Here is a 64,336-nt window from a genome sequence, read left to right on the forward strand (position 1 = left end):
CATCACTCAGGCCCACCCCGTGACATCACTCGGGCCCGCCCCATGACATCACTCAGGCCCGCCCCTAAAATCTCAGGTTTTGGGATGCTTCTGACCTGGCAACCCTACCCCAGAGGGAGGCAATGGTAAATCCCTTCTGAATGCCACTTTCCATGAAAACCCTATTCACAGGGTAGCCATAAGTCAGGATCGACTTGAAGGCAGTCCATTTCCATTTTTAAGATCCCTTGGCTTAACACACACCACTTTTGAACGCATTCAGGTCTAAAAAGGGGGACACTAGCTGAATACAAACAGTAATAGACTAGCACTGGATCTGTTCTTCCTATGACTATGTTTGATGACAACAGACAGGAAGCCAACGTGACGCCTTCCCCATGTTGCTGGAGCACAACTCCCTCACTAATAGGCTATGCTTGCTGGGGCTGATGGGAGGTGGGAGCCCAACAACCTCTGGAGAGCACCACCTTGGCTTCCTCTGTGCTAAGCAATCAGTTTCTATGCTGTTTACATGCCAGCTTGCATGTACAGATGATTCATTCTTCTTTCCTCTTCCAGTGTCACTGAAAAATGGGAAGCTAGTGGAGACTAACCCCTGTTGGACAGCTTTCTTCAAGATGCATCCACTACTGGAAGCACTCCATCCCCAACACCACAGTCCTCACCCCTCTGTGAGGTTTTTCACTCACTCTGTTGTGCATGAGCTCATTTGAGAGCAGAACCCTTTTATAGCTCCCTTGAAGCTGTCTCTTCGGAGGGGGGGGGGACTGGCACTATCAGGTGGCTGCTAAGGCCGGCTGCTGACCGCTACAACCTTCAGACCTTCCTCAACATTGCCACCTGAAGGTCCACCCTCTCCCTACATCAAACAGGTGGGATCCTGCTGCAAAGACTTGCTCTCCAACATCCAGTACAAAAGCAGCCTTGAGAGAGCATTCAAACTAGAGTAGGGTGCCCCACCATCGCCGTTTTAGAATGATATCTGGAGCTGGATATCCGCAATCCCTCCAGAAAATGAGTTTCTTGGGATTGGCATAAGAACCATAAAATCTGAGCATGAACCCACCACCTCCCTTCTTTTCTTTCAGAAGCAACTCACAACACCAAGGACAGAAGAAGAAGAAAAATAACATCTTTAATAGCTTAGTAACTGGCACAGATGGTACAGTATTCTGATCCACAACTGGTTGTATTCTTAACATACATGACAACACTGCACTGCAGAGCTTGGGCGCTGGGGGGGGGGGGAGATTGGACTGCATTTGGCACTGCACCTACAGAGTGAGACATTAGCAGGCTGGGTGTTTGTTCTCTGAAGTTACATTCAGTGTCCAGGGCGTGAAAAATCAAGTCCCACAGCTAGGAACAGAGGGTGCTGCCTTAGACCAGGCCACTTATCCATCTGTCCCTGTGCTTCAAGGCAGTGGCTGTCCAGGATCTCAAGCACAGAGAGAGAGAGATCTTCCCCATTACCTGTTGCCTCACTGTTGTAACTGGAACCTTAGAATCATAGAATAGTAGAGCTGGAAGGGACCTGTAAGGCCATCTAGTCCAACCCCACACTCAGTGCAGGAATCCAAGTTAAAGCATACCTGGTGTGTGCCAAATGCGTGCTCCAGCACTGAGTTAAGGTTCCGGCCCACAATAAAGCCAAAGACACACCACTCGATTAACCCAAAGACACACCCTTTTTGCTGTAGGGGAAAGAGGAGGAAGGGGCAAGGAGGGCAATTCCTATCAGGGACTAAAGTCATTGACAGCAGCAGACTGGCCCTTCAAGTAGATTGTCAACAGGTGAGTTACAGAACAAGATTCCACTGTAAACATTTTCACTGTTTGGAGATGCTGCAGAGGAGGAGGGACGAATACTGAAGATGAGGCCTTAGTGAAGCAAGAGTCATGGCTGCTTTAATGAGTTTCAATGATATGTACAGTAGGGATTCAACCCATTGCTACTTTCTACCGCTTGGGACCCAGCGCCAGAGATAATGATATTTTGCATTAAAATCTGAGAGTTCACCGGTTGCCTGGAGTTCACCATTCTTTTGCATATGTGTCACTTGCAGACTCACCGCTCAAGCTGCCCTGCCACACACGCCTCATACAAATGCAGACAAGTGTGCAAATCACTGCCAGCTGTTAAGATTTTGTTTGGCCTTCTGTCTGAGACTGTTCTAGTCTGTAGTACTGCCGTTCTTCCAGGGTGGGTGGGTTTGGGGGAGGGTGGGGTGTTTCAAAGAACTTTCCACGCGCAGCAGCCTCTCCGTCTCCCACGTGAGGTAGGTTAGCCCCGTTTCTCATATAGGGGACACAGGCACAGTATGGTTAAGCGACTTGGCCAAGATCACAAAGCAAGTCAGCGGCAGAGTCAGGAGTTCCTGGCTTTGGCTAGCAGAACATTACGCTTACCTAGCAGAACTACTCCAACCATCAATTTACCCGAGGATAGGGAAAAGGGACATTTCAAAGAGAGAGAGAAAGCAATATGTAGCCGATCATCAGAACTGGCAATGGCAGTCTTTAGAGGATGAGCTCAACCTAAACGTTTTCCAGACCTCTGGCTCACAGCTACCATCACCTAAAGCTTGCAAGTGGATTCTTAATCTTTCTTCAGTGTACCACCCACATTGAGCAGGTGCTCTTTAGTGTCATTAAAGGGTCTACGAGAGAAACCTCTGCAAGGATGGTTCTGTTTACACACAGCACAGCAGTTACCCATAAAGCATTTCGCTGGGGTGGTGGTGATGGGGGATAAAGGGTGAAGCACGCCCAGAGGCATCCCTGCAGAGGGATTTCCACCTCGGGGAAAGAAGAAACCCACGTTTCAGATTAGAAATGTATAATGGTCACTGCTGGAAATGTTTCATGCCCAGACCTAGTAGGGCTTAAGTCAGCTGGTTCTCCAGTAGAGCTATCTACAGTCACTGTAGCTAAGGTACCAAAAGTAACTCATCAATCACAGGTGTTCCATTTGCTGGTTAAAAAAATTCACTTTCTATGGATATAACAATATTAAAATTACAGGTGACGAAGTGCCTGCGACGCCCACTGATTACCTGATGGTGCCCCACAGCCGTCAGCAGAAAGGGAAAGTCAAGTGCATAGTAAGGTCTATCAGCAAGGATTCCCTTCCCCGTGGAAGAAATCGTGAAGGCCTTCTCAGTTAGTGCTCCTGCACCGTCAAATTCTCCAGCTGGCCTTTGATCTCTCTCGGGGCTTTGTCGCTGGAAGGCTTGTTGGGGTAAATGCGCTCTCCAAAGATGGTGCTTCCAATCCTAACGTTTGTGGATCCAACTTCAATCTGTATAGAGGCAGAAGCAGAGGAGAAAGATCAACAGGTGCTTTGCCTTTGGAGAGTGCCCTTCACGTTGCTCCAAAGATTCCGATGTAGGGGAATGTAGCGGGGGGGAGGAGATCCACCAGAACACTCTCTCCAGAGGCCAGGGATTTGGGACTTTGATCTGAAAGGCCTCAGTTATCCTATTCACAAAGTACGAATGGTACTGGTAAAACGTGGATATAATAAAAATGCCCAAGCCCACTGAACCAGAGGTTTAATCACATCTAATCCTGACTAAAGCCCCATCTGCACTATACATTTTAAGCAGTATAAATTGCTATTGCATTGCTGTTGTTTATTGTTATTTTTATAGTGTTGTTTGCTTTCATTTTAACAGTGTATAAGTCACTTGGGGACCTTCAAGCATCTAGTGACTAATGAATCTAATAACAATAATAATATATCATTTGAAACAGCCATGGTTTCCCCCAAAGGATCCTGGGAAGTGTAGTTTGTGAAGGGTGCTGAGAGTTGTTAGGAGATCCCCTATTCCCCTCACAGAGCTACAATTCCCAGAGTGGTTTAACAGTCAATCCCTCTTCCCAGGGATTGCCTGGGAACTGATTCTGGAAGGGGAACACTGGTCTCCTAACAGGGTCCTAGGTTCAATCCCCAAAATCTCTAGTTAGAAGGATCTCAAAGCTGAGAAAGACCCTTTGCCCGAGACCAGAGACCCACTGCTAGAACAGTGCAGAGAAGATTGGACTAGATGGACTAGAAATGAAAATGCAGAGGCTCCACGATTAGCAGTGGCAAAAGAAAAGAAAAGAAAAATGACTGACTTACTGCATGCTGGAAGTCTGTAGACATCCCCATGCTCAGCTCAATATTTTCAGTGGGGATACTGAGCTTTTCGCACAGCTCCTGACGCAAGGATAGCAACATCTGGAAGGGGGTGGGGAAGAGAACACAATTGCACTAGGCACTCTTATTTCCTTAAAAGACAAGCCTCGTGTATGAATATTTCCCCAAGATCGGGCATACCTGGAAGTCAGGATTGGGCCCCTTACTGAGGTCGTGACCAAAGCTGCCAATTGTCATCAGACCCGCAAATTCCAGGCTGGGACACTTCTGGAGGATATGCGCCACTGTTGTCACGGTTTCTCCAGGTGGTAGCCCATGCTTACCTTGAAAAAGAAAAGTTGACTTGTTATTCACGACATTGTTTAGCAGTCGCAGTTTAGCAAATGAGCATCTGCTTGGCATGCAGAACGTCCCAGGTTCAATCCCAGGCATCTCCAGGTAGGGCTGGGAACATTCTCTGGTTTCTCCCAAAGAGCTTGGAAACAATAGGTTGTGAAGGTTTGCCAAGAGTTGTTAGGACACCCTCTACTTGCTCACAGAGCTGCAACTCTCAGAATGGTTTAACAGTCAATCCCTCTTCCCAGGGAACTCTGGGGCAATCTGACGAATTAGTGTGGCCCTCTGGCTGGAAAAAGCTCCCTATTCCTGCCCTGCCCTACATGCAAAGTCAACCAGACAAGGGACCATGGCTGACCATCCTGACTCCTTTGTCAACATTTGGTGGGACATCAGGAGCCTACAGACACGCAGCTGAGAATCCTGCGTAATCAGGGATCCCAACATCTTGAAGAGCTAAGTCCATTCAGCTGTATGTGTATAGATTTCCTTTCCCACATGTCCTGCCAAGTACAGGAATACCCCGCTATACGGACCTTCACTTTACGGACACTCGCGAGTACGGACATATTTACGGTAGCACCATTCCCGTTTACGTACGCTCGCTTCGCAAGAACGGACACTTAACGGCATGACGCCACTGCCCGATCAGTTTCCAACTACAAACTTTTTCTTAAAATAAGGCAGTAGTATTTATTTTAGTTATAAGTGCGTTATTTACATCAGTTATGCCCGTATATGACGATTGCAGTGCAGTATATGCATCGGTAAGTGAAAAAAGGTAGTGCTTCACTTTAAGTACATTTTCGATTTATGTACTCGCTCTGGACCCATTGCGTATGTTAATGCGGGGTATTCCTGTATGCGGATGCCGCAAAGAGCACAACGTCATCCTTCCACGCGTACATGTGTCATACTCAAGCAAATACGTGGGCAGATCATGCCAACAAAACACTGCTCTTTAACATAAGACTAAAAGCAAACCAGAACTCTTTAATGAGAGAAGGCAGAATTAACATCAAATCTACTTACTGTCTTCTCCGCTGGTGTTCACTTGCACCATGACCTTTAGCCTCTCTGAATAGCCCTTCTTCTGCCAAGACCCATTCACTCTGTCTGCTAGTTTTAGGGAATCCACCGTTTCCAGCATAAAGAGGTTAGGTACCGCTAAACGACATAAAAAAAAAAATCTTAGCAAACATCAGTTGCACACAATGCATCAGTTGCAGGCCCTTTTGGTATGCACGACATATTCTTTTCTGTCAAATTATGATTCTTCCAGTAAAAGATACAGTATGTTCCCTACCTGAGAAACACAACACCCCCTGGGCCATACATGTACATCAGACAGTTGGTGAAGGGAGACAGCTGGCAACCCGTTAGCTCCCTCTATGGACTGGCCCCACTTTTGGACAACCAGATAAGACTACACGGCCTTTTACCCCGTCCAACTCCTACATCAGTCAATAGGTGGCCAATAAAATTATGAAAAGTACAATGTGAAAGGCTTAACAACGGTTTAGAGTAGACGGGGGAGAGCAAAAGCTATCTTGTCCCAAACAAAGTGCATGCCTTGTCCTACACAAGCAAAAAAAGAGCAAGGTGAAAAGCAGGCCGCCCAGCAATTTATCATGAGATCATTGCCCAATGTGTTTCAGCCATGTCTATTTCCTGTGTCTTACTTTGATAGCCTAGTTAAGATAAAGTCACTCATGGATACATTCACCATTAACTGGGGTACCAAAATAAAGACATGCAGAAACTCTTTGCCCCTGAAGAAGACCTGTAGTCCAAACACATCGGTCAGTCTTCACGTAACACATTTGCTTGCCCACCCTCAGCTTAGGGCCAGCCGTACATTGGCCTCAGACAATTCAGCTGACACATGTCAGACCTCCATGTGCTAAGGACAGAGAGTAGATCCATCTGACAAAAGTGCTCGCAGACAAAGCAGTTCCAGATGACTCAAATAAGTAAACCAAGCCACAGGATTTTATAAAAATAAATAAAAACAAGAAAAAATGACAGGGTACTAGACAGTTTGACCAGTATTTTAACTTGGCCAATACAAGCAATGACTGAGCCCAAGCAAAACCTACCCACGAAGTCCTCCGAAAGGAAATTTAAAGATGGAACTCACACCCACCCCACCGCAGTAAGGGAATCTGTTCTGTGCTGGAAATTTCCTACATACCCCTGAATTCTCTGACGTCCTACAAACATACAAGACCAGCCGGCCAGATTCCCTAATGTCACTGATTCCCACCCCCTCCCTCATTTTGATCCAATCCTGGTACTGTGCTTCCTCAAATACAGGAATTAATCACTGGCTACTTCCAAACACAACCGCTACAGTTCAGTGCTCTCTCTCAACACTTAACAAAATTTTATGTTCTGGAACTTTCTGCCTGATCACGTGAACCAACGAATAAGTATATTCACTAATAGGCAAAATACCCTTGCGATTTAAAAACATACCTATAGCCAACAGATATTTCTATCAAACTTTAAAAAGCAGGGAAATTGGGCAGCTATAGTGAATGCACCAGGGAAGCAGGAGATCTGATCTCCTCTCTGAGATATTGGACTGCCCTACAAATTTGTAACAATGCAAACACAATTTGGGTTGGTCTTTCACAGTCCAATCTGCTTCCTGTGTAGCTTGGAAGAATTTGGTCACATGTGCCTCTGAGCGTATGGTGAGTGGTGGCAACACCTGCAATCAGCCCAAATAACAGAAACAAGACATGTGCTGTGCTGATCTTGTTTTAGCAGGGAGGAACCAACAATATTGGGTGGGTGGATGCTGGGCAGAGGGAAAGCCCCTTTCCTTTCCAAAAGGAAAACATTGCAAACAGTGGCATTCTTTTTCAGGGTTTCCCCCACATTTTTATTCTACAGCACACATATGTAGCCTCCCACCCAAATTTAAACCAAAACTATCCCTGGCCACATCCACACCAGACCTTTATTTCACTTTAGATAGTCATGGCTTCTCTCAAAGAATCCTGGGAAGTGTAGTTAGCGAAGGGTGCTGAGAGTTGCTAAGAGACGCCCTGTTTCCCTCACAGAGCTTCAATCAGAGTGGCTGGCAGTTATTCCAGTCTGGCCACTGGAGCTCTCTCAGGGAAACAGGAGTCTCCTCTCAGCACCCTTCACAAACTACACTTCCCAGGATTCCTTGGGGAAGCCATGACTGTCTCAAGTGAAATAAAGGTCTGGCATGGGTGTGGCCTCAATTAGCCAAGCCAAGCAGCTTGAGTCTGGCTTTTAGAACGCTGACAGTTGGCTCTTACTGAGCATGCCCGACACTATCTTGGAGGAGGAACAAGCTGGCTTCAGGGCAGGTCGCTCCCCCCTGGATCATGTCTTTGTGCTACAACACCTCATAGAAAAATACTCTGCCAAGCCAGGGGGATCCCTTTATGCCGCCTTCATCGACTTTAAGGCGGCATTCGACTCCATCCCGAGAGACAAACTCTGGACCAAACTTGAATCTACCTATATATAGACGCCTATTAGCTTTGATCCGCGGCCTTTATCAAAACTCCCAGATTCAGATCAGATGCCATCAAGCGGGTAATCTTACTAAACCTATCCCCACTCTTAAGGGAGTCAAACAGGGCTGCATCTTGGCTTCAACTCTTTTCAACCTTTACATAAATTCCCTAATCAAAAGCCTGATGCAAAGCCCTACGCATCACCCCACCTTAGCAAATAGACCCCTTTCGATATTACTGTATGCTGATTAAGTGGTCCTTCTATCGCTGTCAAGCACTGGCCTCCACCACTTACTGAGAGCTCTTTCTATTTATTGCACCAAGGATCTGCTGGTGATAAATTACAGCAAATCCAAGGTGGTAGTCTTCACTAGGAAGAGACTGCAACATCGATGGCATGTAAATGGCACTCCCATCGAACAAGTTTCATCATACAGGTATTTGGGAATTACCCTTCACTCTTCTGGACTTTGGCACCGGCAGGCAGAGAATGCTAGTGCGATTGCTAAGAGGACTACCAAGGACACTATCATTGACTCCAATGCTAAATTTCTTAAATGAACTAAAAATCAGCCAGGCATTTTTTAAACTTTTAAACAGAAGAAGATGGTCAGAGTATGGGGCAAGGACAGTAATAAGATTACAGGTACTCCGTGAACATGGGTGATTTTTTATTAATTTCAAGAAATTATGAGAACTCTGACAAAAATGTCCAAAAGGGGTCTGGTTTTTCTCTCTCTTTTTACGCTTTGCACTCTCGATTCTGACTGTTTTGTGTATTGCCATGAAAATTTAGAGGGTTGTTAAGCAAGTATTTCTGAGTTCAGGACAGTAAGTTATGTAAGGGTCTTTTTTAAAATGAGTTTTATGGGAAGTTTATGGGACCCTTCAGAATGGCATGGGGGGTATTTTCAATTTAACAATGCGGAATGCGAAAAAGCCATGCTGGTTATAGTATACAGCCACTCTTGTGGCTGTATAATCAACTGAAGAACCAAAAGAACTGAAAATGGACACACTGCACTGAATCCACTGAATCTGTTAACACTGCAACATTACAATGAAGGAAGGTGACTTTCAATTTTAAAATTGTTAAAAGCTTATGGCCACAACTATGGGTTTTTTTTAAAAAAATATATGACAACATCTAATTTGAGTTCATGTTCACCAAGGGCTAAGAATCTCATCCCTTGACCCTGTGAAAATTCAATCCCTGCAGTTCTAATTTCAACTGTTGCAGAAAACACTGGTTCTGTGTCTTGGATTGTGCAATTTAACTGCCCCACAAAATATAAATCTGCTTGAGTCGCAGCCAGTAGCAGTAGTACGTTCACTAGTGAGCCAATTATAACCGCCCCCCATGTACATGAAGCATTTATTGCCCCTCTAACCAAATGAAATTACGATTACCAATGAGTTTGTTGACATTGTGTTTCTGCAGGTGGCCTATGAAATGCCATTTAATCTCCGGACACGAAGAAAGAATCTGAGGATAAAGACAAAGAATGAGCAGAGTGGAGTTTGAAATGCATTTTTATGCTAGCTAACCACATTACCTTTGAAAGCTTAGGGCGCTTTTCCCTTCTATTTATTTATAACTCACTTTTAAAGGTAACAAGCCACCATAAAGTAGCTTTCAATAAAGGCACAGGATCACACCACGTAAGGAGAGAGGAACAAATCTCATCCAAGGTCCCTCAAATGTACAATTGATTGTGATGGCAATTAACACACTAGTAGTAGTTTGCTGCCAGTGTAAACAACCCGTGCTGGGACAGATTCCATGACTAAGGCCAGCAGGACTAGAAAATTATTTCAAATTACTAGGGCTCTCCAACAAAAGAGGCATCTTGTCCAAGATTATCTGCCATTTACACAATGAGTTGAACAGCGACAAAAGGGTAGGCAGAGATCCTACTTCAAAGAGGAAATTACTAGTCAGTTTTCTGAAACAAGCCTGTACCGACCTGACAAAAGGAGGATTTTATTTAACACAGACACAAAATATACTTACTTTGGAGTCTGATGCCTTCTCTAGCAATTCTTGGACCTACAGAAAGGTAAGGCATTTGTTTAAGTTTTTTTCTAGGCTTTCCCTCTATCTCGACCACCTTGGCTCAGAGTGGCTACATTGACATGTAATGCTAAACATCATGGTTTAATGCATAGGTGGGGAACTAATGGCTCTCCACATACTGTTGGACTCCATCAGCACGGCCAATAGTCAGGGAAAATGGGAGCTGTAAGCCAACAACATCTGGAGGGCACAGGCTCTCCATCCCTGTTTTGGTGCTGCATGGACTAACCGCAACACTTGTTCCCCATCCTCCCATCTCCTTCTCCAGTGAGACCAGAAGGACTTCTGCCAAATTTAGTATCGCTTAAAGAATGGTGGCTTAGTGCGGCATTCAAACTAGGGATCCTAGTTTTAAAAAAAACAATGATTAATTGAACAAGACTGCTTCATCATCAAAGGTTTGAGGTTGGCTTGCTGTGCAACTTACCAGAGTTAATTTTAAACAAGGATCCCTGGTTCACACATTAAAGGTAAGCCAAGATTTTTTTTAATATAAAACTAATCTTGGCAGAAGTTTCAAGCTGAAAAGGAGGTGGAGTGAAGGGGATGTACATAAGCCTGATGCGTTGCTCAGGCTCGTTAAGGCTCTTCCACACAGTGCTAAACCATGGGTTTGCGTTACACGCAGATGTGGACAGCATAGGACAGGGAATTCAAATCACGCCATTCAACACAAGGCCAAAGGGTTAACGCAGCGTTACCCAACCTTTTTCGACAACGCCCCTTTGCAAAACCTTTTTGTGCCCAACGCCCCCCTCAGATTAAGTATATACCAATGCTTCCCATTCTTCCCTTAAAACATGAGTAATGCATAAAAGGTATTTTCAATGATTATTACTGATCGTTTTTATCATGCCTTTTTATTGCACTTAGATTACACATTGAATTCTTAGTATGATTTATTAATATACATACAGTTATAGAAAAGTAAACATCACAGAAACAACGGGTAGTGAGTGCGTCCCATTCCTGAAGAAAACCAGCGAATGACTGTCTGCGTCACCCATTTCCACTCATCCGTTGGAAGAATGCGCCCTCCACCAATACACCCAGCTTATCAAACACTCTCTCGTGATTGGTTCCAATATCCCGCAAGACAACACTGGAACATTACCTAGTGCCGGGGCATGGCTAATATCCCCATTCCTTGACATGACACTGGCCGCTATTCAGAATTTCTTTACTAAAGAGCACACACTATTTATAGTGTTATTTCCATGAACTGAGACTAACCGGGGACAAAACAGTTTAAAAATTAATGATTTGTGTATTAAATAAAATTAAACTTAAATGCTTCAACTGTCGCATCAGACCGCCAAATGTCAACGCCCCCCTAATGAACCCAAACGCCCCCCTAAAGTTTGTAGTCATGCCAACGCCCCCCTGAAAGGCTGTAACACCCCCCAGGGGGGCGCTACCGCCCACATTGGGAATCGCTGGGTTAACGGAATGTGTGGTACCAGAGGCAATATCCATTTGTCCAATTGCTAACAGACACTATTCTGGATTACAGTGCTCATGCATAGGTTGCCAACTGGTCCCAGAGCTACTTTGACCAAGAAATTGATTAGCATTCTATTCATGCATATGCATCCAACAGAACTGCAGTACTCTTCCACTATTCACCCATATTTGCTTATTAGGGCTTTACTGCTCAATTAACCAGCCACAATGTACTATTATGACTATGCAGTGATGGGCAAACCGAAAGACCAAGGCTCGGTGCTGGATGTCTAGTAACATTTGAAAGACCTCCAAAATCCATCTGCAATATGAAGGAGTGTTTTCACATTCATAAGAATGTGGACAGATCCAGACATATATCTCTGAAACTATCATGAGATTTGGGGCCTTCATGAAATCAGATTGCACACTGCTGCTATATATCATGGAAGAGACAGACATATACCACGGGTGAATGAAAAAAATAAGGGGAAACCAAGAACCTTAATTAGAGTGACTAAAAGTGTCATCCTATACTCACTCAACAGCACTCTCCTCACTTGCGATTTCCAGCAACTGGCATTCAGATACGCCTCTGACAGTGGATGTGGAACACAGCCATTACGGCAAGTCACCATTGATAGCCTTATTTATTTAATTATTTAAAAGCATTTAGATACTGCTTAATATTTCAAAAATCTCTAAGCAGTAATATAATCTTATCCTCCATGAATTTGTTTAGTCCACTTTTAGAGCCATCCAAGTTCTGTCAAGATCCCCCAATTTACTCCCCACCTATGCCACAAGTCTCCAGGATGATCTGGGCCTATTGAGATGTGAGCTCCTTGGCTTTCAAAGAGGATTAGACAAATTAATGGAAGATAAGGCTGTCAATGGCTATTGCTCTGCCTCCACAGTTGAATACCAGTTGCCGGAAACCCCAGGAGAAGAGTGTTCTTGTGCTCTGATCCTGCTTGTGGATTTTCCATCAGCACCTGATTGGCCACTGTGAGAACAGGATGCTGGACCAGATGAGCCACAGACCTGATCCAAAGGCTCTTCTTATGTTCTTTGCAACCATCTGGCTTGTGAGCATATTTTGATTAGCATCTAGGAAGCACATTCCTGTTTAACACTATCTGACAGGTTCCACAAAGGAGCCACTGGAGATGTTCCCTGGACAAAACCAGCAGATTCAGCCCTTTCTTCCTTCTGGCCTTAAAGCCTAAACAGCAGAAAAAGACAAGACACTCACATAGTTTTCTCCAAAGCTGCGCTGCCCATAGTTGTAAGCCTCTATCACCATTTCCGCAGGCTTCGTTTTACTGACAGCTACGAGGCGAGGCTGTATAGCAGGCAAGGCCTGTATTTGTGAAGGAGGAAATGGTCAATGAACAAATTCACACATGGACGCTCATGCTCAATGACTGGCACAGGGTAACATCTATCATAGGCCAACTGCCACAGATACAGATTTCGCATCATCTCACTTCTATCTTGAGCCTTTTATTTTTAAAGGAAAAAAGTTCAAATGTTCCATTCTGAGTCAGTAAGTGAAGAAGCATCAAGTGAAGTGCATTCATATGTGAAAGCAACAAAGACTGCTGAAGACTAACAGATTCATTATTTTGCACTACAATGGTCTTAAGGCATTTAGTTCTGCTGTAACTACTAAAAAAGATCCTGAGTCTTTGTAAACTTACAGCAATCCTATCCATGTTTACTTAGCAAGAATTCATACCATATTCAATGAGGCTCACTCGCTAGTTACATGTGTATATGATTTAGGGTGGTAAAAGGCAGAATATAAAAACATAGGAAGCTGCCTTGTATTGAGTTAGACCATTGGTCCACCTAGCTCAATACTGTCCACACTGACTGGCACTGGCTATCCAGGGTTTCAGGCAGGGATTCTTTTTGTCTACTACTGACCTACAGCTCTTCCCCAAGAACACAGCAAGGATTGTGTTAGAAAGGGCAGCTTCTGCTAGTGTACTTTGTTGTGCAAGAGTCGGATTAAAAGGTACGTGACCTCTCTCCTCTTCTGCACCTGGCCACCTTAATAGCACTGTAACCTTCGGGAAGGGCCATAGCTCAGTGGTACAGCACCTACTTTGCACACAAAAGGCCCCAAATTCAATCCCCAGGTAAGGCTGGGAATGCCCCATATGAAACTATGGAGTGCTGCTGCCAGTCAATGTAGACAGTACTGAGGTAAACCAATAGTGTAGTTTAGTATAAGCTAGCTTTCTAGGAGCCTAACATCTCACAGTGTTATCCACATAATAATAATAATTAGCCACGACAGGCCAGGCCTTCCCCATCCTTTCCAACAAAACAACCATGAATCCCTACCAGAAAAGCCCAGCTTCTCCCGCCCTCTCAAGCTCTCCCCACCGCCTCCCAGGCAGCCCTCGCGTCTGCCCGCGTACCTGGGGCCTACGGGCCGCCGCCTGCTGCACCCGCTCCTTAACCGTCCTGAGCGCCGGTCCCAGGCCTTCCCCAGCAGCCATCCCCGTTCTCCACATTCCCCAGCCAAGCCTCCGATCTTGGGCCGAGCTTCCGCCACACACGCAGCCATCTCGCAAGCAGCCAATCACCAATCGCGGCCGAGCCCGTCTCGCCAATAAAGTTAGGAGGTGGGGCCGGGAGGAGTCGGGTTTCGGCCTGAGGGCTGGGCCCTCGGCCATTTTGGAGAGGTCGAGGGCGGGTCGCTCAGGGCGCTGCGAGGAGCGAAAGTGTTTTAAGACGCATGCGCTTAAGCCACGGCAAGGGAACGGAGCACCAAACGGGTATATGTGTATATTTTTCAGTCAGTAGTAGGGTGGCCAGGTTCAGGGCCTGATCCTGTATCTTTAGGAGAAGAGAAAGTCAGCCAAGTGCAGGTGTTCTTGCAACAGTGTAATGGGAAAAACCACAAGGTGGAATTCTCCCTTCCCCCTGCACAACTTTGAAAGATACAGACCTCTTGGTTGCCAGGCCTGGCCTCCAAAAGGTCTTCTGTGTCTTTAAAAATTGTGCAGGGGGAAGGGAGAATTCCACCTTGTGGTTTTTCCCATTACACTGTTGCAAGAACACCTGCACTTGGCTGACTTTCTCTTCTAAAGATACAGGAACAGGATCAGGCCCTGAGCCTGGCAACCCTAGTCAGTACCCAGGAATGAAGAACTTGGTCAGCCCAGTGCTAAACCCTAAAGGAAGAAATCTTTGTGGTTTGTTACGTACATGCAGCTCCATGCACGCATTAACAGGGTTGTTGTGAGAGGATCTGCAACGAAGTGGTGCAGTGCATCCCCACTGGGGACCAAGCTCTCCCTCCAGCATACTCCATTCCTTCTTCCCTCCCAGTTTTTCTTTTCCAACTGACACCCAACTTTCCATGGCTACTGAGCACACTCCATCCCGAATGGGCTGTGGGGTGTTTCTTGGGGGGAGGGGGGTATTGCACCTTTCAGGATTCTGTTTTTTGAAGATTGTTCGTACCTTAAGCACACACATCTGTCTTGTTTGTGAGTATCGCCATCTTGGCTCCATTTCTGATGGGCACTCAGCCCCCGCCATCCACGATGAGTGGGAGCCACGATGATGGTGGATGGGAAAACCATGTATGCTGTGTTGAGTTCCTTAGAGAAAATGCCTGTGCCTCTGTCACCCGTCACTAAATCATTTACTAGAATGTGAGACATGCAAAGGTTCAAAATGGGCTACCTGCGCCCCTAAGGAGGCATAAGCAGGTTCCACAATAAAAGGGTAGGAGAGATTCCACTTGCTACCACCTTCTAAACATATACGAACCTTCCAACCCATGGGGCAACCCCATCTAATCCCACTGAGATAATCTATAGGAGCATCGCTGGTTGTCCCCTGACTTGGTGAGGCTCATACAGGGGTGTAGTTGTCCAGGGTCTCAGGGTGTCTTACATCCCTTATTTTTTCTGCGAGCAGGGTCCCAACAGGGTCTCTGTGTCTCCAGCATCCTACAAACCAATAAGCAAGAAAGGGGAGAGTGTTAGCCACTGAGAAGTCTTCTAACATGCTTCCTTGCTCTTTCCTGCTGATTGGAGCCAATCAGTGAAAGGAGGTAAGTCAGCCACTGAGAAGACACTTCTCAGTAGCTAACACTCCCCTTTCTTGCTTATTGGCTCCCAGGGACTTCTGTCATTGTGGGAGGAGGCGTTAACAAGGATCTTATTCTCAACCCAGTAGCAAAAGGGGGGGAGGGGCATGGCTGTGACTATCATGATGGGACCCTGCCCTTCTGGATTTGCCACTACACTACTGGGCTCACATGACATCTGCAGGAAACCGAGCCTTTAGGGTCATTTGCCCAGCCCTGTAGAATGCTCTTCCAACAGAGATTCAGGAGACATCTTCCAAATGGACCTTTAGAAGTTAGCTGAAAACTTTGCCACCAGGATTATGCAGACAATGAAGATAAACACTTTCTGTAATACTTGTTTCATTTTTAAATGTTTTTATTGTGCATATGTAATTGTTGTAAACTAAGTTGATTTTTTAAAATGAAACTGTGGTATACAAGTCTTTTTATAAATAAATATACTTATGCAAAGAGTAACTTCTCTAGAAACTGACATGGGCTCATGACTGGTGTCGGTCACAGTGGCAGCTGATGTCCTTTGCGGCTGGCAGGGAGCCCAACAGTAGATGGAATCACAGCCAATGAGAGATAAAGCAAGTTGATTCTAGATTGGTCCCCATCCTCCTCCCTTCTGAGTTCTACAACGGCAGCACTGAGACTAAGGAAGAGGAAGCTGACATGCAGTGCCATCCCCTACATCAGGGGTTCCCAAAACAGTGGTCTGTAGACCAGCAGTGGTCTGCAGTTTTCATTTGGGTGGTCCGCAGCATGTCTGTGGATTTGTGGCTGAAGATGGGAGATCCATCACAGAGAGTATTTAATACTGATTTTTAATTCTATTTTCATTGCTTTTTTTTACATTGTCTTTTATTTTAAAATGATATGAATTCTATAGAATTCAAGCTGTAATACAATCAAACACAATATAGAGGAAACACAAGTAGCAATAAACATACAATTTAAAATCAATGTGCATATGTAGCGCGATGGATGGGCCATCTCCCATATTTGACCACAAATCCACAGACGTGCCACAGCCTTGCTGCATCACTGGCCCACAGGCTGTATTCAGGTGGTCTGTAGCTTCATGGCTGAAGATGGCACACCCATCGCATTAAGTATTCATATTGATTTTCAATTGCATTTCATTTTTTTCTATTGTATCTTGTTGCATTACAGTTTAAATTCTGTGGAGTTACAACTACTACAACAAGCAGAAAAATTATTAAGTGGTCCATCAAGATCCTTGGCAATTTTCAAGTGGGGCATAGGGGCAAAACGTTTGAGAATTACTGCCCTAGATTGCATGTTAAGTAAGGCCAGCGGGGGGGGGGCTTGCTGAGGTTGGAAGGGCAGTGCCCCATATGCCCAGTCTCTACTAAAGAGACATCTACCAAAGTTCATACACCTGTGGAGGCCCATGGCCACCACTCCAGAGCCTCCTAATCCTGCAATTCCTCCTCCCCCGTTTACCTGTCCTCACCAACCATGCGAGCAGTTTCAAGAGTGAAATGGAGCCTTCTCCAATGGAACTGTCCTCTCGGAGCAGCTGTACATATTGAGTCCAGAGAGAGAAAGCAAATGGGCAATTATGATGGGATAGTGGAGGCAGCCCTGCATAGGATGTTACTCTTTCTCTGGCTTTGGATCTCCATCTCCCTTAGACCTGTGACCCTCTATATGCTCTCATCCCTGATCCTGGACCATGCCGGCTAGGGCTGCTGGAGGGCAACAGGTTCTCCATCCCGAGGCTTGATGGACTGGTTATCCCACTCCGCATAAGGCAGTTTCTTGTGTTCATCAGGTTAGTCTTCTAAGCCAGAGGTTCCTAAACTCCCACCACCATTTGAGAATTGCTGAGGGACATTGTGGACCACTTAATGATTTCTCTGCCTGTTGTAGCAATTGTGATCAGCTGTGCTAGGTGCTGTATTTTTTTTAATTATTGCTTCTATTTCTTGTACTCAAACTGAAATACAATAAAATACAATATATATGAAATAAAAGGAACAAAATACAATTAAAATCAATATCAATATTTAATATAATGGATATCCTATCTCCTGTTTTCATCCACAAATCCATAGATGCATCATGGACCACCTGAATGAAGCTTGTAGACCACTCGTGATCTGTGCACTACAATATGGGAACCCCTACTGTAAATGGGGGGGGGGGAGGAATGGTCTAGCTCCTAATTTTGGAAAATATTTTTACAGCCCCTATATAAACCAATTGAAATCTCAGTATGTGGATAGCATAATGCATATTGATTCCTACTGTAACTCTGAAGTCACACACAAACACACACTTTGGGACTGCCCAGTTGTTAACACTAGTACTGATCACTAAAGGTGAAGAACTTTTTATTCAATCATTACAGTAAGTTTTGAAACATACAGGCTGGTTTAAATCTGATACACAGTGTCTATTGAAATAAACATTCCAAGAGAGTCAGAGAAGACAGCAGCATATTTGAATGATTGATGGCCAGGACATGGCAACTACTGTTTCCCTCTTGTTAAGGAAATCTGTTTTAATCATCCACATCCTCATTGCAAAACTTGCACACAGGAAAAAAATATTTAGTGTTACTTTGTTCAATGCACATATAAAAACAGAAAAGGTTAATTGCCAAGAACCCAAACAGCAGGCATTTGAGAAAACAAAGCAGTGATCATGTTTTTTTTCGAAAAAAACCAATCTCCTTGCTAAATTGCTAATGCGTTGGAAAGAATTTATTTTATCAGGAGAAATCCACATCTTATTTATTCACATTAATATTTGCTGCTATATAATATTTATACTGAATAGTTGTTTTAGTTTTGTTTTGTGAATTTCTGTATAAAAAAGAATCCAAAGACAGATTAGTTATCCTAACCAACCTTTTTACATGATACAAAAGAAGTCATATAATACACTTTGGCTTTGCTGGAATTTAGTTTTTACTAGTCTCTGCAAGACCTGCTCCCTGCATTTCTGGCTGATTTCCACCTGGCCTGGAAGGGCGGGGCCCTGTCTCTCTCCAGCTACAAAAGCAGCAACTGCTGAAGGGGCCAGAGACCATCTACCTGTGTGAGTTTCTGCAAGACCTGCTCCCTGCATTTCTGGCTGATTTCCACCTGGCCTGGAAGGGCGGGGCCCTGTCTCTCTCCAGCTACAAAAGCAGCAACTGCTGAAGGGGCCAGAGACCATCTACCTGTGTGAGTTTCTGCAAGACCTGCTCCCTGCATTTCTGGCTGATTTCTACCTGGCCTGGAAGGGCGGGGCCCTGTCTCTCTCCAGCTACAAAAGCAGCAACTGCTGAAGGGGCCAGAGACCGTGTGTGTGTATGTGTGCGTGAACCTGCTGCTCGGGATGTCTATAGACTACTGGGGTTTTGTTTTGTATTATATGTTATATTTTACTCTATGTTATATTTTAGTCTATGTACGCCGCCTAGAGTGGCCGTTAATTTGGCCAGATAGGCGGCCTAGAAATAAAATTTTATTTTATTATTAGTAGTAGTAGTAAAAAATGCTTGTGTAAGAAAATATTACCTGCCCTTTTAGCAGGACCAAAAAAAGTAATGATATCCCACAAATCTAATATGTTTCTCCGCTACATTTTTGTATAGCATACTACTGTCTCCAAAGTGTGATAGCATGAAAGACAGGGGAAAATGTGTTTTTTCTACTGTGGCATTGGATATACTAGGCAGGAATTCATCTGGAAGTACGATGAAAAGAACTACAGACTCATTTTAGCACCAAACCAATTCCACTGCAGCACTTCTGAAACCATCCTTTAGTAACTTCCTGATGAAACTGACACATTCCATCAGGTAGCTTCTGGTATGTTCAAGCAGACAAATAGCTACTCAAGTCCAGAAATAAACTAATCAGGCAGAGAGCAAAATTCAGCAGACGTTCAAGTTTAACTCATGCCAAATCTTGAATGCTTACTTAGCATTCTGGACCAAGAGGAAATGACAGGCTTGCCATTATCAGCTGAGGTCCCAGATACTACATTGCTTGGAGCCTAGATAATGTGCCTTGCCTGACTGGTGGAGCATGCTCCGGGTGTGGGGAGAGAGAGAAGGAAGCCAAACAAATCTTCAGACAGAAATGGATTTTCTTATTTATTCCCTATAGTACATACTACAAAATTTCAGTGTAAAAGATTGCTCTCTGCCATCCGTGCCCAATATTTAAAAAACAAAGATGGATCACAGATACAGTTGTTGTTTTAAAAAAAACAACCTCACACCTACATCAAGGTTGCTTCCCCTGTTAAGAAGTTAGCTAAACGTGAGAAGGAAACATGTATTTTGAGAGAAAAGGGGGGGGGGAAGCAGCACACTTGTGTACATAGTGAGTGCATGCAAGAACTGGACCCAACATTGTGCTTCTCATGTTACAGGAAGCATGGACACAAAACAAATACACAGAGTTATTTTTAGGCTGTCCAGTGGTCTTTAAAATCCCATTATGGACATTTAAAGACAAAGGGAGCAGGAAAACTGAAGACGACAATCTTCAAACCCCTTCTGTAATTTTCAGTGATTTCAACAGAATTGCTGCCCACCCTCCCCGCACAAGCAGAATGAACTCAAAATATAGCATGCAATCCTCAGTTACATGTCATAATATGTGGTCCCCAATGGACCTGTGGGTGTTGTTCAGCATCATCATTATAGCTTAACAAGTTCACATTTTACAATGGTGTGTGAAAACACCACTCTCTCTCAAGCTTTTGCTATGGGGAAACTTTGGCACTTCAGATGCGGCTGAACTACAACTCCCATCATCCCTAGCTACTGACCATGATTTCTGGAGCTGATGGGAATAGTAGTTCAGCAACATCTGGAGGGCCAAAGGTTCTCCACTCATACCTTACCACCTGCTAGAGTATGAACCCCCAAAGTTCAACACAATGACGGCTACCAGCCAAATTTTCACTGATGTGGTCAACCTGTTTCTAGGCTGTGCCACCTGAGACTGCATATATGAGGGCTCCTCCATTAAAATCTGCACACAGAAGTGTAACATGTCAAGGAGAGGGGCATCAGCATTCTCCTTGACGTGCTAGGTTTGTGTATGCAGGGATTTGTTTTTATATGGAGGAGCAATCATATGAGCTCCCCCACCCACTACAATCTGAAGTGGTACAGCCCCAATGCAGATTTCACGGCCTCAATGATAACTAGGCCTAATTTTAGTTACCACAGGAGAGTACTGCTTTTCCTACTTTCAAAATGAGGTGTTTAATATACATTACAGTCATATAGGTTTGTTAAAGTTTCACTTAAAAGGCTTCCAAAGAATATACTTTCATCTTTAGTGGATGCGGACGCATGCACGCACGCACACACGCAGGAGTAGGAATAATCCAGATCTCCTTTAGCTTCAGCAGAAACTTGTGGGGGGCTCTACTTTGCACTTTGAAGACACATGCAAGAAAGCAGCTGGGGTGGGTGGGGTGGGAATGCTAGTAAGATCTGTGGCTTGTAATGTGGGAACAATCAGAAACAAACCTAAGGCACATCTGGCAAAGCATCTGGCACTCTCTTAGCCCATTTGTAGGCTGCAGACTCACAACTGATTGTTCCCATTTTACAAAGATGCATTTCCTGGACACTGTCCTGCTTGCATATTGAAAGAGGCAGGTTAAGAAAGCAAATTTAAGAAGTCACCTGTGGTTGCTGTTCACTCATAAAGTCCTCTTGCAAGTGCATAGTATTGTATAATCTATCAGGCTGCCTTTTAGAACCACCCTTTTAGACCAACCTAAGACGAGCATCCCCTTAAGTCAGGAATTGTGGCAACCACACTATTAAAAAAAAAAGAAGCATTCATGTTAGCCCCTGGTCACGGAAACCTCTGTGTGACACCTCACTCAGAATTATTCCAGGGTGTTCACAGAATCAGAAATCAAGATGCAAAACAGAAAGCGTTTGTCCTTGACCCTCAAAATAGATCAGCCTTTCCCAACCAGTGTGCCTCCAGATGTTGGACCACAACTCCCATCTTCCTGACCATTGGCAATGCTGGCTGAGGCTGATGGGAGTTGTAGTCCAACAACAGCTGGAGGCACACTGGTTGGGAAAGGTTAAAATAGATGAACAATGCAAGTTTAAAGTAGGAGCCAGATAATCCTGACATCCCACCAAACTATGGAGCAGATAGGACAGAGAGTTTAGCATGATGCTTTACTAGCTTAGCTGTTGCTCTGTATTTCCCCATTGTGGAAGAATGAGACTACAGCAGATGTGGGGACCTTTGGCCCTCCAGCTGCTGCTGAAGTACAACATTCACTAGCTCCAGCAAGCATGGCCAGGGTTGACGGGAGCTGTAGTTCAGCAAGAACTGGAGGGCGAAAGGTTCCCAACAACTGGGCTAGTTTGAAGCAGTAAAAGTAGGAGTGAAAAGTACTTTGAGGACCATAGCTTAAAGTTCCTTCGCATCCCATCCCCGTTTACACAAGAGATCACAGCGTGTTTAAAATGTAGTACTGCAAGCTATGGCATTAGGACCAACATGACAGCAGGAAATCATGTCAACAATGATGTCACTGGACAGGGCTGGCATCAGACCAACAATTCCAATATGCATTACCTGCCACTTGAGGAAAATGTTCACAAGCTGCAAGATTGAAGATCTTTGCTACACAGCCAATTTGGTTATTTAGCTAATCAAGGTTATGCTTCAGCCTTGGGTCCCCAGATGTTGGACTACAACTTCCATCAACCCTAGGCTGCTTAGCCAGTGGCCAAGGATGATGGGAGTTGGGTCCCCAGATGTTGTTGGACTACAAGGTTGCAGAATTGTGATGCAATAGGTTTTCAGGTCTTCTTACTCTGATTATACCTGTTTTGAGGGCTGAATGTAAAGTCTACAACAGGTGTGAGGAGCTTCAGCCCTCCATATGTTCTGAACTACAACTCCCATCAATCCCAGCAAGCATGGCCAAAGGCCAGGGATGATGGCAGTTGTAGTTCAGTAACATCTGGAGGGCCAAAGGCTCCTCGCACCTGATCTACAAGATACATACACTTAATGTGAACTTTGAAGATAGACATCAAGAAGTATCCCAATGCAGGGATGGGAAACCTGTGGCCCTTCCAGTGTTATTCCTACTATCCTTGACTATTGGCAATGCTGATTAGGGCGATGGGAGCTGGGAATTCAACAGCTTCTGGAAGGCCACAGATTCCCCATCCTGGCTGTATTGGCTTATACTGAAGACGTTTATAGCACAGACCAAAATATTATTAAACAATTCCCAGGAAACTGAAAACTCTCTAAATCCCAGCCTGCCATTTCCTTTGGCGTAAACTATTTCTAGACACCAAACATATATACTCAAAGCCCCAAATGGAAGTACTGTAGAGTAAGTGGTTTGACATCTACAGCCTAGGGCACAATTTGAGGAATGGCTGGCTGCTGTTGGAAGAACTTTGATGCAACTGCACAAATCAAAGCCTGCTTGCAGGGCTGTCCCTGGGGAAAAATTGTACTGATGACCAATTTTAAAAGGAGGCATTACACACAGGATCCCTTCAAAAAGCAATCCAAGACCCAAATATGTCATCAGAACCAGCACAAAGTAACGTTATCCATCATTAGAAACCTCTGCTATAAGCATGATCTAAAACTGTGAAATCTACCCTAACGCCTTCCTCTAGGAAGACCCTGAAATATTTGGACTGGTGCATTTCCATCCACAAAGCGGGGAAAAACAAAATCTGGCTGCTGGTTTGTAAACTAGAACACATCCATACAACTTGCGATTGGCCCACTAGGTTCTTAGTAAATTCTAGCTGGGACTGGGGTGGGGGGCTGTCAAATGTGTAGCAGGTCACAATTACATGGTTGTAATTATTCGGCTTGGTAGATCATCAGTTGTGCAAGCCTGGTCTAGAAAGCAGGCTGCAGACCAGTGTCAACTTGTGAATGCAGGGTGACTATCTGGCTGGCCAATGCTCTCTTGTGAAGAAGTAATATCCCTGGAAAAGATAACCTATTCCCTTGTGACAGCTGCACTTAGAGACCATTACTGTGGGGGGCAAAACCTGCACTCCACTTGATGCTGCTCATGTGATTGTCCCTATCAGCACTGCAGAGGAAGAAGGGGGACTTTGGAGTTCAGATGTACTCTACGGATGCTTCCTGAAACAAGCACCATTCAGACCCCATTCATTTAGTGTGTTGATATTTAATGCTCCAGAACACCATGCCAGTGTCTGGAATCAATAGTGTTTGCATTTGTTTTAATTCAAAACATAGCACCTTTACTGGAGGGTAGAATAGGGTCAACATACAGTATACGCTACAGGTAAAATCCAATTGTTGGACAGCATGCTCTTGGATCCAAATAATTCAGGAACAACATGTGGTTAGTATCTAGCTGATGTGCATTTGAGCTGCATCAAGGCCAGTAAAAAAGAGGTGAGAGATAGAGGGGGGGGGGAAAAACCTCCTTTCGATTCTTGAATTTGCTTGGCAAGATGCTTATTATCCACCTGTTGGACGTTACTTGTAACATATGTACAACTGAAAGAGGACAGTGCTGTTTCTAGCAAGATAAGGCTCTCCCTTCTTTAATTGCTGTAAAAATCCAGCGAAACTGATTGGCTGCGGAGCCAATCGCAAAAATGCTGCAGCCTCTTTAGTGCGATTCTAGTGCTTGCTCCATCTGCATGAAGGCAAACATGACAGTGAATCCAACTGTTGAGAACTAATAAGTCAGGAAGCTGTCCCATTATGTGCTCCCAGCCAGCCTGCTTTTTTAAAAAAAAAAAAAAGCATAGAGAGTAGTTTTGTCTGGCTGTTGTCCAGCATCCCAGAAGAGAGAAAGAAATCACATCAAGGACAGTGGCTAAGATGTCAGTTCCATTCATTAATAAAGATCGAGCTGCCCATTTGGCTGGACTCACAAGATTCACAAATCCTTCCCTGCTCCGAGCCAATTTTCGTCCCTCAGCTCCTCAGTGAGTCCTTCTGAAGACTTAGTGGGACTCCCAGCATGGTCCATAAACATGTTGGGAATATCCTTGCCAAAATAGATTTTGCTGTTGGCAGCAATTGCTTTGTACTTCATCAGCTGCAAGTATTCTGGAGTCAGTTTGAGCTGCAGAAAAATAAAGCACATCAAGAGCCCAGTGTCAGGGAGGTACTTTAGAATGCAATAATGTAAGCAGAGCCCTGCTAGATCAGGCCAGTGGCCCATCCAGTCCAGCATCCTGTTCTCAGTGGCAAACCGGATGCTCATGGGAGACCTAAAATCACAAGAGCCCTCTCCCCACTTGCAATTCCCAGCAACAGGCATTCAGAGGCATACTGCTTCTGACAGTGGAAGTGGACTTTGGAGATTTTTATCTTGCCTTTGGATCAAATTATCTCCAAGGCGGCTCACAACAACAGACTGAAAAACACCACAATAATGATACAAAAAAAGAAACAGCCTATTTCTCAGTGGTGGAGGTGCTAAGTAAGATGCTGGGAGGGCATGACACTTTAAAGCAGGGACGGGGCAGTCTGTGGCCCTCTAGAAGCTGCTGGATCCCATCAGCCCCAGCCAGCATGGCCAATGGTGAAGGATGATGGGAGTTGGTAGTCCAGCAACATCTGGAGAGCTATGGGTTCACCAGCCCTGCTTTAAAGGCCTCTTCTCAACAGTTACAGCTGCTGTCCTCCAAAGTCATGGCTAACTTGGGGGGGGGTCATAGATCACCCTCTCCGGAAAGCATGACTAGCTCTGTCCCCAATAGTTTTCTATATGCACTTATTTATTTATTTGTAGGAAGTGTGAAATCAGATGGGGACCTCCAGATGTTGTTGGACTGCAACTCATATCATCTCATTGGTCGTGTGGGCTGGGGCTGATGGAAGTTGTAGTCCAACCACACCTGGGGGGACATGGGTTTCCCTTCACTGTGACTATTGTTATCACATTTATATCCCACTTTTCCAGCAAGAAGCCCAAGGTGGTGTACATAGCTCTCCCCCTCCCCATTTTATCCTCGCAACAACCCTGTGAGATAGGCTAGGATGACAGACTGTGTCATCCAGTGGGCTTTGTGACTGAGTGGGGATTTGAACCCTAGTCAACTAGGTCCTAATCTGCCACTCTAATCACTACACCACACTGGCTCTCACATGTTAAAGCATGTGAACTCTTTTCAGCCTGAGGTTGCACCGCAATGGTTTCACAGCCTTTGTGTCTACAGAAGCAGGAGCCAAAGTGGTGTCCTCCAGATGTTGGGACTACAACTCCCAACGGTCTTGAGCACTGGCTGTGCTGGCTGGGACCGATGGGAGTTGTAATCCAAAACACCCAAAGGACACCATGCTGGCTACCCCACAGGGTTATGCAGCATGGGAGATCTGGACCCCCAAGATGATGGCTATTCTTGCACACCACGATCACTAACCTTGTTGGCTTCTGCCATCTTCATGGCAGTGTAACTTTCAGCATCCGCCTTTGCCTTCTCTCTGGCAAGGAAGGCAGCATCTGCAAAAAGAGGGGGAGGGATTTCTAAGCATACGAAAGCTGCGCAAGTCCCCAGAAAGCCCCTTGTCTACCCATCTGCATCTTCACAACTTAGCACACGTTTCTGTAACCAGTGCTGTGCCATACTCCATTTGGTTCCTCACCCTTGCTTGGTACAAGTTTGGACTGAAACAGAGCAAACATGGGAAAAGACTGGAATCATGGGATACTGATGGGCAACAATTAAGAGAACTTGAAGGGAAGCGAGCAGAGAACAGGCTGCTTGGCACTGCTGGAAAGCCACCCACTTCCATTCAGTTCAGTATCCCTGATGAGTCCGGGATGGGGAACCTGGTGGTCTCCAGATTTTGGACTACAAATCCCATCAGCCCCAGCCAACATGATCAACAGCCAAGGATGATGGAAGTTACGTGTCCAACAACATCTAGAGGACACCAGGTACCCCATCCCTGATTTAGTACATGTTGCTGTTGAAAATTAAAACTTCTCTCCATAAAACATGAAGGCTAGAACAGCTGTGCATTAAAGATCTCGCCTGGTAGAAACAGGAACAGGAAGTTGCATGTGGGAGGGGGCAGAGAATTCCATGCAGGCAAGTGGAGGAGTACGGAAGGAGGAATGGAGAGCTCCACTGGTGCCCAAGATAGAAATGCAATGGACTGCTGCAGAAGAGGTGGAATTCTCCCATGCCAGACCACATTTTCTGCCAGGTAGAAACTTTTGCGAGCTTATTTAAAAGGCTGGAACAGAAGCAAGTTAATTATTAGTATTGCTACTGTATTGCCCCAGCCGTGGGCTTTCAGGGTTTAGAGATACCAACATGTCCAGGGCTCCACACGCGCTACAGCTACTAATCTCAAAGAGGTGTACAAGTGACTCAATACAATGAAAACAAAAATTAGCTAAAACTATAAAATCAGGAAAAAAATTACAAAACAAAGATAGGAAGATAGAAGCTGCCTTGTACCAAGTCAGATCATTAGTCCATCTAGCTCAGTATTGTCTACACTGACAGGGAACAGCTCTCCAGAGTTTCAGACTCCAAGCCTTACTTGGAGATGCCAGGAATTGACCCCAGGACCTTCTACATGCAAAGCAAATGCTCTACCACTGATCTATGGCCCTTCCCAACTGAGATGCTTTAGATCAGCCTTCCCCAACTTGGTGCCAGTCCCATCGTCCCCAGCCAGTACAGGAGTTACAGTTCAAAACAATTTGGAGGGCGGTAAGTTGGGGAAAGGTGCTTTATACTGAGGGATATTCTAGCGAAAGAGCGAGTTTCACCTAAAAAGAATAGGTGGAGTGTCACATGCTGGATTTAGACAGGGGAGATCCAGGTTCCAATCCCAGCAAACTGGGGGTTTAGGCTGAAAAAAGCCACATAGGTGTTCTCGTATAAAAAGTACAGCTACAAGTAACCACCCATGTTTGAGAGCGTGGAATGGCATACCAGCTCTGCCCCTTTCAACCTACGGCGCCCTCTATTTCCCTTCCCGCCTTTGTGCTTTTCAGGAACAAAAGAAAAAGTTTTGACCTGTTGCATAAAATTCTAGAGACCCAGCCACAAACTTCAGCAGTTGCTCAAGGAGGTGCAAAATCTCGTTTGGAAAAGCCCAAGTGCAGAAAGCCCGCCATTTATAAAGCAATCCTTGCAACGTTTCTTTTTTCGAATAAAAGAAAAAGGGAGGAAAAAGCCTGCCACTTTCCCCGGAATCCGTGTGTGTGTTGTTCCAAAACACATCAATCCGTTAGCCGGCCATTCCTGCTCACATACTAGAATGGCAGCTGCAACCAACCCCAACAGCTGAGAGTGTCCAAGATTCAAAGAGCCCACTGCAATCAGCTCGTCAGAGCAGCTGGAGCAGTCTGGGACAAAGCCAACAGAGCAGCTATGGGTACGGCTGGGCCTCCCGAGACCGGTGGGGCTACGTCGAGGGCCTGGCACCTGGCAATGTGCCTTGAGAAGGAAAACCACCAGAGCTCTGCTGGGGACTGCCAAATGAAAGACCGTTGATCTGTAAACCACTAATTGGCTCCTCAGTGAGATGCTGCAAAGCTTGACAGGGCCTTTAATGAGCCTAACAAGATCGAGGGACACGCTGCTCAGAGGCAGCCCGACACAGCCTTTCCCGGGTCCAGGAATTTGCCCAACAATAGGAATGACAGAGAAGAGGGGAAATCCTCTAGTCAACATCACATACTCACAGAATAATCAACTGGCAGCAGCTCTTTGGCTGAGGAGATGGACTGCAGCTCAGTAGCAAAAAGGGCATGCCTTGCATGCAAATGGTTTCAGGTTCAATCCCTGGCATTTAGAGGCCAGGCTGGGAAGACCCCTGTTCTGAGACGCCTGTCAATGAAAATACAAAGCTGGATGGGCTGCTGGTCTGACTCAGTCTAGGGCATCTTCATGTGCACCAAGAACTAGAGACCTGTGGCATGTGCAGCACATGATCTATCACAGAGCATAGGTCTGGGTGCAGAACACTAGGTATCCAGGTTGACATTTTGAACTGTGGGTGAAGAATTTCTAACCTTGCAGTTGAAATGAAACCAACACAAACAATACTCTGAGCGAGGAAGCGGAAACTTATGGCACATTTCATCTGGCTTACAGAATTCTGGCTGCAGAAACTCAACCTCATGTAACCAACCAACCACTCACCAATTCAGAATAGGGAAGGCTGCAGAACTTGGAGAGAAGAAACAGTTCACAACATGGTGCTGCTCTAAGATGTTTCTCAACCACAGAGACTACCTGACTTACTAAAGATGCAACCTGACATCATAAAGCCCTGGACAACTTGGAACCTAGGTGCATGAAGGAGTGCCTTCTATAGTACTAGAGGTACATTACCTACTCAACTATTAAGGCCACATCTGCACCCTATATTTCAGATGTGGGGAACCTTTGGTCCTCCAGATGTTGCTGAACTACAACTCCCATCACCCCTGGCCACTGGCCATGCTTGCTAGGGCTGATGGGACTTGCAGTTCAGCAACATTTGGAGAGCTACAGGTTCCCCACACCTGATATATTTAAACCACTATTATACTATTTTAACAACAGCCATTGCTTCTCCCAAAGGATCCTGGGAACAATCATTTGTGAAGAGTGCTGAGAGTTGTTAGGAGACCCCTGTCCCTCTCACAGGGCTACAACTCCAAGAGTGGTTTAACAATCAATCCCTCTCTTCCCAGAGAACAGTGGGAATTATAGAGCTCTGTGAGGAGAACAGGGGTCTCATAACTCTCAGCACCCTTCACAAACTACAGTTCCCAGGATTCTTAGGGGGAAGCCATGACTGTTAAAAGTGGTACAAATGTATGGTGTGGATGTGGCCTAAGATCTGCCGGAGATGCCCCATTTGTTGTCCCAATGTCTGCTGGGCAGGCTGCAATTGAGACAGGGCATTCTTGGTGGAGGCCCCTTGATACAACATTTGGCTGTCCTCTACAATTAGGCACAATGTAAAATTGTTTCTATTTGCCCAGACCTTCAGGATGTAACAGATATTTTTAACGGCTTTACTATTACTATTTTTTCTGAGTCTACTACTGCTGCTTTTATTCCGCTTTAACCTCTGGTTTGGATGGGTTGTTTTAATGATAGGCTGCACATGGGTTTGTACGTAATATTCACTGTCAGCTGCTCTGTGCTCCCATTGGGAGGAAGAACCGGATACGAGGATGATGAAATAAACAAACAACATATTTCTAGCCTGCTGGTCTTGTATCAACTATCCTGTGTGTCTGTCTTTCTCAACCTGGTGCCCTCCAGATGTTTTGGACTGCAACACCCACCAGTCTTGGCCAACATGGCCGATGGCCAAGTATGACGGAAGCCGATGTCTAAAAATGTGGAGAGTGCCAGTTGGGGAAGACTGCCGTGTGTAGATGCAAACTAGCTAGATTTTCCTTTCCTGGATTCCAGAATATTCATCTGTGAAAAAGGAGAGCCCCACTAGGTCAATACTCACTCTTGTGGACTATTTGTGCTTTGACATCCTTGGCCCAGCAAGAAGTGCCGTAGCTCAGTGGCAGAGCTGCTGCTATGCATGCGGAAGGTCCCAGGTTCAATTCCTGGCAACTCCAGGTAGGGCTGGGAGAGACCTGGGTCTGAAATCCTGGAGAGCTGCTGCCAGTCAGTGCAGACACTGCTGAGCTAGATGGATCAATGGTCTAACTCAGTATAAGGCAGCTTCCTATGTTCCTGTGACAGATAGAAAATCCTTCCAGTAGCTGCTCACCTTCAATCTCAGAGATTCTCTTCTCAGTTTCTTTTTCCATCACCTTCTGCCCGTACGTTATCTCAGCCACCTGCGCTATTTTTTCTGCCTCTGTATTGGAAAAATAGGCCAATGAGCACAAGAGCCAGCTTCAATAGTCAACACAGCAAAAATCTCCTGGAGCATCAAGGCACCTGGCAAACTCACTCATCTGCTTAGGAACAAAGACTCGCCCTGCCTGCCATTCCTGCAGAAAGAACTAGGTTGCAACAGCCTCTTCTGATCTTTTTTTGGAAAACGCTTCCCTTCTTATAAACGGCAGGTTCACGTTCCAAATGATTACACGTGCACTCTTCCTGATCATGGCCACTGCTCTTCAGCCCGTGGCAAGTCACCACTTAACAGTCTTCTCAATCCAGGCCTGGTCTAGGAAGGAAAAGGGCTGCAATCTAGAATATCCTTGTGTTTCAATTAGGTGCAGGGCACACAATTTCTTCAACAGAGCCTTTTGTCGTCACCTCTTCCCCAGTTAGCCACTTGTTAACCTGTCTCACATCCCCCACCAAGCCTCTCGCAGGTTGCAGGGGCACGGGTGGAATCGCTTCTTGCGTCCTACACAACCCCACATACTGTTGACTCTAAATAAAGATAGACACATGGCAGCAAGGACTGCACACAAACCAATGAGAGCCTTCTTGCGCTCCGTCTCAGCCTCCTTCTCCACCACTTTCTGCTTCTGAGCAGCGATCAACAGCTTCGTCTTCTCGCTCTCCCTAGCGGGATGAAGATAGGCACATGGGTAAAACAGGAATTCAGTTCCCTGAAACAAAAGGTACTCCAGGAAGCAGGATACAGGAGATGCTCTGTAGCAGGAGCTGGGGCAACAAGGTGGCCCTCTAGGCCTCTTTACCTGGCCCTTGAGACCCTCCCCAAGTCACACCCTTCACTGGCCCTGCTTTGCAACCTCCTTGAGTGTCTTTGCCCGGCTGGAACGTCACCTTGAACCCTGATGATGCATTTTGCTCATCTGATGGAAGACAGAAGGGGTGTGATTGTGCGGAGAAACTATACCCTACTGCGCAATAGTAAAAAGTACATGCATCGCTTGACCCACCGCTCCTTTCACTGCAGGCTAAAAACTACAGGCTCATTAACAGTTTGTCAGTCATTCTCACAACACATCACAAGACAGAAGAATGTTTACAGAAAGGCTGTCACCGGATGCTACATTCAGTGCTGAGCGTAGGTAGGGACCACTCAAGGTGACCAACACTAACAACAGTGGCACCACAAGCAAGAGAATGCCAAATGGATGTCCAGCTGCATAAGCCTAAGTTCATAGCAATGGAGCATCTAGCCCCTCACAGGCAGGGATCAGCTCCACACTTTCAGAATAATTACTAATAATGTACTCTGCTCCATGTGGGTTGCTCTCAGTGACCGGTAGCTGAAGAATATACCCAGAGAGCAAGCATGAAATGCTGAACTATCTTGGCCACGAGAGACAAACAACTGCTTAGCCACTAGGGCAGTCCACACATTGTGCAAACAGTTAACATCAACAGACCTGGAGGAACAGCCCAAAAACATCAGGAAAAACTTCCTAACTGTTAGAGCCATACGACAATGGAACCAATTACTTAGAGAGGCAGTGGGCTCTCCAACACTGGAGGCATTCAAGAGGCAGCTGGACAGCCATCTGTCGGGAATGCTTTGATTTGGATTCCTGCATTGAGCAGGGGGTTGGACTTGATGGCCTTGTAGGTCCCTTCCAACTCTACTATTCTATGATCTATGAACCTTTCCAGTGCAACACCTGGGCAAGATGCTTCTGGGAAGCTCACAACCAGGGCACGAATGCTCAACATAAACACACTAGCCCTATTCTGCTGATCTTCCCCAGCAACTGCTCTTCAGATGACTACTCCCTCTGGGCTTGGAGGCTGCACATAGCCATCATGACTTATCCTCCAGGAATTTGTCTAATCCTCTTTTAAAGCTGTTAGCTATCACCACACCTTATGGGAATGAATTCCATGGGTTAACTATGTGCAGTATCCGGGTTCGCACAGAACGCTACGTCATGGTTTGTTTAGTCCAAGTGTGGTTTGTTTGCATATCTGTATCCAGCCCAGCAGACTAACTACACAGACGGGAAGCAAAGAAGAGAATTCCTGCTACTTACATGAGTTCATAATTCTTCCGAATTGTTTCCGGGATGTTTGGCTTTGTGACTCGGACTGCCTGGAGAAACAGAACGGGAGGATGATCATGGTGGGAAGGGGCTATGAAGCAGCACATACTCAACTCAGTCAACAGCAACCGTATTATATAGTTGTGTACATCTATACACAATAATGCTTGTAATAATGGTTGAGATGGTGCTAAGCCCAGGGATGACCCTCCCCCCCAATGCAAATACAATCTGCAATGGGAGGGAGCAGCCTCCATTCTCATCCTGTGAGTGTGGAAGTGACGAGGTAGATCCAGTTTAAAGCAGCGTAGGAGAGGCTAGCACACCGGTGGCATGACAGGCTCCAGCATGGATTCCCCATAACTGAGGCAGTCTCTCTGTTTGGATGGGCATTATACAGCACTAAACTCTTTGCAATAAACTCACAGACTTCCTGAGCTTGTGGAAGTGGGGATGGAAGAAGGAAGAATACTGTGCATGTAAAAAATACTAAATTCATCTGCTGCTCACCCTTCACTCAAGATAAATACTGTGCAGGGTGGTGGGGGCTGGAAGAGATATTAGAACCTAGACATCATGTCGCATCCATCTAAGTTTTACTCAGAGTAGACTCACTGAAATTGATGAACCTAAGTTAGCAATGTCCATTAACTTCAATGAGTCTGCTCTGAGCAGGACAAGCATTGGATGCAACCCTCTGCTAACAAACAGCCAGCACAAAGAGAAGCATTAAGTTCCCTCTTCTGCTGCCTTGGTGTTAAGTTCTCTCCAAGAACATCAGCATGTCTGATGAGCAAGTGGGGCAACGTTAAGTGTAGCTTGCACTTTTCATTCCCCTGTCCAGTACTGGATCAAAGCCTCCTTTCCTTGTGTTCTTGGTTACCTGTATGATGAGTCCTGGTGCCATAGATGTCAGGTCTTGCTGGAGAGCCAGTTTCAGGTTTTCATCAATCTGATCTGGTAAGATATTGAACCAAAGAGTCACACAGTTTAAAAAAGGAGAACTGAGTGCAGCGCGTGAGTTAAGTCATATAGGCCACGGTACCACAAACCCGTTAGCAGAGGAGCTTGTTTCACTGAAGTTACACATCCGCATCATTATGCCGCTAACTGGGTACTCGCAAGTGGGTCAAACCAATGGTACCACCTCCATTTTAAGAACAATTTCACAAGAGAAAAAAAAGGAAGAGGAAAAGGCTAACAAAATGCCAGAGAATTAGAGTGTGATGAGGAGGCATCTGCTTTGTATACAGAAGATCCCCATTTCAGTCTCTGGCATCACAGCTTAAAAGGATAAAGTAGCAGATGATGAGAAAGACTTTTTTCCATCTGACACCAGCGATGGCTGGTGCCCATTGCAACTGGTGCAGGGAGCCCAACAGCAGGTGAAGTCAGAGCCAATGACAGCCAGAGTCAAGTATGATCTGGGAGACCAGGGTTCAAATCCCAACTTGGACATAAACAGGGGTGTAGTCATCCAAGGTCTCAGGGGGTCTTAGACCTTTCACTTTTTTGGGAGCAGGGTCCCTATGTCTCCAGCATCTTATGAGCCAATCAGCATGAAAGGGGAGTGTATTAGCCCTGAGTATTCTAACATGCTTCCTTGTCCTCTCCTGCTGATTGGAGCCAATCAGAATGAAAGGGGATGAGTCAGACATTGAGAAGACTCTTTTCAGTAACTAACTCTTCCCTTTCATGTTTACTGGCTCCTAGGGACATCTGATGTTGTGAGAGAAGGCATTAACAAGGATCTTCTTGTCAATCCAGCAGCAAAAAGGGGGGGCGTAGCTGTCACTACTGTGAAAGGACCCTGCACGTCTGAATTTGCCACTACGCTACTGGCCATAAAGATCACTGGGTAACTTTGGGCCAGTCACTGCCTCTCAACTTAACCTACCTCAAAGGGTTGTTATGAGGATAAAAATGGAGAGGGAGAACTATGTATGCCACCTTGAGCTCCTTGGAGGAAAGGCAGAATATAAACACAATAACAAATAAATATGAATCCAAAATACTCCATGTTCAGATTATGGAGGAAGAGGTACAGAAGCCCTTCATGAAACCCGCAAGCCCTGCTCCTGGCCTCCAATTTTAGCCAAATCATGCCACCCCTGCAGTCTTTGAATGCTAAGGGGGCTCCCACAAAAGGGTTCTCAGTGCAACTTTGCATCATGCTGGATGCAGAAACTCAATCAAGGCACTCACCAAACAACTCAATGTAGACTTCCTGGAGTGTGTGAACACTGCAGAACTGGTTGAGCTCATGGTGGATCTTGTTGAAGATGAGGGCCTTGTCATAATCCGCTGTGTAGTTCTTCACTATATCATATACTAGGGAGAAGGGGGGGGAAAGTGCTGTTAGGAGGCTCAGATGAGCCCTCATACTTGGCAGTTGCAGCAGGCTGCAAGGTCAGGAGGCGGCACCCTAGTCTCACTGGGGGCACCACTGGTTTCCAAGTCGAACTGTAGGGATTTCAGGCCAGGCAATGGAGACTGCAGACCAGATGCCTCCCAAGCCTTGGGGTCACAGTGATCCAAAGAGAGCCAATCTCATTCCACTTCTTCCTACAAAATTCGCAGGTCTGCTGCACATTATCAAGGTTCAAATACACTGCACTTTACTGGGACTGGAGAGAAGAAGAAAAGCCTTACTCTGCCACCAGCCAGGGGACCAAGGGCCCTCTAGGAGGTGGCACCCCCTGCCTCCCAAGAGCAAGAGCGTCACGGCATGGGGAAAGCTAGCTAGGCTGCTCCAGAGAAGGAACAGCCCCAGAGAGCTCATTTCTCTGCCAGGAACACTCTGCTCTTAGGGGAAGGGCCATAGCTCAGAGGTAGAGCACCTGCCTTCCATGCAGAAGGTCCCAGGTTCGAACCTCAACACCTCCAGATAGGACTTGGAATATCCCTGTCTAAAACCCTGGGGAACCACTGCCAATCAGGGCAAACAATACTGAGCTAGATGGAGGAATGGGCCTGACTTATTATAAGGCAATTACCTATGTTCCTAACTGCCTGTTGCCTTGGGACTGCAGAACTGAGGGGAAGCCTGCTCAGGCCCCATCTTTCAGCCAGAGGACGAAGAGCTGTCAGTGTGTAGCGCATGCATGTGTCTGTAACCTGCGTCTGTAGCGTGCAAGAGAGAGTGTGTTTGGGTGGCGGAGGGTGTTGTGCCATTACCTGTTGCTTGCAAGCCACCTTGAATCTCATTTGATTGAAGGGAAGGGTAGAACCCTTCAAAGTAAATAAAGCTAGATTACTACTAGAATTGGTGTGGGTATGATCTGCGGTAAATCCAGCCCCAATACGTTTGCACGGCCCAGAATAAGCAGCACAGGTCAGCAGAGGTAAACTCACCGGCACTTTGGATTAGGAAATTCACAACCTCAATTCGGTCAAAATAGATCATGACTCCCCCGCTGCAGAAAGACAGAGCAAAGAGAGGTGAGCATTTGATACCCTAGAGATTAGGACAGAATACATCAAGGACTAGAAAGTACCCAGTGCCCAACCAAAACTGTCAAAAATGCAAATGATCAGAGACCCCAGCCCCAAACAGACTGAATGTCCCTTTTGATGGGATCAGTTCTAGTCTGTATGCAGCACTGTGGAGGGCATATGGGATAAAGTCTTCCACAGCTGTAGAAAGCCCTCCAGAGAGGGGCCCAACAGGCTCCATCTCTGCTGGCTTCCACTATGCAAACACAGGGTAACTAGTCATGGCAGCTCTATGGAACCTCTAAGTGCAGAGGCAAATATGCCTCTGAATACCAGCTGTTGGGGAGCTACAACAGGAGAAAGTTCTTGCTTTCATATGATGCTTGTAGGCTTCCCAGAGGCATCTGGTTCATCAGTGTAGCAGGGAATGGGATTCTGAATTAGACGGACAACTGGTGTGATCCAAAGAACGTAACAAGAGTCCTGCTGGATCAAAACAAATGCCTATCTAGTCCAGCATCCTGTTCTCACAGTAGCCAACCAGATATCTATAAGGAGGACTTAAGTATGCATTCTCTCCACTTGTAATATCCAGAAACCAGTATTCAGTGGAGGTGGAGAACACAGCCACCATGGCTAGTAGCCATTGACAGCCTCATCCTCCACAAATTTGCCTAATTTGCTTTTAAAGTCATCCAGGTCATCACTACATCTCATGAGGGTGAACTCTATAATTAATCTATGCACTGTGTGAAATCATGGTTTAATGTTTATTGATTCTTCTAAAGGGAACTGTAAGCTACTTTAGGGGTCTTTTTTGTGGCAAGCGAAATTATAAATAGTTGAATGAAAAAATACGAATAATGTAATTGTACAAGCGCTTTCCCTATATATATATGGCACTTTCTCCTTCACTCATGCCAAAGCTTTATAGCAATACAGTATTTTTTGTAGGGGAATGTTAACATAGGCTATGGCCTGGAGTAAGAACACAAGAGCCTGCTGGATCAAGCCAGTGGCCCATCTAGTCCAGCATCCATAGCTAACCAGATGCCAATGGAAGCCTAAAAGCAGGACCTGAGTGCAACACTCTTATGAATTCTAGGTGTTTCTGTTTCTCAGAATCATTTTTAACCTCAAATCTGAGTACTCAGAAGGCCCAAACAACAAGTTTGGCTTTGAGTTTATCCAGAGAACTGTGAAATGCAGTATTGGATTGTTCTGCCCATTGAGTACAAGTCTGTACATGCACAGAATTTGCTATCTGCTGCAGGATCCCAAGAATCTTAACTTCCATTAAAAAAAAAATCACAGTCCATGTTTCTAGCCCTTATGAATAAAAAGAGAAGGTTAAGAACATGTGGACAGAAAGGAGGCCGAGCAGGCTGTCTGATCAGAGCCCCACACAGCTATTTGTACCTCCCCACTCCTAAGACAACTTCAATATAAGCAAATAGAGGCACATTCCTTACTTGACTTTATTTAGTCAAACCACAGAATTTGGCTTTTTTCCAATACTGAGCCCTTGATGTAAGATATCCTTAGGATGGCGGTTTTGAGTGTTTTGATTCAACTTGTTGATTCAACTTGTTGATTCTAAATGCTCAGTTAGGGCAGTTTCAGGTATGAACTGAACTTGGTTCCTACTCTGAGCCACCCAACCCACAGAAAGATGTGCATATAACACAGCAGGTCATTGCGACCAAGATGTTTCTGTTTACTGCGGAGGCGCTATTCAGTCATCTGATGCAGGCACATGCTGGAAGGAGCAGCATCCTGTTTTGTCTGCACAGAAGTTAGAAAAAGTCCAAAACTGTATATGTGAAGCCACCCTTCATCTACGGGCAAGAGAGAGGTGAAAAAATGTCCAATTTCATGCTGTAGCCCACAACTCACCTTGTGCCACACGGAACATTTTTTACTTCATCTGTCTGCAGCGTTGTCTAGGAAAAAAACAAGCAAAGGAACTTGTAAGGAACCAGATTGCCGATGCAACAGAGGCAGGGAACCTTTGCCAGCCTGAGAGCCATATCCCTCTCTTGGGCAAAAACTCAGCCCCTCTTCTCAGCCAGTCTTGCTTTGCCAGAACCCAGGAAATTGCTACAATTCAACCGAACTCCGTTCTACGGATTATCTTGGCCCTTTTTATGCAGTGCTAATCAGAGCTACAGATTGACCCCAACGCTTCCTGTCCAAAGTTTGCTCACACAAAAACTCAGGCCAAACCACAGCTTTTGTAAACCATACTCTGCATCCCAATTGCAACTGGATACCCAAATTGTGGCTTCCAATTCATATTTAGAGGCAAACTACTACTGCTAGATTTACTATGTACACTTCACTAGGACCCACCCAGGGAGATCGTAAAAATCTAAAATACAATATTTTAAAAAGGCAGTATAAAAAAACAACATCAAAACGAATTACAATCACAATGACAGAAGATCCTAAACATATATATCTCGAGTGTCAAAGGCCAGAGTGAAAAGGTGTATCTTCAGCGTACAACAAAAGCTGTATCACGACTGTGCCAGATGCATCTCTGTGGGGAGGGAATTCCACAACTTAGGGCCTGCCACAGAGAATGCCCTCCCCTGGGCCGCTACCCCCCAAGCTTCCAAGGGAGGTGGAACTACCAAGAGAGCCCCCTCTGATCATCTTAACACCTGAGAAGGTCTGTAGGAAAAGAAGCGGCCTTTCAGACATTTGGGGTCTAAGCCATTTACAGGGCATGAGCACTGTAGCTTGTGGCAACATTAAGTTTGCATATTTTAAACTATGGTTGTTATGAAGCAGGAAGGAAAGGAGGCAATCAAGGAAGCGTGGGGAGAGGAGGGAAAGGAGAGCATGTAACCAAGGGATGTGGCTACAATCGACAGAATCTGTCCCACTGTAACGTCTGAATTGGCTGCTTTCTGCTTCATGCTTTAACGGTGAACCTCAATTGTTACTGTACTGTGAACTGAGATTCTTCTTGTCTTACTATTATTTGCAGACCACCTCATTCATTTTGGGAGTATGGCAGGCTACTGAAAAGGTTTGCAAATTAAAACTCAAATACTTCTGCACTCCAATGCAGCTAAACCAAAATGCATGAAAGGAAGGTATTGATAGGTTGCACAGGCTTGGGGTCACTGAGATGTTTATCAATCAAGACAACACTGGGTTTCAACATTACTATGGACCCATACATTAGCCAACAGAGAAACTCAAAAGGTTTTATCAATACACAGCCCCATACTATCCAGGGACTGATGTGGGGCATGCTTAGCAACACCCCTTTCCCTTCACCCCATGATCTGACACAGCTGCACTGGGGTGCAGAAGGAAGTTTAATTCTGCTTTTTAAACTGTTCCAGGGTGAACTCGATCACTGAACCATAAGGTACCCAAAAACAGAGACAGCTTAAAAACTGGACGTTGAATGGATCAGTCTAGGAGCTCAGAGGAATAGTTCACCCTTCATGAAGCAAGGATCTAATCTGCACCTGAAGAAACAATCTTCACCATAAGGTTTGTAGAAATGAATTCTAGCCACCTTGAGATCTGCGAAAGCAACATAAATCTGCACCATCATCATCTCTGGCTTTTGCTTTGAAGCATTACAGACTGGATCTAGAAATACACACCGTGCAAAATATCACAAATGCAAAATCTGGTAGGTGTTAAGAGCGTGTGTGTAACAAATCCCTAGTCCTCATGATTACAGAGAAAATGTCACACAATGTGACACTTAAAGGTCCTTTCTCTCACAGAAAGACCATCATTTGTAGACTACTTTGAGTAATACAGTAGTTATGTGGCAAGCAATTCATGTGAGGCATCTCCTTATTTCATGGAGATAAGGCTCTCAGTGGCTACTAACCATGATGGCTATATGCTCTAACTCCATGGTTGGAGGCAGCATGCTTCTGAACACCAGTTGCTGGAAACCATGGAAGGGGGAGTGCTGTTGCACTCAGATCCTGACTGAGGACTTCCCACAGCTATCTGGTTAGCCACTGTGAGATCAGGATGCTGGACTAGATAGGCTACTGGCCTGATCCAGCAGGGTCATTGTTTTTGTTGCAATTTGTTTTATACTTTGTTTTTCTTGCATTGTGTTTGCATTGTTCTTGTTGCTGAATTTTACTGTATATTTTTTACTTGTTATTTCTTATGTAATTACTTTTTTGTTTGTAATATGTTTTAATATGTTGTTCACCACTTTGGGGGCCTTTTGGCCAAAAAGCGGTATATAAATAAACTATAAACTAAACTAACTATGTTCTTAAGCAGATTTCCACCCAAACACACAAGGTGGATTATAGTGGCATGGAGAAAAGCACCAACACACAGTGAACTTAATGCCCACAAATGACTCACCACCTAATGAACAAGCATAAGACAATTGAGAGCATCTTTCTTGTGGCAGCAACAAAGCATACTCAGGCTTCCTTTGTCTTTCAGGTGTAATCATTGCAAAGTAAAACATAGGAACAATTACCTAACTTGCACATTTTCCTAGATCTCTATCTCAGGTCAGGTAGCAATTATTCATATAAACCGTAATGCAGATGTATAACATATCGAACCATCTAAATATCAGTATCTCCTTGAAACCAGACTTAAACCCTTCCCAGACTCATGAATTTGAATTTGCCAATAACACTGGTGTGGGGAACCTACGGCCAGGGATGATGGGAGTTGTAATTCAGCAACATCTGGAGGGCCAAAGGTTCCCCACCCCTGCAACAGCACAACCGGTAAGAACGCTCCTGTAAGGAGATCATAGAAATAAGAAGTACCTGTACTGATTTATAGGAAGTTATGAAGGGGAGCATAAGGTGAAAACCAGGCCCACTGGTGGATGTCAGTAGTGCCCCTCCCCTGTAGGAAAAAAGAGAGAGAGGTTTACTTTTAAATCAGGCAGTTTTGATTCCTGATCTAGAATAATGAGGGCTTTGGAACAGGCCAAGCAGAGCTCCTAATTTGTCCTGTGAGACAGTTTCCCCCAAAACATGCCCATTCCTAATGTCAGGTGTGGGACATATAAAAGCACATCTGAAAAGGAAGAATTAAAATGCACTCCCAATTGTTCCTTGGCAAGCAGGGCTCGCTGATTGATGCTGACAGCGAGGTTGGCCATCTGCAGGCACAGCTGGAATTCATTTTTCCTCTGCAGGAATAGTCTGAATCCAAATCACACCTGCTAAACAGACACGGCAGGACTTGCTATCAGCGCCAAGCAGTTGATTGGCACTGATAGCGTGCCTTCAGCTTTGAAGCTACCTGATGTCATCATAACAGCAGGTGATTTGGCAGGTGGGTGGCCCCATCCATCCATCAAAAGGGGGCCAAAGGGGTGTGGGGGTCAGGATCCAGTCATCCTGGCTGGGTCTACCCCTCCACCCCTGCTTTAGAAACACCCATCTAGCATTTCCAGAATATCTGCAGACCATAATCACAGAATTCTCCTCTTCCTCATCATTTGTGCCTGGGATGGAGAACCTTCAGCCTGCATGTAGCCTCTGGCCTAATTTCATGCAGGCCACAGAGGAGGGATGCCACAACATGACACAGAAAGGGGAAGGGATATCGGGTGTCACACCCTGACAGAGCAACTGATTCAGTTCTACAAACTCTGCCCACTTTTGGTGCTGGTGCCGCCACCATCAGCTCTTGCTCTGCCCACCAGATTCTGTGGCTCCCACTTCAATGTTCTTATGGGTCAAAGGGCCTTCATAAGAAGAGCCAGCTGGATCAGGCCAATAGCCCATCTAGTCCAGCATCCTCTTCTCAACAGCGGCCAACCAGATGCCCATGGGAAGCCCACAAGCAGAACCTGAGCTCAAGAACACTCTCCCCTCCTGCGGAAGAATACTACCTCCAACTGTGGAGGTACAGCATCGCTGTAGCCTCATGGGAAAAAGGCTCCCCAGCCCTGATTCAAAGCCTCCGACTTATCTGTGCCCTGCATTGCTTTTGGGATGGTTGTCGGAATTTTATCGTATCATTTTGAGGTCGTCTTTTCCATCCCCAAGGTTCCAAGCAAGCAGTAGCATCTCCTTGTAGCATTCTCTGTTACAACATATAACTATAACTGCAGGCAAGATAGCTACGACCCTCAGTCAGATTCCAGATCCAGTAACCACTGTTCACACCTCTGCTATATCACAACTAGACTGCTATAATATATCCTCCATGGGGATGCCCTTGGTGAGAGTTTGGAAGCTTCAGCTGGTAGCAGAATATGAAAGTACACCCTCTGACTTTGAATGTGCAGATATCACACTGGCACTCTATGGTTTTTTTTCCCCTTCAGATGTAATTTAGGGTTTTGATCCATAATAATAATAATAATAATAAATTTAATTTCTTCGTCGCCTATCTGGCCAATGGCCACTCTAGGCGACTTACAAATTTGTTAGAATACAATTGATAAAATATAATAATACAATATAAAAACAACACATCTGCAGCAACAATATTAAAACTGGGCAGGAGGCATTACAGTTATAACAATTAACCCTCCCCGGATACCCCGAAGGCCTGCTGAAAGAGCCAGGTCTTTAAGGCTTTCCGAAACACATTTAGGGAAGAGGCGTGCCGGAGATCTTGTGGGAGGGAGTTCCAAAGAGTGGGGGCCGCCACTGAGAATGCCCTCTCTCTAGTACCCGCCAATCTGGCTGTTTTTGTTGGCGGGATTGAGAGAAGGCCCTGTGTGGCTGATCTTGTCGGGCGGCATAATTGGTGGCGTTGAAGGCGCTCCGTGAGATAAACTGGGCCGAAACCGTGTAGGGATTTAAAGGTCAATACCAACACCTTGAATTGGGCTCGGAAAACAACTGGTAGCCAGTGTAGGTCGAACAACACTGGTGTGATGTGATCTCGGCGGCGACTATTCGTAAGTAGTCGAGCCGCCGCATTTTGTATCAGTTGTAATTTCTGGACCGTTTTCAAGGGTAACCCCACGTAGAGCGCATTACGAGTCCAAACGAGAGGTGACCAGGGCATGTACCACTAGTGGGAGCTGGTGAACAGGAAGGTAGGGTTGCAGCCTTCGTATGAGGTGTAGTTGGTACCAGGCTGCCCGGCTCACTGCCGAAATCTGAGCCTCCATGGACAGCCTGGAATCAAGCACAACCCCAAGGCTGCGGACCTGGTCCTTTAGGGGTAGACTCACCCCGTTGAACTTCAGGTCAATGTCGCCCAACCTTCTCTTGTCCCCCACAAGTAGTACCTCGGTCTTATCAGGGTTCAACTTCAGCTTGTTCCTTCCCATCCATCCACTCACGGATTCCAGGCACTTGGACAAGGTCTCCACAGCCAACTCTGGTGAAGATTTAAACGAGAGATAGAGCTGAGTGTCATCCGCATATTGATGACACTGCAGCCCAAATCTCCTGATGATTGCCCCCAGCGGCTTCATATAGATATTAAATAGCATGGGAGAGAGGATAGAGCCCTGTGGCACACCACAACTGAGAGGCCAAGGGTCTGATACCTCCTCCCCCAACGCTACCTGTTGGTACCTGTCTGAGAGAAAGGAATGGAACCACTGTAATACAGTGCCTCCAATTCCCAATCCCTCCAGGCGAAGCAGAAGGATACTGTGGTCGACAGTATCAAAAGCCGCTGAGAGATCGAGGAGGACAAGAAAGGTGGATTCTCCCCTATCTAATGCCCTCCTCAAATCATCTACCAGAGCGACCAAGGCTGTTTCAGTTCCGTGACCAGTCCTGAAACCCGATTGGTATGGATCCAAATAATCCGTTTCATCCAAGTGTGCTGACAACTGGTTGGCCACCACTCGCTCAATGACCTTGCCCAGAAATGGTAGATTCGAAATTGGGCGGAAGTTATCGAATACTTGGGGATCCAAGGAGGGCTTCTTTAAGATGGGCTTTACAATTGCCTCCTTGAAGGCTGATGGCATCACACCCTCTTTCAAGGATGCGTTTACCACCGCTTTGATCCCCTCGCCCAATTTCTCTCTGCAGCTCACAAGGAGCCACGAAGGGCAAGGATCAGTAAGACAAGTGGTTGGCTTCACAGATGAAAGCACCTTGTCCACTTCCTCAGAAGGGAGAAGCCGAAACCGATCCCAATTTACCGGCATGCAACTGGCCAACTCTGGTTCATCCACTGTGTCCACGGCGCACAGGATCGAGCTCCGTAAGTGTTCGATTTTATCGGCTAAGTGTTTTGCTAATAAGTCACAGGAGGCCTTTGACTGTTCCAAGGGTTCCTGAGCAACTGGACCGACCAGGCTTCGGACCACCTGGAACAGCCTCCTGGGACAGCACTCCGCAGACGCAATAGAGGCAGCAAAGAAAGCCTTCTTTCCTACCTTTATTGCCACTTGGTAGGCAGCTACTGCTGCTCTAACCTGTGTCCGGACATCTTCGGAGCGGGATTTCCGCCACCGGCGCTCTAGTCGTCTCACCTCCTGTCTCAGACTACGCAACCGCGGTGTATACCATGGTGCTAGCTGAGTTCTATTCGGGGGAGAGGACGTTTCGGAGCCACCCGGTCTAATGCCCTGATGATCCCCACGTTCCACTCCTTCACCAGGGTTTCGACCAGGCGACCTTCAGCAGGTTCCAATTCCCCAAGCACAGTCAGGAATCCATCCGGATCCATCAGGCGTCTGGGGCAGACCATTTTAATAGGTCCTTCACCCCTGCGGAGGGGGCATGGCAACGAGAAGTCCATATTTACCAGGTAGTGGTCTGACCATGACACAGGAGTGGCAAGAATCACTCCCAACTTCAGACCACTTCTCTCCTCTCCCAGGACAAATACTAGGTCGAGAGCATGACCGGCTACATGGGTGGGCCCAGTATTACTTAGGTACAGTTCCCAGGAAGCCATGGTTTCCAGGAAATCCCGAGGGGCTCCTATGAGAGCGGCCTCGGCATGCAAGTTAAAGTCACCCAGAACTAACAGCTCTGGGGACAATGCCCATACAGCCGAGACCACCTCCAGCACCTCGGCCAGGGAATCTGCCATGCAGCAGGGTGGGCGGTACACCAGCAAGTTCCCTAAACTGCCCTTCGGGCCCAACCTCCAGTACATACAATCAACAAATTGAGTCCTATGGAGGGGAGGTCTGGCAAAAACCAAGGACTCTCGATAGATGACTGCCACACCCCCTCCCCGCCTTCCCACCCTCGGCTGCTGTGCGTAACGGAAACCTGGCGGACACATGGCCTCTAGAATTGGAGCAGAGGCTTCGTCCAGCCAAGTCTCCGTAATACATGCCAGGTCTGCGCGCCCATCCAAGATCATATCATGGATGAGCGAGGTTTTCTGAGCCACAGACCTGGCATTACATAACAGCAGTCGAAGGTCGGTAGGAACCTTGCGTCCCCCAGTTTCCGTCTGGTTCTGAGCAGATCCGGAACATGGGATGGATATAATGCATCTGTCCCGTGTTCCCCTATTCCGGCGTGGTCTGCTAGCAGCACCCTTCCAGCGCCTGCCGCCCAAACTTCCTATAACTTGGCCCCCCACCTCCCTCTCCGGCTTGCACATGCAAATAACTGTACTCATTTGATCAATAGAAGTTGCCGTTTTTACCATCAGCCAGACTCTGAACACAGAAAGCAGCTACAATATTTTTCCATCAAGCCTAGTATCTGCTCTGTCTGGCAGCAAATCCCCAGGGCCGCAGGCAGAGATCTTTCCCATTATCTGCTACTTGATCTTTTTAGCTGAAGATGCAAAGGACTGAGCTTGGGACCTCCTGCATGCCAAACATGTGCTCTGCCCCTGTGCTATGGCTACTTCCTGAACTCATCCACAGCTCCTGTCCCCTCCCTCTGGGAGAAAGGACCAAGCACCTGCGTTTAGTCATCAACTACCAGGGGCCAGAGGAGACCACCCTACATGTGAACCTAGCCCAAGCTTTTTGTTTCTTTGGGATGGGTTTTCTTTGTTGTAAACTGTCTTGGGAGCCGATCTTGGCTGAAATGCAGGGTTAAACTCAGCAATCAATACAGTCTGCGTCTGTGTTGGAATTGCTTTTTAAGATGTTTTAAAAGCTTTTTTTAAAAAAAAGATGTTTTAAAGATGCTTTGTTTTAATATGTTTCTAAATATGTTTTGTTTTCATATATTTTAAAGTCTGTTTTAAAAATATTTTAATGTATTGTTAGTGTTTTTGTTTGCCGCCCTTGTCTCCTACTGGAAGGAAGGGATATAAATAAATATGAACATACATTCTCCTATATGTCTCTGAGCGATGCCATTAGTATGCCAAGTTTAAACATCTCTATCTCACACACACACACACACACACACACCTCATCTCCGTCTTCATACTCAGAAAAACTACATGGTAGAATAATGTACACAATTCTCAACTATGGATAAGGAGAGGCAGATTAGAGTCTAATGAATATGAACAACATTTCATCATATTATAGATTAACATACGGTTAACAGCTACAACCATGGGTCTGCCTTTCACAAAAATTTGGAAACTCCACCTGGTTTCAAACCCAGTTGACCGACACCAGTCAATGGAAACATCTCTTAAACATCTTCACTAGTCGCTTCTTGGTTCCCAAGCACAATTCAAAGTGCTGGTGCTGCTTGTAAAGCCCTCCATGGGCTCCATATAACTCCACATCAGTCTGCCCATGCACCAGGATTGCCAATGGAGGCAATTAACACACACAGTTAACAATTATAACATCCTCTGGATGCTGCTGGTTAGAGATGAAGCTTTAATTGAGGGGAGAACCTTCTCAGTTGTGGCACCCCGCATAAGGATTTCACTCCTTAAGAGGCTTTCCTCGTACCCACTATGCTGTCTTTTCAGTGCCAGCCAAAGACCTTTTTATTTTCCCAGTTTTTTTCAAAAAACTCTTGCTGCTAATATTATCCACCCTTTCAATTGCTACTTTTTGAATGTTTTCTTGTTCTGTTTAACGGATGCAAGCCGCTTGGAGAATATTTATGTTGAAGGGTGGCATACTGACTCCCACTGGGGTGGATGGGGGAACCTGAATGACTATCACATCCCACTAGCATCTTGGCATCTTGAGTACAAAATGAACGTTACTTTACTACATACAAGTTCTCAGAACTGCAGGACTCACTGGATTGTACCTAATGTCAGCCATACCCAAGGTAGATCCATTGAAATTAATGGACATGACTAACTTTGCTCTGTGGGACAGACACTGTTACAGGTGCCACATAATACTCATTCTACACTTGCAAGCAATTGTTCTTTTAGAATGACAGCACCTACTCCTTGGATCTCCTTGCCTACTGACATCAGGCAGGAGCCTTCACTGTATCCCTTTCGGCGCCTGCTTAAAACTTGTTTTGTGAAGGCAAATCTATCTAGGCAAATCTATCTAGACACAAGATAGTTTACTTTTCATAGAAAAGAAACAAGTAATCTTTTCAGTTAGTAGCTGCTTTAATTGTTTTAAATTTGTTTATAGTTACTAGTTTTTTAACAGTTTTATCGATAACGTTAAAGGTCTTTTTTATAAACCACATAGGTCTTTAGAGTCAAACAGTATATAAACTTTGTTAAATAATAATACACAACTTAGGCCCATTAATTTCACTAGCTATACTCTGATTAGAACTTAACTGGATACAGCCCAGTACTTCTAGCTATATTGGTTTTATTGTAAAAAAAAGTTGATGCCTATCACAAAATTAGAGACATATCGGTACAGACAAGAAAATGTATAAACAGTCACAGGAAAACATAGATGGGGATACACAGATTTGGAGTCCTAAAGTACCCTTAGCTTTTAAGACAAATATTCAGAATTGCGTTCTGCTGCCTCCTCCAACTAATTTTTTTTTTTAACAAATGGTGTGTGTGTTTGGAAGGACTCTGTGCGCTGCTGCAGCTGTTGCCATTTGCCCGCAATTCTGCCATATTCTTTTCTCCTGCTCCAGGTATATAAAGGGGAGGGGCTGCTTGAGGCAGCACCTCAGCGCATGCCTCGGCATCGCGCAAAGTGTGACACTAAGTGTGTACTTAGCATCGCACTTGGAGTTGTCTTGGGGTCTGGAATCCATCGCCCGCCAAGAAAAATCCAGCTGCAAGCGCTGGAGAGAGAAGGCAAGCCAATGAGCTATTGTGAATGAAAGCCTGCCCTTCTTTAGGGTGAATATTTGAGATTTGAATGGTTTTTGTTCCTCAGTTGAGAGATGAGGAAGTGTCATTGTCTACTCTATGTCGGGAAAAGTGGTTTCTGTACCCCCAGGGTGAGTGCCTGGTGGCCATAGTTTCTGCCCCCTTGAGTGAGAGGCAAGGGGGAATGTTTGGTATGAATGTTGTACTTATATGTGTGCATTATTTGGCTGTATGTAGATTTGAGTGGTTGTCACGGGTGTACATGTGAGTATGCCACTTTTAGGATGTGCGGCTGAATTATGTGTGTGCTTATAGAGTGTGATTTGAGGTAAGTGTGAGTGTGTTGGTTTAGAAGGTTGATATGTTTAAATATGCATGTGCTGATTTTGTAAGGGTGTGTTTGAGTAAATTAAATGATTTTTCCCCCCCAACGGTAGTAAAACAAAATTCTGATATAATGGGGGCCGGTTGTTTTAACTGTTTTGTTTTTTATTATACTGTGATTAAGAAATCTGATTTGTTCAATTTATTATGTTTTAAAATAAGCTTGTTTTAGCATGTTTGTTTTTCCTTGAAACATAGGGAATATTTTGTTTAGTCTATTATGTCTATTATGTTTTTTTCTTGTATTTCTTGTACTTAGTTTTATATGCAATGTTTATATTACATTGATACCAAAGAGGATGTTTTGTTCAGTTAGCTGTATTTTATTGTTTTTTGTAGTTGTTGTTTTAAGATGTTTGGACTTGTACACCGCTTAGCGTTTTATTTAAATATAAGCAGTATATAAATGGACTAAATAAATAAATAAATGCCTTCTCTTCTTGAATGAGGATTTCACTGGACTGCTGCATACATAGTACTACTCTAGTTTATAATTATTCACCTGATTTACATGGTAGTTCTGGATTGAAGGCTGTATTATTGTTGGTTATTTTCATCAATTGCATTTTTATGGTTTTAAACACATTGATTTTACATTGTGAATTTACATTATGTTTGAAGCCACCTTGAGAGAGACTGACACCAAAAACCAATCTGTGTATATTTTAAATAAAGATCCACAGTTTGTTGCAACACCCAGGTCAACAAGCCATGGGTTGGTGCTTGCCCTAAAAGAAACTATGGGTTGGAAGTGGGTTTCTAGTTCTGTTTTGCAGGGCAAGCACTAGGAAAGAGGAACATAGGAAGCTGCCTTATACCACATCAGACTACAGTCCATCTAGTTCAGCATTGTCTACACTGACTGACAGCACCTTTCCAGGGGTTTCATGTTACCCGGAGATGCCAGAGATTGAACTTGGGACCTTCTGCAAGCAAAGTTCTACCACTGACATATGACCCTTTCTGTAAGCTATACGATTCGCTTATCATGGAAATAATGCTAAACAAGAAGGGAAGCTGTATGGAAGAGGGAACTCTCTTGAGCCTGTCTTTTCTTTTTTTCCTGATCCTGCAAACCATAATCTGGAGGGCTGTAGTAACTGACACACACCTACATAGAAAGCAGAGCTCCCTCCAAGCATGCACGTACCTGTAATAAACGGCAATGTGCCCTTCTTCGATCTTGTGTATTGCACAGAAGAGAGCAGCTGCCATCAGGCTGGCAGCAAGAGCTGCTACAGCACCCAGCTGAGTCATCCCTGAGAGTGTAACCTAGGAAAGAGGGAGAAAGGCGGGGAGGGAAAACCACAGAGATAAGAACAGAACAATTAGTCCTGGAGTACTTTGGAGCAGTGTGCGACACTCAGCCCATTATTCTGAAGCTCTGGGGACAGGATGTCCTGCCTTAGGGTAAAGTATTATATATTACGTGGTTAAAGAATGCCCTAGCTCGATCTCATCATGGTTCACCTTGTCCAATTCCCCCCGCTCCATCACAGGCCAGATGTCCTCTCGGAAGCTCACAGAGTACAAAGGAACTGGCTAGTGTCTCCTGTTGGCCCCAAACACTCAGTGCTTTATACAGCCTCGGAACACTGAGAATCCATTTTGCCAAATTTGTCTTATGATTCCCTGCTTCAGGTTCCATATCTTGAGAATCTCGGCTGCTTTTTATTGTCAAGGCAAGCATCTAGGTCTCATGACCGCAGAAATAAACTTCACAACAAGGGGGCAGCACCTGATGAAATCGCACAAGCTAGAAAACAGGGCTTTCAACAGCCGGGCATAAGGTTTTTGAGCAGCCTTCTCCAGCTTCGGGTCCTCAGACCCTGCGGGACTACACGCGCACACAATCATCCCCAGCTGTTGGCCACGCTGACAGAGGATGATGGGGGTTGTAGTCTGACAATATCTCAGGACCCAAATTTGGGGAAGGCTGATTTAGATCATAATCATGCCCCTCCTCCCGAACAGCTACCAAAAACAGAATGATGCGCAATAGACAGTCATTTGCAGATATGTCAACTTTGCCAAGTTTACTGGGAAGGAGGCTTCAGACCTTGGACCCTTGGACATCTTTCAAGCACTCCCACCAGAGCTTCCAACATACTAGAAGCCATAATGTTCAGGGGAAGCAAGAAACAAGAGGGATAAAAGAGCCTTAAAAGCTTATACACCCTTTTGTGCAACTTCAACTAAAATACACCCATAATTCTTATTATAGTAAGGGTTGCAATGTTTAAATCAGTTAGGTTAACTGAACAACAAAGAACTTTTACACAACCAAAAGAGCTTCCCACAATAAACCTGCGGCAGTTTTTTCTTAAAGAAGTTATTTTTAAATGCAAATGACAAGATCCATCTTAAGGGGCATTCAAACTTCTCTCTCATGTAAAAGCTGATGTTCTTCTATGCACATGTATATAACACATGCACATAAACCTATGTTTTTTTAAAAAAATATTGTCTTGTCCATGTTCATGTTTAGGTAAATGTAATTAACTGCCAAAACTCACAGAATTAATACCTAATGTTTCTTTAATCAGTTGAACAACCCCAACTAACAGCCATTAATTAAAAAACATTGGGAAACAACATTAAGATATGCAGACGATACCATACTACTAGCAGAAACCAGTAATGATTTGAAACGAATGCTGATGAAAGTTAAAGAGGAAAGCACAAAAGCAGGACTACAGCTGAATGTCAAAAAGTCTAAAGTAATGTCAACAGAAGATTTATGTAACTTTAAAGTTGACAATGAGGACATTGAACTTGTCAATGATTAATACCTTGGCACGGTCATTAACCAAAATGGAGACAATAGTCAAGAAATCAGAAGAAGACTAGGACTGGGGAGGGCAGCTATGAGAGAACTAGAAAAAGGTCCTCAAATGCAAAGATGTATCACTGAACACTAAAGTCAGGATCAGTCAGACCATGGTATTCCCAATCTCTATGTATGGATGTGAAAGTTGGACAGTGACAAAAGTGGATAAGAGAAAAATCAACTCAGTTGAAATGTGGTGTTGCAGATACCATGGACTGTGAAAAAGACAAATAATTGGGTGTTAGAACAAATACTGAAGCGAGTAGAAAAAGAGGAAGACCAAACAAGAGAAGGAGTGATTCCATAAAGGAAGCCACAGACCTGAACTTACAAGATCTGACAGGGTGGTTTATAACAGATGTTATTGGAGGTTGCTGATTCACAGGGTTGCGGTAAGTCGAAATTGACTTAAAGGCACATAACAACAACAAGCTGGAGATTCACCTTTTCTCTCCTTTTTTCCTCCGCTCCACTGTAGCAGTGTAAATCGCTCTTCTGCAGATGACAGATGCCTGGCATCTGAGGGCTACCCCTGGAACACAGGACGCTGCCTTATACTGAGTTAGACCATTGGTCCATCTAGCTCAGTATTGCTTACACTAACAGGCAGAAGCTCACCAAGATTTCAGAGAGGATTCTCTCCCAGCTCTACCTGAAGATGCCAGGGATGGAAACTGGGACCTTTTGCATGCAAAACAGATGCTTTACCACTGAGCTATGGGTCTTCTCCTTACAGAGTCTGGCTGTAAGAGAACCACATCCACACAAAAAAGGGATGTAGCTATGTCTTCTGCTTTGCTCCTTCTCCTCTTCTCCCATCCCAGCCCTGCAGTTGACTTTCCCCTCTGACCTGCCACTGAAGCAAGAAGCACTATTGCTCTTAAAGTGTTTACATGTCCACCCAGAAGCAAGTCCTACTGAATTATATGTAGCTTTCTTCTAGGTAAGTGGGGTTAGGATTGCAGCCTTCAGGCAGGATCCCTGGGCTCCATCCTGGATGACTCCACTTCACCATGAAGCCACCAGAGAAAAGTTCTCTGTCTGCCCCTAAAGAGGAGGCCCTGTTGAAATGAGTAGGAATTGTGCAAAAGCACCATGTCCATGCACCATTCATTGGGCACAGGAGAAGTTCACAGCGGATTGAGTCCAAATTTCTCACATCTATTTGATATCTGGGGAAAGAGATGGACCCGGTTCCAGAAATGAGTGTGCCACCAGAGGCAAGCAGCCACAACACATAAATACCTTCGCCAGGGGTGGGAAGCCCAGGATCCAAATGCAGCCATCCACTCTATCTGGCCCTCAAGACTCTCTGCAGGCCATCCCCCTCCCCACCAGCCCTATTTGATACCCTCCTCAAGTGTTTTTCCACCTGACTGGAATGTGTCCCTCAACTCTTCCAACGCCTGGATTATTATTATTCATGGTTGAATGTTAAAGAGGAGTGTATATAGAAACGAGCCTACCATGTAAAGGTAAAATTTACATGTGTTGCTCCGCCTGCTTTTGCCTCTGGTCTCACCCACCACGGCATGAAGCCCTCAGAAGGTTCTCCAGAAGGGAATGCGGCCCTTGGGCTAAACCCTAGCCTACACAGAAGCAGCTCAATTACTTCCACGTATCGGCCAAGCCGCACACTGTTAGGCAAAGCAAGGCAATCTGTCAGAGAGCCCACAATCACTTCATCAAATCCCTTAAAGCACTTTAACTGCTGTTCTCTTCTCACCGAGATAAGAGCTGGAGAAAACACCTTAGCTATTTGTTCAGGAGGATAGCAGGGTGGGAGCTACATGACTCACTCCTAGGATTGCCTGTGTGCCACAGTAAAAACTATTTCCTCTTTAGAAAGCCAAGAGAAGAGAATTCTGGCATCCCATTACATGACTTCAAAAGTCTGCACATAACCCTGCAAGTTTTATGCCCAGGAAGCTTGCAATTTCTGAGATGCAGCTTGTGAAAGTCACTCACTTGAGAGGTGACAATTCACAAGAACAAGAGATGGTTTTGACTAGGAAGTGGAGAAGACAGGAAAGGGTGTGCAACCTGTAGAGCAGAGACAGGGAACCAGTGGCCTTCCAGATGTGGCCGGACTACAACTTCCATCATCCCTGACTGCTGGATGGGGCTTACGGGAGCTGGAGTCCAACAATACCTGAAGAGTCACAGATTCCCCAACACTGCTGTGGAGGGATGTGTGGTGATGCAACAGAGTTCCAACCCAGCCTGCTGACATTTCAGGGTGATGGCCCCTGGAGGGCAACTCTACCCAGGGGAAATATGTTTTAGAGCATGTACACATGGCAACAAATCCATAAATCAAGAAAAATAGCTCCTGAGAAAAGCAGCCAAACACTTCATAATGCTTCATGCATCAATAACATTCCTTTCACTTCCACAGACCCTAAATTTCCCACCTCTCACCAGAGGAGAAGAAAAATAACTGCAAGTTATGATTCTCATGAGATTTGGTAGTAGGTGTGCTAAGCCCAGATCTCTAAACACTGTGGGCAACATAGCCGTAGGCATACCTATTTGAGTATTTGTTGGATAGTGTAAGTCCCACTGAACACCATGAGACTTACTTCCAAGTAAACATGTGCAGAACGGAGCAGTGAGAATTGGACAAAAGGAGGGGAAAATTCCCCCAGCAAGCTCTCTCCTATGGCTATAGTACCTAATGGCTAATCTAGTACTGTTTGTGGCATCTTGAAATGCCTTTTTAAAAAGTCTCCCAGGCTTTCAAAAGTTTTTGAGTTCTGGATTTTTTTTTTTAAAAAAACCTGTTATTATAATCCATGCAGTTTTTTTCTGGTAGCTCCACCTTCCTTGATTTCTTTGGATTTTACTGCATGGTATTATTTTATAGCTCGAAGGCAGTGTAGAAATGTGCACAATAAAGTGAGGGGCACACCATGCATATAGCTCTGAGCATGCAAGGAGGAAGAGGGATCTGGAAAGTGGGCAAACACACCAACCCTTTGGAATTCCTCCGCTTAAATATTGGACAGGCAGCATCTCTGTTATCTTTTTGGCACCTACTGAAGCCCTTCCTCTTTCAACAAAACTTTTAAGCAGAGACCTTGAAGTCATGAAGGTGGTGTGTCTGTGTTGGAATTACTTTTGAAAATGTTTTTAAAGCTTTTTTTAAAAAGATGTTTTGTTTCTAAGATGTTTTAGAGTCTACAGCCATACAACCTTGAACACGCCTGATCTCGTCTGATCTCGGAAGCTAAGCAAGGTCAGGTCTGGTTAGTACTTCTAGAGAGTTTTTAGTGTTTTTGTTTGCCACCCTGGGCTCCTTCTAGGAGGAAGGGCGGGATATAAATTTAATAATAATAATAATAATACATGTAATAATAATGACTTGGGATATCCCATAACTGAGGCTACTGAGGAAAGTGCCGCCACCTCTACAAGAGGAGCTGGGAAGGACGGGGGGGGCGCACGCGAGGAAATCCTGGCTCCAAATAAAGTAAAGCGCAGAGGCCTGGCTGGAGCGACGTCGTGGGCAGTAAGCATGGCAGATGAAGAACATAGGGAAACCTGAGGGTCGACTCCCTATAACTGGGAAAGAGGCGTGGAGCCTTATCGGGGGAAGGAGGCACTGCCTTCGTGGGAGAGGAAGGAGAAAAATAAAGAAGGCCGGCCGGGGAAGAAGGACACCCAAGACAGCCGCTCTTGCACTCACCGACACCACCTGCTCCTCCTGCAGCAGCAGTCATGAATTCCGCGTAGTCGCTCCCGTGACGCCATCACCCTTCGCCGCTTTAAAGTTTCCACCACGCCCCGTCGTGTCACTCACCACCTGGCCCTGCAGTTCCGGCGCTGCCTCCAACAGAGGGCGCGAGAGAGCTGGCGCTGTTTTAGTTTGGGTTTTTTTTTAATGGAATCTTCTACCACACGCCCCCTCACTCACACACGCGCGTGCGCAAGGCTGATCTTGTTTTTTTATGTGTCTGCGAGAATGACTGAATCCCTCTCTTACAGTTTAACAAGCCGCACCTATCCACAAGACTTAGCACGGAAGATAAAGTAGACATGTAGCCCTGCAAGGTGTAGGAGGGCTACAGGTTGCCCTCCAGATGGCTTGGAAGATTATAACTCAGTCGCTGGGGCTGATGGGGGTTGTAGTCCAAAGCATCTGGAGGGCGACGGGGGGGGGGAGGCTGGTGCAGAAAGGCAGTGAAGTTTAGTGGGTAGATTTTAGACCAGAATCAGTAGGAGGGTGGCCAAACTCTTAAAAGAGGAAACATATCACCCAGAAAAGGGGGGGGGAGCTGACTTCTAGATGCAAATTTAAAAATAATTGTTATGTGCCTTCAAGTCAATTGCGACTTATGGCAACCCTATGAATCAGTGACCACCAAGAGCATCTGTCATGAACCACCCTGTTCAGATCTTGTAAGTTCAGGTCTGGCTTCCTTTATGGAATCAATCCATCGCTTCTTTGGGCTTCCTCTTTTTCTACTCCCTTCTGGTTTTCCCAGCATTATTGTCTTTTTACTGCAGTTTAAATAGAAATCCAATAAGATCAGCATGACGTGCTCTGCCAATCTCTAGACAAAGAACATCCACCCTGAGTACTAAAGTTGTCTCCAAATCATGTGGTGTAGTGGTTAGAGCAGCCTTTCCCAACCAGTGTACCTCCAGATGTTGTTGGACCACAACTCCCATCTTTCCTGACCATTGGCAATGCTGGCTGAGGCTGATGGGAGTTGTGGTCCAACAACATCTGGAGGCACACTGGTTGGGAAAGCCTGGGTTAGAGGGTTGGACTAGGACTTGGGAGACCAGGGTTCAACTCCCCACTCATCCATGAAGCTTGTTGAGTGATCTTGGGCCAACCACAGTCTGTCAGTCCTACCTACCTCACAGGATTGTTGTGAGGATAAAACGGAGAGGGAGGAGAACCATATACTCCTTGGTGGAATGGTGGGATATAAATGTAATAAATAAAATAAATATAAATGTCAAAGAAGGAGGTTTGCAAAAATGCCTAGATTTGATCCACCAATAAGGGAAGGGCTGTAGCTGGGTGGCAGAGCATGTGCTTTGCATGCAGAAGGTCCCAAGTTCAATCCCTGGCATCTCCAGGGAGAGATTCCCTGCCTGAAACCCTGGAGAGATGCTGCCGGTCAGTGTAGACAATACTGAGCTGGATAGACCTATGGTCTGACTTAGTATTAAGCAGATTCCTATAGATTCCTAAATGGCTTGCCCAAGATGGATGCGGGTGAATGTTGTAATTTATGTTTGATGCTGCTATATATTTTTCTAGACCAAACATTTGTTCCTTAATAACAGGTTGGCTGGGAATTAACTATCTGTATGGTTGGTGGGAATGAATAAGAGTGAGGCTTGGATGTGAAGAACTGCTAAGGACATATTTGGGAGAGGTTACTGTGTGTGAAGAGGTGCAGCTTCTGTCTCAGTTATTTTTAGATGCTGTTTTGTGGGGTTTGTTGTATTTTTGTATTCGGTTTTTGTCCGTAATGTTTATGTTTAAGAGAATACTATTAATTGTGCTGCTTCATCTTCATCTGTCATGTGTGATTTTAACATTTTGTTATGTTTTGTTTCCTGTGTTTAATTTAGGTTGTACACAGCTTTGAGTTTGTTTTTTTTACAAAAATATAAAGCAATATAGAAATGACCTAAATAAATAGTTCAATACAATACTTCTCATCATAGTGTTGAGCAAGACTGTGACCTCCATGCCTGCTCAGTCTGCTGTCTGGTTGCTCACTGTTGACGGGCAACTGCAAAGCCCCTCCTGTTCTCTTCCCTTCTGATGGTTCTTTATCTTTAACATGGACTTTGACCAGCCGGCCCATCAAACAGAGGTAAAGTAGTGTCTCTGTAAAGTAAGACACATGGGCACCCTAAAAGGGAAACCCGAGTTCAAATCCCACTCAGCCATGAAGTTGTCTGGGTGACCCGACGCTGGTTGCTATCTCTCAGCATAGCCTACCTCACAGGGTTGTTGGCTATTTAATGACCATTCATCCTGATTTGTTTTTGGGGAAGTCATCACATTTCCCAATGCATTTTCCTGTCACTCCTCATCACAAAAAGTGCAATCTTTGGGAGAAGGCAGGTTTCTTCCTCAAGACCCTCCTATCAACTATAACCACGCAACCTGAATTTGCTGATATGAGATTGAATCCCACCTGAAAATAGTGACAGTCTGGAAGTGTCCCTAGAATATGTTCTACAGCAGAGAATAAGGAGGAGGAAAGCAGTAGCCTTCTGTCTGTCACCCCTTGTGCTGGAAGACAGGCAAGTTGGAGGCCGTGGAATGCAGACTGAGGTTGTCACCCTTTCACAGTTACAATTCCCACCATCCATAACAAACTACCATTCCCAGAATTCTTTGGGGAAAGCTGTGTGCTTTAAATAATAGGTGCAGATGTGACCCACCTCCTGATAGTTCACCATCCTTCTACTGTACAAGCACACAGCTTAAGCAGAGCTACTGCAGGTACCAAATCCTGCTGCATTTAGATCATCTTACACCTTATATACGACTGAAAGATCATCTTACCCCTTATATACCCAGTCAATTGCGCTCTGCAGGTGAGGGCCTCCTGCAGATACCATCTTATCAGGAGATCCATTCTGCACAACATGGGAAGTAGTGGACCTTTAGTGCTGCGGCACTAACACTTTGGAATTCCCTCCCCTTAAATATTAGGCAGGTGCTATGTCTGTTGTCTTTTCAGTGCCTACTTGAAGACATTCCTCTTTCAACAAGCCTTTTCAGTAGAGACCTCATCCCAGTCTGTGCTGGAATTGCCTTTTTAGATGTGTTTAAAGTTGTTAAAAGAAGAAAGAGATGTTTTTAAGATATTTTGTTTTAATGTTTTAAAGCACTGTTAAGTGTTTTGTTTGTTGGCCTGGGCCCCTTCTGGGAGGAAGGGCGGGATATAAATTTAAGAAAATAAATAAATACCATTAAAGTCAGGATCATTCAGACCATGGTATTCCTGATCTCTATGTATGGATGTGAACGTTGGACAGTGAAAAAAGCGGATAAGAGAAAAATCAACTCATTTGAAATGGGGGGAACTTTGCGCATACCATGGACTGCGAAAAAGACAAATAATTGGGTGTTAGAACAAATTAAACCAGAACTGTCACTAGAAGCTAAAATGATGAAACTGAGGTTATCATACTTTGGACACATAATGAGAAGACATGATTCACTAGAAAAGACAATAATCATACGGAAAACAGGATTGGACCAAGATGGTTAGAGTATTGGCAGGGAGATCTGCATTCAATCCTCACTTAGCCACAGAGCTGACGGGGAGACCTTGGGCTCACCACCCTTCATCCTAACCTACATCCAGGGTTGCTGGGATGACGGAGGGCAGGAAAGAGACTGTATTACACTGTTCAGACTTCCTTGGAAGGAAGGTGAGCTAAAAAATGTTATGAATAATAAAAAATGTGGACCGGGTAAATGTACTGATTCTGAAATAACACACCATCTAAGAGGCATGCCTCACCATCCCTTGAAATCTGAGAGTTATCATTTCTGTCTCTTGAATCTGTTCTTCAGGAGATGGAAAATTCAGCCTGATATTCTGTGCTAATGAATGGGGTGAAAAGCACTGCATTTCAGATCTGTGCAAATCGTGATCTGTAACTTTAAAAGCAGGGAATGCATTACGTAAGTGACTCAGGCAGCCACTCATCTTAATACTGATATGAATCTGAGGTCACTATGGAGGTGCAATATCACAGGAAGACCTTGGCACAAATTCTCAGCCTCTTCTCTTCCAAGGTGAAAAAAAAGTAAAAAAAAAATGTAGATGATTAAAAACAAAACAAAAATCTGTTTTCTATTAGGATGTATGCTTGACCAAATGGAGGAGCAATAATAGGAAGAATGACAGATCTTGCAGAAACATATTAAATCTTGTGTGTGTGTAACTGCTGAAGGCACTATAAAGAAACATAGGAAGAAAGAATTATAAATGTCAATAAAGCAGAGGAATTTGATCTTTACACCGTATAGATCTCTTTGAGTGTATATGTGTGTGTGTGTGTGAAACAGATATATATATATATATAAAACAAGCCTGTCAGAAGAATTCTGTGCCAATTCATAAAAGTAAGTAATGAAATATCTGCAATATTTGTCAATCCAAATTTTACAGCTCCTAAATAAGCGTTAAAAAAAGGTGTCTGGGATGAAATACACCCTGCATTAAGTTTTTAAATACTTGCAGAGATTTAAAGCTTCGATAAAATGTATTAAATCTTTTAAGGTTTTTAATGAATCCAGCACGTGTTTCATAAATCACAGAGCTTGGCTCAGCCCCTTTGCATTTTAATAAGAGTGAACTAGGAAATTGCTCTGAGCTAAGACAAAATGCATTCCTATAACAGAGTGCGCAAAGAGGGTTTTTCAAACCCACCTCCCCCCAAACAAAAATTGGCTTACAGTTGGTACTGTCTTTGACTTATTGTAAATCAGCATCTGTCCACGGATTCATGGTTAACAACATCAAGATATGACCTGGTGCAAAGGTAAATATTATTAGTAATAATCCAGAAATAAAAAATGGACAAGGAGTCATTAGCAGAGCCATCATTTCACCTCTTGAACACTAGAGACATTGGTCCTGTGGCAGCTGGCATATTTCCTTATGCCCTTGTTGTATTAACTTGTACACATGAAATTATTAATTGGTTGTATCCACCACTAAAACCACTTAAATAAGCATTTAAGTCAATGACATGACTACAGCTGCTACACGCCATATCAGTGTTCTTCAACCTTGGGTCCCCAGATTATTTGGGACTATAACACCCATCGTCCCTGACAATTGACAGTGCTGTCTGGGAACGATGGGAAATGTAATCCAACATCTGGGGACCCAAGGTTGATGGACAGTGATTTAAAGCCCATTTCCCCCTCCCCCAAGAATCCTGGGAACTGTAGTTTACTCTTCACAGAGGCACAATTCCCATCACGCTTAACAGTCTACAGTTCCCAAGATACTCTGGGGGAAGGCATGTGCTTTAAATGTGTAGGGTGTGTACACAACAGACTGCAATGACTTAGGCTGCAAGCCAACACATGTCTACTCAGAAGAAAGCTCCATGGGGCTTACTCCTGGATAAGTGTGTATAGGATTGCAGCCTAACGCTGCATTCCAGTTCAGAAAAGGTCAGCCAAAATGATCAAGGGGACAGAGCAATTCCTCTATGAGCAAAAGTTACTACAGTTGGGGCTTTTTAGTTTAGGGAGAAGGCGAGGAAGAGGAGATGTGATAAAGGTGTACAAAATGATGCATGTTGTTGAGAAAATGGATATTTATTTTATTTATTTTATTTATTTATTATCATTATTTTTACCCCGCCCTTTCCCCAAAACTGGAACTCACGGCGGCTTCCAGATAAAAGCCCACATATAATTAAAAATATACAAAAGTCTAGATTAAAATTGAATTAAACTATTTACAGTATTAAAACCATTCATACATACAGTTAAAATAATTCAAACTCGGTTTAAAATAATACAATTAGACAATAGCAATGCAGCACCCTTCAAGTCCTGTCCTTAACAGCTTTCAGTTCCAAAGGCTTGTTGAAATAAAAAAGTCTTTGCTTGCCGACGGAAGGACTGCAAGGAGGGGGCCATTCTTGCTTCCCTTGGAAGGGAGTTCCAAAGCCCTCGGGGCAGCCACCGAAAAGGCCCTATCTCGCGTCCCCACTAGTCGTGCTTGTGAGGATGTAGGTATTGAGAGAAGGGCCTCTCCTGAGGATCTCAGGGCCCGGGCAGGCTCATATAGGGAGATACAGTCTGACAGATAGCCTGGACCTAAACCATATAGGGCTTTAGAGGTCATCACCAGCACTCTGAATTGTGTCCGGAAACAGAGTGGCAACCAGTGGAGCTTTTGTAACAGGGGAGTTGTATGGTCCCTGTAACCAGCCCCAGTTAACATTCTGGCTGCAGCACATTGCACCAACTGAAGTTTCCGAACAGTCTTCAGAGGCAGCCCCACGTGGAGCGCGTTACAGTAATCTAAACAGGATGTAACTAAGGCATAGGTTACCGTGGCCAGATCAGACGGCTCAAGGATAGAGAAAAGTTTTTTCTCCCTCTCCCACAACGCTAGAACTTGGGGACATCCAATGGAGCTGAATGTTGGAAGATTTGGGACTTCTTCACAGAGCACAGAGTTAAACTATGGAATTCGCTCCCCCAGGAGACAGTGACGGCCACCACCTTGGATGGCTTTAAAAGAGAATTAGACAAACCCATGGAGGATAAGGCTATCGATGGTTACTAGCCATGTAGGCTATTGTCAGAGTCTGCATGCCTCTGAATATCAGTTACTGGGTATCACAAGTGGGGAGAGTGCTCTTGCACGCAGGACCTACTTGTGGGCCACTGTGAGTACAGGATGCTGGGCTTTGGCCAGAACAAGAGGGTTCTTATTATCTTCTTAAGCCTAACTCCACTTACCTGCAAGAGTAAGCCCCATTGAATTCAACAGGACTTACTTCTGAGTAGACAGGTTTATTGCACTGTAACTTTAGTCCATTGATTTCAGTGGGTCTCACTGGCCACTCCCCCTCAGTCATATCCCTGCTGTCCTCTACGTGCTGGAGGGCAACGGCCTGCCTTGAGGAGCCTGCTAGTACACAGTACTTGCATAGGTTCCCCGCACAATTTAGAACCCTGATGGTCATGCGTGAGGAGCCTGCCACAAGTGCAGCAGGCTCTCTACTGCAGAACTTCTCCAACATGAGCCAGTGTTGTGCAGTGGTTAGTGCTGGACCGAGTAGACCAGGGTTCAAATCCCCGCTCGGCCATGAAGCTCACTGGATGACCTTGGGCCAGTTGCTGCCTCTTAGCCTAACTTACCTCCCAGGGCTGTTGTGAGGCTAAAATCAGGAGCGGGAGAATCATGTTGGTACACCCCCCTAGAGCTCCTTTGAGGAAAGGTGGGATATAAATGTAATAAAGAAGAAAATAAACAGGCATGGAGAGTGGGAGGGGGGTCAGTGGAGGGCCAGCTAGCATCTGCTCCCCATCCCATGCAATACTAGGGTTGCCAGGTTCAGGGCCTGAGACTGATCCTGTATCTTTAGGAGAAGAGAAAGTCAGCCAAGTACAGGTGTTCTTGCAATTATCCCGTCCCCCTGCACAACTTTTAAAGATACAGAAGACCTCTTGGTTGCCAGGCCCAGCCTCCAAGAGGTCTTCTGTATCTTTAAAAGTTGTGGAGGTGGAAGGGAAAATTCCACCCTGTGGTTTTTCCCATTACAGTGTTGCAAGAACACCTGCACCTGGCTGACTTTCTCTTCTCCTAAAGATACAGGATCAGTCTCAGGCCCTAAACCTGGCAACCCTATCAGCAATACTAACTTCCGGAGGGCTTTAGCGCCTGAATAGGGGTCATGCTGCCCAAGCAAAGCTGAACTGCAACAGGAAGCCATCTTATGTTCCCTCCTGTCCAGGAGGATCCAATGACCAGCCTGGGTGGGCGGAGCCAATCTGGGGACTGAAGATTCACTGCCCCATGCAATTCAGTGGATGACCACACAGGGGAGCTGTACACTGCTCCACTGGTCCTGGTGTTCATTACATTTATGTTGATGAAGGGCCTGTGCATGCCCAGGCAGATCAGGACTGCGCGGGAATGACATCTTTGCTCAACCAGTGCTCTGTGGCTGCTTCCATCATGAAAACTCCAGCAACTGTCCAGAGGCTCCTGAAAAGCCTGTGTATACACCCTGACAGGGAGAAGGTTACATTCTCCCCAGGCTGCTAGTTTCCTAGGTGGAAGGTGTTTTTATTAAATAGATAAATAAGTGGAGGAGAATTCCATCATGCCGGAACTCACTTGCAGTCTAGAGTGTTACTGTTCAAGCACAGCTTGATAACCTCAGGGAAAATGAGTTGGGGAGGTCAGGGGGACAGGGCTAGTCCTGCTATTCCATGCTTACAGCAGCATGAATTACAAAAAAAAAAAACTCTTCTGAATCATAGGTAAAACTATGATCAGTGAACTATAAATAAAACTTTTTCTTTGCTTATTTGCAAATATTTATCTACTGCCAATGTTACCCCCCCAAAAAACCCAACACAGTGTAGAACAACATAAAATCAACAATAGAATTACACAGATGAAACAAATACAGAATACACCATAAATCAATCGATCGGATTAATATATCAGCATAGCTGGATCACCCCCCAGGGAAAAATCTGGGTAAACAGATTAGTTTTAAGCAGGCGCCAAATGTCAATGTGTCAAAATGTCAGCTGCCTGCCTGAAGTGCACTGGAAGCGGATTCCAAAGGGCAGGCGCTGCCACACTAAAAACCCTGGTCTCTGTGTGGACATAAGATGAACCACGGGAGTGTACTCCACGCAGTGGAGCCTTTTAAGTGGGGATTTTTATCCTAGTTGGTTTCTGTGTTGGATTTGAGGTGATTTTCTTGTTGTTTTAAATGTAGATAGAGAAAGACAGAGACAGAGATTTTATATATGCAAATGGGGTTTTCATTTATTGTAATGAAATACAGCAGGTTGTGATTCAACCACAATGAAGAGTGTCTCTCCTGAGGATTGATGTGACGGGGCTTTCTCTGGTATAATTTTTAAAAATTGTTTTTGTGTGTGCAAATGTTTTAACATCTTGTTTATGAAAGTGTTTTATATATGTTTTCGCTGTGTTGTAAATCACTTCAGGACGCCTCGTGGGAAGGGATTCATATATGAAATAAATAAATGGCATAAATAAATTGAAGAGTGTCTCTCCTGACTGGACCTCTGTAACCAACCAGGAGTATACCAGGCAGAACTTTGTTTTGCATGACAGTAGCTCACTGGTACAGAGTACTGGCACCTCTTCTTTTTGCTGCTCCTGCCTACCGTGTTGTGCTGGCACCCATAGTATTTTTATCAAGGTATGAGTGCCGGCTCCTCATTTCTTATCCAAAAAGCACTCATGCCAGGTAAGGTGTTTTTGGAGGTAACCTGGTCCCAATATGTTCAGGGCTTTATATGCCAATTACAAGACCTTAAAATGTGGCCCAGTAGCAT

General features: G+C 45.1%; 2 protein-coding genes across 3 annotated transcripts; both read right to left on the reverse strand.

Moving 5' to 3' along the window:
• Positions 1–1,112: 1,112 nt before the first annotated feature.
• Positions 1,113–14,198, reverse strand: PLPBP (pyridoxal phosphate binding protein). The gene is made up of 8 exons (XM_061593095.1): positions 13,933–14,198; positions 12,756–12,863; positions 9,995–10,030; positions 9,391–9,466; positions 5,513–5,647; positions 4,325–4,467; positions 4,127–4,225; positions 1,113–3,301 (listed from the first exon to the last, which is right to left on the reverse strand). Exons 1-8 carry the CDS (start codon positions 14,188–14,190, stop codon positions 3,164–3,166), a joined length of 993 nt encoding a protein of 330 aa, XP_061449079.1. The 5' UTR covers positions 14,191–14,198; the 3' UTR covers positions 1,113–3,163.
• A 10,176-nt stretch (positions 14,199–24,374) lies between these two features.
• ERLIN2 (ER lipid raft associated 2) lies at positions 24,375–55,057 on the reverse strand. Of its 2 annotated transcripts, none has more exons than XM_061592477.1 (12): positions 54,950–55,057; positions 49,582–49,703; positions 40,739–40,820; positions 37,848–37,894; positions 35,871–35,932; positions 34,722–34,847; positions 33,400–33,473; positions 32,508–32,566; positions 31,004–31,095; positions 30,344–30,433; positions 26,014–26,093; positions 24,375–24,710 (listed from the first exon to the last, which is right to left on the reverse strand). In XM_061592477.1, exons 2-12 carry the CDS (start codon positions 49,686–49,688, stop codon positions 24,522–24,524), a joined length of 1,008 nt encoding a protein of 335 aa, XP_061448461.1. In that variant the 5' UTR covers positions 49,689–49,703; positions 54,950–55,057; the 3' UTR covers positions 24,375–24,521. The 2 variants fall into 2 exon arrangements, with proteins under 2 accessions (XP_061448461.1, XP_061448460.1); XM_061592476.1 differs by having other exon boundaries at positions 34,722–34,871.
• Between the last annotated feature and the right edge of the window lie 9,279 nt (positions 55,058–64,336).

Source organism: Rhineura floridana, chromosome 12 (genome assembly GCF_030035675.1).
Source record: "Rhineura floridana isolate rRhiFlo1 chromosome 12, rRhiFlo1.hap2, whole genome shotgun sequence".
Taxonomy (NCBI): domain Eukaryota; kingdom Metazoa; phylum Chordata; class Lepidosauria; order Squamata; family Rhineuridae; genus Rhineura; species Rhineura floridana.

Bases quoted from the DNA above. Each gene is read 5' to 3' on its own strand.
- PLPBP (XM_061593095.1), bottom strand. From the start codon at position 14,190: ATGGCCGAGGGCCCAGCCCTCAGGCCGAAACCCGACTCCTCCCGGCCC. The intron at 4,226-4,324 runs GTATGCCCGATC...ACCCCCTTCCAG, and splicing joins GGCCCAATCCTGACTTCCAG to ATGTTGCTATCCTTGCGTCA. The intron at 3,302-4,126 runs GTAAGTCAGTCA...GCCTCTATACAG, and splicing joins CTACAGACTTCCAGCATGCA to ATTGAAGTTGGATCCACAAA.
- ERLIN2 (XM_061592476.1), bottom strand. From the start codon at position 49,688: ATGACTCAGCTGGGTGCTGTAGCAGCTCTTGCTGCCAGCCTGATGGCA. The intron at 40,821-49,581 runs GTACGTGCATGC...TTTTTCCTACAG, and splicing joins CACATTGCCGTTTATTACAG to GGGAGGGGCACTACTGACAT. The intron at 34,872-35,870 runs GTGAGTTTACCT...GCCTCCTAACAG, and splicing joins TTTCCTAATCCAAAGTGCCG to CACTTTCCCCCCCCTTCTCC.